Source organism: Pituophis catenifer, unplaced genomic scaffold (assembly GCF_029215685.1).
Source record: "Pituophis catenifer annectens isolate HBS135680 unplaced genomic scaffold, rPitCat1.0.hap2 SCAF_2, whole genome shotgun sequence".
Taxonomy (NCBI): Eukaryota; Metazoa; Chordata; class Lepidosauria; order Squamata; family Colubridae; genus Pituophis; species Pituophis catenifer.
The window spans coordinates 96,246,537-96,315,881 of record NW_027256882.1 but is presented as its reverse complement, the minus strand read 5'-3'; the positions used below and the strand labels follow the sequence as shown (position 1 = coordinate 96,315,881).

The 69,345-nt window shown below is 38.5% G+C and overlaps 2 protein-coding genes across 3 annotated transcripts; both read left to right on the top strand.

Annotated features, from left to right (window-relative positions):
* The first annotated feature begins 11,476 nt into the window (after positions 1-11,476).
* Positions 11,477-27,732, top strand: GM2A (ganglioside GM2 activator). The gene is made up of 4 exons (XM_070937203.1): positions 11,477-11,827; positions 17,290-17,442; positions 23,873-24,055; positions 24,999-27,732. The coding sequence occupies exons 1-4, from the start codon at positions 11,711-11,713 to the stop codon at positions 25,167-25,169; spliced, it is 624 nt and encodes a 207-aa protein (XP_070793304.1). The 5' UTR covers positions 11,477-11,710; the 3' UTR covers positions 25,170-27,732.
* Positions 27,733-37,500: 9,768 nt separating this feature from the next.
* Positions 37,501-68,167, top strand: LOC139309685 (proton-coupled amino acid transporter 1-like). Of its 2 annotated transcripts, XM_070933866.1 has the most exons (11): positions 37,501-37,556; positions 47,020-47,167; positions 48,246-48,336; positions 51,688-51,776; positions 57,583-57,678; positions 58,915-58,999; positions 60,495-60,713; positions 62,084-62,182; positions 64,310-64,476; positions 66,093-66,262; positions 67,093-68,167. In XM_070933866.1, exons 2-11 carry the CDS (start codon positions 47,025-47,027, stop codon positions 67,350-67,352), a joined length of 1,419 nt encoding a protein of 472 aa, XP_070789967.1. In that variant the 5' UTR covers positions 37,501-37,556; positions 47,020-47,024; the 3' UTR covers positions 67,353-68,167. The 2 variants fall into 2 exon arrangements, with proteins under 2 accessions (XP_070789967.1, XP_070789965.1); XM_070933864.1 differs by lacking the exon at positions 37,501-37,556 and having other exon boundaries at positions 47,010-47,167.
* The last annotated feature ends 1,178 nt before the right edge of the window (positions 68,168-69,345 follow it).

Below are 69,345 nucleotides of genomic sequence, written 5' to 3'. Positions count from 1 at the left end.
GAAAGCAAGGCATGGAGATGTTGCCAGGTCCAGTGACTTCTGGAAGAGTTACATTTGATCTACTAGACCAGGGATGTAAAACTCGCTGCATCACATTTTCGTTACGAGATGTATCGCGACTTTCCCCCCTACGCTAAAACGGTGGTGGGCGTGGCCAGCATGTGATGCATCTGGCCCGTGGGCTGCAAGTTTGACACTCCTGCACTAAACATAACTGTTCTGACCCAGCTCCCCAAACACAACAAACTCTCTGTAGTTAAATCAATGATTCCTTTATTAGGAGCGCCAACAGCCCGACAAAATGTTTCTCTTACTGCAGGCTAACAAGTCTGTCCGGCAGGGAGATGAATAGTTGTCTGCCACATCTATTCATCTCTGTCCGCTGTGTTTTATTCCCAGAGCTAGAGTGGGCTTCACTAGCAGTGGTGGCTCTTCTGTCCCAAGGACTGGCCCACAGATTTCCACTGCTCTCCTCTCCTCTGCCTTCTGCGCATCTGCATGTCAGGCACTGGACCAGCTGTTCCTCCTCTTCCTCATCAGCCACTTCAAGACCTGGGGGCTGTTGACTCTCCATCTGAGGGCTAATAACTCAGGCTCCACCTCTGTCTCTCTCTCTCTGCCAGCACCATTCCCTCTTCCCCCTCAGAGCTCTCAGGTTGCGTTAATGCTGACCCTGACTCCCACGCCTCCTCTTCATCTGATTTGGCTGCTGAAGGGGCTGGCGGCTGACAGGACACAACAATAACACTACAAGAAGCTACCATTAGGGTGAAAGTATGCTTCTCTCTATGGCTTCCACCTGCAAATCCATCAGGCCCTGAAAATCAAGGGACACTCGGAAACTGAATGAATTTTTCAGGAGAATGCAGTGTCATCCAAAACAGGCTTCTCCTCAGTCCCTGAATGCAGTTTTAATCTTACCTGCCTATAATTTCATCTCCCACAGAGTTCACATGACTCCTTGTTCCACCTGCCTTTAAGGTAAAAGATAAATATTCTACATTAAATATGGGAAGCTGACATGTTGCAATGCAAAACCTCCAACAAATCCTATAGGCAATTTTTAATTTTTTACTGATTTTTCTTTATTTCAAAGATATTTCACATAAAATAAACAAAAAATTACAATAAAAAAAAAACAAAAATTACTGACAAGGCAAAAAGAAGAAAAAAAGAAGTATTAAAGAAGTGTACACAACAAATCCTGCAGGCATTCTTCAAAAAACAGAAATGTTATGTGGCATCAGCTCAGTATTTATTTATTTATTTATTAGATTTCTATAGCTGCCTGTCTTACATTGTGACTCTTTACTATCCTGGAGGATTGCCCATCAGCCCTGGAAAAAGAGCAGTTATGAAGGGGAGGAGAAGGGAATCATACAGGAGAGAGAATAAAAAGAATGACAAGCAATTTATTATTTTATAGCTGGATATAACTTCTCTAAATCTATTTAGAGTAACCTCTTAGCAACCATGTTGTAGGAGTGTCCAGAACTATGGTAAATACTCCAAATGTACTCACCAATCCCAAAAGTTAGGGACTTACACTCTTAAGCCATAAAATTTGATTTTGACTTATGTGAACTTAGCTATTGTGGTTAGCATTGTGCATTTTGCGGTCTCAGGCTGTAGGTGACTTTTCCAATAAACTGATGAAACGAGCCATAGCTTTGCGCAAGTCTAACCAAGAGCTGTATCAAGCCAGCCAGTATCAAGTATGGCAAGCAGTTGTGGAACACGTGAGCAGATGCAGCGACTGAATATTCTTGAGTTAATAGTCTGTTCTTGTCAGGGTGGCAATTAATCCCATTCTGCTTTTGGGTAATTCTGATGATTATAATGACAAGATTTGGCCGGCCGGCCAAGATAACCATGCACACATGCAGACACACACACTAACACAAAGCACTCTCTCTCTCTCCCTCCCTCCCTCCCTCCCTTCCTCCCTCCCTCCCTCTCTCTCTCACACACACACAACACAAGTATCTCAGAGCTAACAAGCAGCAGGAAATCAAGCCTTCTAGATGATTTACAGGGTAAATTTTACACCGTCTCCCCTGTTGCTACCAACTCAACAGAAGCAGATCAGTAGATAACTGGAAGGGAAAGTCACGTTGGAGCGTTACTATTTATTACTACCCTTAATCCTTTACAAAAGATAATGGAAGCAGTTGTCACTGTCTGCCTGGTGTGAAGCAGTAATATGTTCCATGAACACATCTTTTGTCACAATCTCCTCCAAACTCTCGCATAGATAGTGATATACACACTCGGCCTCTCCTTATGGTGGATAGCTAAATAAGGAGGTTACAAATGCAGGGTTGCTAAAAATAGGCAATAGGCTCTTTTTGACCTACCGGACAACTTTCCTCTTGTGCAGCCAATGAATGCAGTTCTAAGCAGCAAGGAAGTTGCACTCTGGGTAATACTTTGATTCCCAAACAGAGGCACATTCTCTTCTTTCTAATCTTGTTCTTGTTTAATCATAATTGTAAGCTTTACTTTGTCCTATCTCATCTAAACCTTCAAGGTCGGTAAAAATGAGGACCCAGATTGTTGGGGTCAATATGCTGACTCTGTAAACCGCTTAGAGAGGGCTGTAAAGCGGAATATAAGTCTAAGTGCTATTGCTATTGCTGAGAGGAATAACCAACCACAAGAAGCTAGCAGCTCTTTTTAAAGCTAGATGTACAGTATTTCAAAGAGTATCTTCATTATCAAATGGATTGCAGCTAGACCAGTGATGGGCTGCCCCTGATTCGCACCAGTTCAATAGAACCAGTAGTAAAACCGGCGGGAGGCTCCGCCCACCAACCTCGGTGCGCAGAAGACTGCGCGTGTGAAGTGCGCGCACACGTGGCCCCATTGCGAACCAGTAGTAAACGTAAGTAGAACCCACCCTTTGGCTAGATGCTAGATATTAACTTTGTTAAATATGAGAACTAGTTTGGTCTAGTAGTTAAGGCATTGGGCTTGAAACCAGATGACTGTGAGCTCTAGTGCTACTCTAGACATGAAAGTCCACTTTCTTCTAAGCACAACTCACTTCACAGGATTGTTGTTTTGGTCAAAAGAAGAGGAAGGAGTATTGTATGTATTGATGCTTGAGCTATTTATAAAATAATAAAGGCAGACACACACCAGCAAGTATTTTGGTGTGTGGCTTTTATTTTATGAGAAAGATTAATCTTACGTGACACTGTTTGCTATGGTACAATTAACTCTGCAAGCTTGCGGTCTACAAAACTGAAAACATCCTCAGAGTACTGTGAAGCCGTGCCAGACAACCTTTTTGGTTTCACAGTCCCAGGGCCAGCTGTAATTTCCATCCCCAGATTTATCAAATCAGTGGTGGCTTCTCCTAAGTGTTCATCTGGAGGGGTGCTGGTGGTCAAAAGCTGTATGCTGATCAAAACCAACTGTATATTTCATTTACTTAGTTCTAAACCTCTTTCTATTCAACTGCATCCCAAAGTGATTTACAAAAAAATATAGCTAACATGTTATTGTTTTAAAGTTGTTAGATATTCAGACATGTGAAGGCAGAGAAAAGTTCACCCAGGGAACAGTATTTTTTCTAAATACTGGAGCTTTGGTGAAGTTTGAAGAAAAGCCTCTTACAAGAGCCCTGGTGGCACAGCAGACTAAAGCACTGTTATTAACATCAGCTGCCTGCAATTACTGCAAGTTCAAATCTCACCAGGCTCAAGGTTGACTCAACTTTCCATCCTTTCTAAGATAGGTAAAATGAGGACCCGGACCTCTGGGGGCAATAAGCTGACTTTGTATAAATATACAAAAGTATGAAGGCTATTGCTTAACGCATTGTAAGCCGCCCTGAGTCTCTGGAGAAGGGCAGCATATAAATCAAACCAAAAAAATAAACAAACAAAAACAAAAACAAAAAAACAAAAAAAACCCAAGCTATTCCCTTTTCCCCCCAGAAGTGAGTGACAGATTTTGTAAGACGGTTTTTGCAATAGATTTAGCTGTATTTTATTCTTACAAAAGGATTTTCCACCAGACTACATCTCTTCTATAACGCAAATATGTACAGCTCAAACCCAATGCTCTTAAAGGAGAATATACCAGCACATGGTTTTTGTTCCCCTGTTGTCTGTGTTTAACAGCTGGGCTAATTCATTTTTGACTCAACTAACTGGGGGGGGGGAATGACCACGATTATGGTATGCCAAGTTTATAGGCAATCTATTTTCCTTTTGGTAGGATCTCCAGCTTGCTCTCTGGTTTAAGCTGAGAAAACATTTTGATCTCAGGACATAAATAGGAGAAGTGGTTTGCCAGATTCACAGGTCCTCCTTACTTGTAGCAGCTAAGACATTTTTGCATACAATTAGTCAAAGGGACACCACCCTGCTAATAATACTTTAGAGCCCCATCTGAGATTCCTTTGAGTCATTTTGCATTGTAAATTTTGCATTGTAAAAATGTGTATTGGTATTCTACAAATAAAGTAACTCAGGCAAACAGAAATGGAGAAAAAATGAGAAAAAAATCCTGTTTTCCCCCTTCTCTGCAGTACCTGGGGGGGGGGAGCGCTAATCCAAAGGAAAGCCTCCATTGTGTGGGTTTTTCCCTCCAGGCAATTTACTCTTGGATACAAAGTGCTAGCAACATATTTTCCCTCCTTTTGATATGAAACAGAGGTGAAAAGATTTTGATAATTCAAAATTTAATTCTCTCATACAACCCTGGGCAATTTTCAGTGAGTTGTTTTTAGTCCCTGGTAGGCATTTTTAAAGCAGTGATGGCAAACCTTTGGGGCTTGGCATGTCAAAAATTCAGAAAATGTCTAACTTGACTTTGTTGGGGTGTTAAACAAACCTCTGAACAAAAGAGGAACAATTGTCTATCTTCCCCACTCCCCAATCTAGGCTACCCTGGCTATCCCTGAACCGTGGTACTTGATGATAGTGCCTAGGCTTGGCACGAAGTAAAGACTAACCTTCTACTCAAAAGACCCTCAAATTAGCTACTTTATCATCAGCCCACCTCTCATAAGCTCCCCATGTGCACTGTCACAGGTCATGCTTTCTGGGAGCTCCTGCAGAATAGGTGCAACTGTCATCTGCAAACGCTAACATTCATAGGATATTACCTTCAAATATATAGACCTTTTAAATAAATCCTTATTTTTCCACCTCCATTTTTTCATTATTGGGGGGGATTGTGGTGAAGCAATGTTTCTTTAACTGAACAGAGGACACAATCAGTTTCAAGAATGTTGGATTTTTGGACATAAGAATACTCCATTAGTAAAGAAAACTGACTCCATTGCCTTTTCACTAATTTCTTGCATTTTGATGGAATGGATTGGGGAACCCTTCTGACTGCCCTAAAATAGCTTCATTACTACGCAGGTATTATTTAATCTTATTTAATTTTTTAAAAGTCATTATATTTTCTCTGCCATTCTTGGTAATATTTGGGGAAATTGTTTTTAGGAATGTTGACATTTGTAATTGTGCTTTCTTTCTCATGCTAGGATTTTAAAAACACCCTTTTATAAATATATGAAGTCTTTATCAATACTTTAGATATTTTTATATTTCTATTTTTTCAATTTTAGTTGCAGCCAACATTAGTGCTGTTTCCAGAAGCCTTATAAACATCCACTTAAAGTGTAACCGACCCTTATGCAAATTATAAGTTATGTATCCAGAAAGGAGTGTATTTTCCATTGCAGGCATCAAAAAATTATAAACTGCTAATATTTTTATTAATATTGTTATCTCACTTATGAAGACATTCCTTAACCATCATAGTAATGATGACTAGAAATACAAATATGGATGGATATATAATCCATTAATTACTTAAGTATGAAGTATGAAGTATTTTGTTGGAAAAATACTCTAAAGCAATGTTTCTCAATCTCAGCAACTCTTAGATGTGTGGACTTCAACTCCCAGAATTTGCTAGCTAGGATGGCTAGCTGGAGAATTCTGGGAGTTGAAGTACACACATTTGAAAGTTGCTGAGGTTGAGAAACAGTGTTCTAAAGAAAATTTTGGATGGATGCAGCCATTTTAACCTTGGATTCAGCCTAGGATCTCCAACATGACTACCAAAGAATGCAAGATAGAGCTGAGCCAGAGAAAAGGGCATAATATCGTGTTTTACATCTCAAGTATAGCTCGGAGAACTCTTCCATTGTCATTCTTTTGCCAGGAAAGATTTACAAAGCAGTCCTGGAAAGTAGGAAAATATGGATTCAGTCATCTGCCACTAATATTCTGTACTTGTGCTTTTCCTAGAGAATGTGACTTTAGAAATCTGCCCAAGCTTGATCTCCTTTTGTCTGAACATGGTCTGAAAGAGCACTAAATCTGAGCTTCCAAGTACTGATCATGGCCTTTGCGCTTCATGTGAAAGTTGTTGGATGACTGTGGGGCGATGGTTGACTCTCAGCTCCAACATGTCGTTGAGGGAGTAGCTTCAAGCTGATCTCTGGATAAGGTACCTTGAGTTGCCACAGAAAGAGTGGGATGCAAATCTAATAAAAATAAAATACTGGTAGGAAATAGTTCTCTGTGTGGTCATCATTTAGTGCTCAACCAGATTGTCCATTAGATAGAGTAGAGTCAATCTGGAAGAAAAATGCAACCCTGCCAGATCTTTTAGATAGGTTTTGGCTGCAGTATTCAGCTTGGCAGATCCATGAATTTACATAGTAGCCAACTGGGCCCAGTGGTGGCCCAATCTCTCTCTCAGCTTTCCTGTATGGAGGACAAGAGAGTTGTAGTGTCTGCAGAGAAGGTGAGGCAAATGAAAACTGGGTCACACACCTTTACACTTGAATCAAATGCCATAGATGTTTGTGAGACACACTGCTGTACTAGGGTGACAGGAATTGCAGTTTAACAAGTTCCAAAGCCATCAAATATGGAATGCTGAGCTTAGGACTTTTACACAGATGAAAGATCCAGTTCAGGCCAGTATTTCAGAGGAGTTGTCTTTTAACTGGTTGCATCAGATATGGAATGCTGAATCTAGGAGTTTTACATAGCTAAAAGATGCAGTTCAGGTTGCTTCTTTCAGAGATTTACACTCTCATAAAACATTATAAATATATGTTTTATTTAAGTTGCATCCAACTCTTTGGCGAAATGCAAGGGCCCTGAGGAAGAATGCCAAGTAAATTCTGAAACTTCCTGGGCACTGTGCAGTTGCATAATTATTTGTATTTGTTCACTGGATGAATTTTGACTGGATAGATAGACATGGCTAGTATAATATGACTTAGATGGTGAGCCCTGCTAGTTATGATTTATTTAATAGCCCATGATGAAATGAACTGCTATTTAGTTCAATAAAAGAACCCAGCCGGTAGGTATGGTTTGTGCAGTCTCATGTACAAACCATATCTTATAAGTAAGGTAATTACTTATAAGTAATTACTGATTGCCTCATTTAGTGACCAAAGTTATAACAGTGCTAAAAAAATCCTTGAACTTGTGGCCATCACAACCTCCACGGGATCATGTGCTGGTAATAAGTAAAGTCAATGGGGAAGCCAGCAGGAAGTTGCAACTCATAGTCACATGACATCCTCACTTAAGAACATGTGGCAATTTGATCGCACAGAACTGACATTGTAAATCTGGCACAGTCATGTGGCATTTTACCTAATGATTATGTCACTTAGCAACAGATTTTCCAGTCCCAATTGTGGATGGTAGACAACGGCTACCTATAAACAGAAATTGTCTGAACTATTATTTACCTAGTGTCTTGTTACTTTATTTACACAAGCTAAAGTGGGTGGCATTGGGTCAATCCTGCTCTCCCATCCCTAGTAAGCAGGCAGTGACAAACTACTTCCAAAAATCTTGCCAAGAAAACTGCAGGGACTTACTAAGAAAATAAATGAATGGAGAATGTTTTCTGTGGGCTTCATTGTCTGTAAAGTGTAAAAGCAGATGCCTTGCATAGTCTGATTCAGGAGTATTTACAAGGAATCAGGTGGTATTGTTACTTGCTTGTAATCCTTTTCCAATCTTTACCTATTGTTGGAAGAAATGTCCATCTGGGTTCAATTCCAAGTGGGGAGAAAGACTGGAAACATGGAGTCTGACTGGACAGATGGTTTAATGGTGAAGCAGAACCACCAAGCACATGTGATTCTGGGTAGCTGACCACATGGAGTGGAGAGTGAGAGGTATTTATACTCTCTCTTGGGCTTGGAACTTGAGCTTCCTGTTCCTGTGCCAAGAGCATGTATTCTATTGGTTACTGTCAGACTCCCATCGGGCCATGTGGGGTCATGTTTGTCTTGAAGTCAAGTTTGGTTGAACCTTGGGCTGATGTAAAATAGGGGCTTGGTTGTGCCATGTGGTGAGCTCTGCTGACAGATAATCCTATTATGTCCTAGAGGGTCATGTCTTAATCCCATCACCCTGGAGCTGGAGGCCTTTTATTTTGTAGATAGGCTGGCCCAGTCTTTCTCAATGGGCATCAAATATCTGCTGGGGGCAGGGAGCTGCAGGGAGCTGCTCTTTGTCTTTAAAATGATACAGCAGTACATGATAAAGTGCTGTTGAAATTAAACTCTAACGGCATTTCTGGACCTTTGCACAAGTGGATTGCTGCTTTTCTGTCTAATAGACTGCAGAAAGTCAAAACAGGGAACTCACTGTCTAATCCTGCATCAGTTAACAGTGGTATTCCACAAGGCAGCGTTTTAGGTCCCACACTTTTTTTGCTGTATATCAACGATTTATGTGATCAGCTTAAAAGCAATTGTGTTCTTTTTGCCGATGACATAAAATCATTCAATTATTCAGATAATTCTGTTGTTTTGCAAAGTGATATTGACTATGTGTCTGAATGGTAATTTATTTGGCAACTTCAAGTTTCGATTAATAAATGCTCTGTCTTACATATTGGTAAACATAATCAGAATGTCAAGTATAAGCTAGGTGGCATTCATCTAGCAGGTGACCCTCACTTTATTAAGGACCTAGGTATACTTATTATCTCTGACAATTTATGCTCCAAAACTCACAGTAACATCATTGCTAAAAAAGCATTAAGAGTTGTAAACTTAATTTTGCGAAGCTTTTTTTCTGGAAACATTGTATTGATAATTAGAGTTTATAAAACTTATGCTAAACCAATTTTAGAGTATTGTTAAACTGTTTGGAATCCTCACCATATATCTGACATCAGTACAATTGAGCGGGTTCAGAAATACTTTACGAGAAAAGTCTTGCACTCTTCTGTATTCAGTAGAATTCCTTATGCTACTAGGCTCAAAATTCTTGGTTTGGATAACCTAGAACTGCGTCACTTGCAGTAAGACCTAGGTATTGCATACAAAATTATACGTAGTAATGTTTTACCTGTAAATTACTTTTTCTGTTTTAATCACAATAATACGCGAGCGAACAACCGCTTTAAACTCAATGTAAATTGTTCTAACTGTAATGTAAATCGTACTAACTTGACTAAACACGATGTAAATCGTACTAACTTGACTGTAAAAAATATGATTTCTGTAATAGAGTTGTCAAAGTCTGAAATGCCCTACCTGATTCAATTGTCTCAGCTACAAATTTTCAGTGTTTCAGTCACAAATTGACTTCTGTAGACTTTACTTCATACTTAAGTGGTCAGTAGAGGGGACGTGCATAAGTGCACTAATATGCCTATCATCCCTGTCGTTGTATTTTTATTCTCTTATTCTTGTTTTTGTTTTTGACAAATTTAAATAAATAAATATATTAAAAACATGTTTCTCCCTTTCTCATCCAGAGAAATATATTCTACTTTTTTTTTTTAATATTCCTCAAAATATTTTATTATTCTAGGAGGAGGCTAGGTGCTAACTTTCTACACCATTGTGAGCTCCATCACTTTACTTCCCAATAAAAAATATGTAAAAGTGGGAAATACAGTATTCTCCCAAAGGATCTTGCATTGATAAGACCTCAGCATCCTTCCAATGGAAACGTCGATAGTTCAGAGATGATTCTCACCTCGGAAAATACACTTTCCTGAGTGTGGGAATACTTGGCTGACCTTTAAGTTAAGTGCAGAAAAAGAACTGGCTGATTGATAATTTGGATGAAATTAAAAAACTGTTGGCTTGGCTCAAAAGTCACAGCCGTACTCCAGAAGATAATGGCAAACAACCATTCCTCTCTAATGCTGCAAGAAAAATACACGGACCTATTCACAGAGCCACTACGGGTAAATTTATTAACCCTAAACTTACACCTTAAATTCTGAATAAATGAATGATTTTCAGTGGAGTCTCCATGTTGGCTCTTATGTGGAACAACTGGCGATATGTAAATGGGAGTAGAAACAAAAAAAATCTGAGATTAAGAGAAAATGAGATTCCAATGAGTTTTCCATCCCCCTTCCCCTTCAATGAAGCATTTTTTTAAAAAGTAGAACTAAATCATTTTGTATAGTAGTGGCCAAAATTGTGGAAAAGTGTATTTTTGAGATTTGATGGCTAATAACACCACTTTTTTTTTTTTTTTTTTTTGAGTTTCAATCATATTCCACTGCTGGAATGCCCTGGGAATAGCCCAGACCTTAACCCAATTGAAAATCTATGGAGCCGAATAAAGAAACTTGTTAGTCAGAAGCGACCCAGCAATAAAACCCAGTTAATAGAAGCAATCATCCAACTAATCTTGTTTTCACATTATAACAGTTGCATAACTAAAAGACTTGGTTCACTCCATGGGAAGACATTTTAAGGCCGTAATTTGTGCTAAAGGTTACCCAACTAAGTATTAACTGATGTGATAATTTTTGTGTATCTCATTTTTTCTATGTTTCACATACTGTAACTGGTATTCTAATAGCAAATCCTTCATAAAAGTTATTGCATTACATCAGTGGTGGAATCCAAATTTTTTTACTACCGGTTCTGTGGGTGTGGTTTAGTGGCCGTAGTATGGCTTGGTGGGCATGCCAGGGAAAGGATACTGCAAAATCTCCATTCCCTCCCCACTCCTGGGAGAAGGATATTGCAAAATCCCCATTCCCACCCCACTCCTGGGGGAAGGATATTGCAAAATATCCATTCCCACCCCACTCTGGGGCCAGCCAGAGGTGGTATTTGCTGGTTCTCCAAACTACTCAAAATTTCCACTACCGGTTCTCCAGAACCTGTCAGAACCTGTTGGATTTCACCCCTGCATTACATTCTTGATTAAATTATCTTTCCATTGATAAATAATTTTATGGTACTACTCAAAAAAAAAGTGGTGTTATTAGCTAGTTTTAGAAAATACACTTTTCCCAAAAGGTTTCCGCAATTTTGGCCACTACTGTAAAGTTACCGCACCCGAATTGCCTGGGCGATACAACTTCCGTACCAGCAGAGGTCAGATCCCCTTCCCTCGCATCGGAGCATGAAGAGAGATCCCTTTCCGGTCTCAGAGCTTGCGAAATAAATCACGTTTTCTCCGTCAAGAGATCAGGTGGAGGAAGGAGGAGGGTTCTCAGGCATCCCTGATGCAGGGGGAGAGGATAAGAGGCCGGTAAAAAGAAAAAAGCCCTGAGGCTTTGGTGGGCTCTGGACTCTTGGGAAGTTTTCCTCCCAGAAAAGCTGAGCTTGCATCTTTTTGCTTCCTGGAGCTTTCTTAAAGGGATCTACCGAGAGCTAGATCTCACTCTGCGCCTGTGAGCTGCATTCTTCCCGATTTTAGCCGGTTGATCCGAGAAAATGCAGGCTTTGGCGCTCTGGCTGACCGTCGGTGCTCTCCAGCTGTTGACAGCTGTCCATGGGGGACCCCAACAACAACGCTTTGTCGCGCCGGACATTACCTGGACTCTGAGCAAGGTAACTGGCAGCAGTGGTGAATGGCTTCGCTTCTGCTACTGGCATGAAGGGTGGAAGGAGGAGAGGGATAGTTGCGGCTGATCCTTGAATGCGAGAGAATAGGGGGCTTTTTGTGGAAATGCATTTTTATTATTTTGACAGAAGGCTGATCTGCACTCATGCATGAAGCTATATTGCAATAACACGCTAGTGGAAACTTTTCTTCTTAAACCTACCGGTAGTCTCCTTGCTAAAACTGACGGGAATTGTAGGTATTCCCCTCCCCCCCCACTTAAAAAATGTTAATTATTATGCACAAAATTTCTCCTTGTAGGTTGCAGTTTTTATATTTTATATTTAATCCTCTTTTCGGACTATTTGTGTGAAAACTTAAGTCAGGAACTATTTTTGAGCTGGGTGTGTGTGACAGAATGGCCTATGTGACTTCTTATAATTCTATACACTCATTTTGGAAACCGGGGGTAGTTCTGAAGGATTTAATACTACAAGAGTAGTTGGTAATATGTTGGCTTGTCAATGTAGTTGGAAAACAAACAACAATGGGTTTCAAACAGTGAGGCTATTATTATCAGGAGCCCACATCTGATTACTTTTTGTTGTTGTTAGCAGAAATTTAATGTTATGTTTTTGCAGGCAGTCCTAATGACTATTCATGTGATGTTGTAGTTAATTCTTGCCACCAATGGAATGTGAATTTTAGGTGTATTAAAGCCCTTCTCATCACTGCTACTAATATAAATCTTCTTGTTAGAAATTAATAGGAATATACTCCAAGCATAATTAGTAGAACTCCCAAGGTCTCATCTAAATGAAAGGAGAAATAATTTATGTGTAATTGTGTATTTAGATCCAGGCTAAGGAAATAATTTCTGATAGTATACTTGGTCATATAGATTTGAACAGAGCAAACAGCAGTGGATTATAATAATTATAATTATATTGGTTACACCCTATGATAGTATATATAGATAGTATCTTGCTCAAGGCTTTGTACTTGAATGCAAATTTGAATAGTGTTTCTCACACAAAATATTTGGAATCATGGTTTGCTGATCATCCTATTTCGTTTAAAGTAGCAGCAAGATAAATATTTATTAATGTAAATATGTTTGACCTGGCCATTATCCTCAGGATCTCAGGGCAGGCTATATTATATACAGAACATAGGGCAATAAAATGAATATAAAAATAAGCAATACCTAAAATAACTAGTACAATAATAGGACTTTTTAAAATATTAAAAAAATAAGGCTATGGTTATTAAATATTGCTGGCCTTCAGGAAAGGGACAATCCAAAGTAGTTCAATGAATTTGTGGGAGTAAGTGATGAGTGAGTTTGTGATATTGGCTCTATGTGGCATATAAGATTCTGCTGTAAACTGAAATAGAGCATTAAGTCATTCAGCCTAGGATTATATACCATATACTACCAGCAGCTTTCCAGATTTCACTTAATTGTACATGGGCCCCTGTGGGGTAGCTCAGGGGACATTCTGCTTGTGAAGTACACTTTGTCAATTGGCTGTTGCTACCACATCCTCCCATTGGACAATGGCTCAGCTGCTGCTGCCCCCTCCTCATTTCTGTTCCAGGAAAAATCCCAATTACTTCCCTTGATAGGGATGAGTTTTATGGGAGGGGGAGAGTGTCTATGGAGATTCTCAATCATCCAGGCCATGATTGTCCCGAAGGTGCTTTTCAAAAGGCAACTGGACTTTTTTAGTTTTTTTTTGTTGTTGAAAATGTTTCTGAAGAACCGAAGAAGCTTCTTGGATGAGAAGGGAAATGTTTTCAGGGAAAAAACTAAGAAAGTCCAGTTGCCTTTTGAAAAGAATCTTTGGGCTATATTGTGGGGTGAGGACACACACTCAGAATTAAAATTCAAAATGCACATGTAATATATCCAATTTTAAAATAATGCTTTTCCTACTGAAGTGTTGGTTTTATAGCTATTTTTATGAGTAACATTACAATGTGCAGTGATTGTAACATATGTCCTGAGAATAGAAGGTTGCTGGGTCAAAACTCAGGAAATTCTTTTTTAAATGGACTATTTTTCTGAGTATCTTCTCCAGTGGTACATCATGTTAGTGGTACATCCAGTGGTATATCCAGATCCCTTCAGAGGGGGGAAAGCCAGAGTAGATGTAACCCTTTAATTTCAAATGACTGCAGGAATGATGAAATGTGGGACTGATTTTTTTTTATACAAAACAACCCTTAAGGAAAACTAGTGGGATTATTGGGAGGGGCGGGGGGGGCAGGATAGTAATAGAAATGTTTAAATGTTTGCCAGATTTCAAACTGGCAGTCTTCTATTTATAATACAGGTATTACTACCATTATTATAGTATTACTGATAAAAATCACTCTAAAAGACAATAAGATCATGGTAACGATTGATGCAATTCAGGGCTATTCCTGTGGGAAGTAGCCATTGGATTTCTGGAAATAGTTTGTAAGGAAGTAAACCATACCAGCCAAAACAGACAGGAGCACACAAAGAGGATAAAGGGGAAAATATTACCTTGAGAAACAGAAGCTGGAAAACATGCCTGTGCGTGAACAAAGTGATGTTCCTGTTTTCTAGAAATGATTGCTGGTTGGTTCTGGAGACAGAGCAACTGGGCAAAAGGAATATGTCCATCATCTCATTTCAGACGAACAGCTGTTGTTTTTGTCATTTTTTTAAAAAAAAATGATTTATATGCCGCCCTTCTCCGGAGACTCAGGGCGGCTTACAATGCGTTAAGCAATAGCCTTTATCCTTTTGTATATTTTATACAAAGTCAGCTTATTGCCCCCACAAACTGGGTCCTCATTTCACCTACCTTAGAAAGGATGGAAGGCTGAGTCAACCTTGAGCCTTGGAGAGATTCGAACCAGCAGAAATTGCAGGCAGCTGTGTTAATAACAGGGTGCGTATACCACTGTACTATCAAGGCTCAAGGTTGACAAAACTTAATGCACTACATAGCATGCAAACATAATTTCTCATATGCGAAATGTGAAGCTTGGAATCTAATAAGGTTGCTTTCAAAATCATCTCTAATGTTACTACATTCTAAATAAGGAGTTCTTGGTGCTCTCAGAGTTTGGTTGTTTTTATGCAGGCATTTCATTACCCAAACTAGGTAACATCATCAGTGCTCTCAGTTTATATTCTAATGGCTTGCTCTGTCAGTGTTAATGGAAGTGGTCTTGAAGCCACTAGAATATAAACTGAGAGCAAATTCCATTCTTTACTAGCACTGTTGATGCCACCTAGTTTGGGTAAACAAATGCATAAAGACAATCAAGCTCAGAACATCAAAGACCCCTCATTTCAGCCCTGAGCTACAAATAGTCTCCTTTATTGGTATCTTGTAAATAATGTATTACCAGTGTGCCATAGATTACACTTGACTACATGAAGCAGAGGTTTTGCAACACTTTCAGAAAATGTCTTTGCACAAAAATGCTGTGTTTGTTAAATAAGAAGCTTAATAATTAAACCGTAATCCTAATTCTCAGGACTCTTCTCTTTTTTAAAGATCTGTGTAAATTTAGACTTACCCAATAGCACCTCATTAAGCAAGGGACACAATGATCCCCATGAAAGTCTGAGGTGTGTCACGACTGTTACATAGCCCGTCCAGCGTGTACAGACCTGAAGTGCTCTGTGATGAAATTGTTGCAGATTGTAGTGCTTTGCTCCTGTGTTAAAAGTGGTTTTCAACTATGATTTTACCAATTGGAGCTAAGGAGAATCATCCTGTCTAACCAGTCTCTTGAAGGCTTTCCCCAAACAAAAGAAAACTCCTACACAGAAAGCACTTGTCATTAAAAATTAAAAGTACTTGCCAATCCTGAAGGGCTAGGTGGGCCGAATCCTGCATTTCCATAAGGAAGTATAGGACTTTGATGGCTTCTGTAGTGTCCAGTGACTGAGGCCATTGTACAGGTAGTCCTCAACTTAACAACAGTTCATTTAGTGACCATCCAAAGTTACAACAGCACTGAAAAATGGGATTTATGACCATTTTTCACAGTTCTGAGTTTTGTAGCATCCCCACGATCCTGTGATCAAAATTCAGACACTTAGCAACTGGTTCATATTTATGACCGTTGCTGTGCCCCAAGGTCGTATGATCACCTTTTGTGACCTTCTGACAAACCAAATCAATGGGGAAGCCAGGTTCACTTAACAACCAGGTTACTAACTTAATCAACTGCAGCGATTCACTTAATAACAGTGGCAAGAAAGGTTGTAAAGTGGGGCAAAACTCACTTAACAAATGTCTCACTTAACAACATAATTTTGGGGCTCAATTGTGTTTGTAAGTCGAGGACTAGCTGTAGTGGAAGTATGATAACTGCGAAGATAATTCTCCGGCAGATAATAGAATAATTGAAATCCCAAACCACCATGGGATGATACTGCAAAGAGCCATGGCAACGTTCTAGCTTTGCTTCATCCAATTTAGGGTTCTTCAGAAATGGTGATCATGCTCCTGGACAACTGTAGTTTCAATACATCTGGAGGACATATAGGATGGGAAGTCTGTTCTAGTTCTCCTGGATGTCCACAACACTTTTGCCTTTTTCAAGTTTTGCTATAGGCCTCTAGCTTGTACTTTGCTACTCAAAAGAAAACAATAAGAACAGAAATGTTTTCTGGCTGTTGTCTTTTGAAGGCCACCTATGTAAATAAGTTTTTTGCAGGAACCAAATGGAAATATAGGATTAACAGAAGTCATACATACAGTTTTTGTACCTCTTCTGGCTGCAAACAGAGAGTTTCACATGATCTAATGGTCTTCCATATTAAAAATGCACAGAAAACTACATGTTTGGCAGCAGCTTGGTCTAGAAATCTTGGAAAATAGCATTCTGAGGTTTAGGTTTAAAAGAGCGGTAGATCACGGGAGCCTTCAGAGAAAGTCTAGAAAATGCAGATTTATCACATAAGTACAGATCTTATTAAATAAAAAGGAAGGAAATCTGCAATTAGGCCAATTGAAAATAGGATAGGAAGTTTTAAGACAGGCACAAAGCAGTGATGAAATCAATTTTTTTTACTACTTCTGTGGGCATGGCTTGGTGGGTGTGGCAGGGGAAGGATACTGCAAAATCTCCATTCCCAGCCCACTCTGGGGCCAGCCAGAGGTGGTATTTGCCGGTTCTCTGAACTATTCAAAATTTCCGCTACCGCTTCCCCAGAACCTGCTGGATTTCACCCCTGGCAGAAAGGGATATTTCAACCTCTCTCCCTTTTTCCCTTAATTAAATTATGCATTTCAAGTTTTGTAACTAATATTTATCCCGTTAAGGAAAATATAGCATCGTTTTTCTTATGCTAGGATTTTCCAGATGTATTTGGGCTGTATTGCCAATTTAGGCAGAGTTTCCCAACCAGGGGAAGGTCATCCTGTCAAACTTAATGCACAATTTTAAATCTGGTCTTTCTTCACACGTTTAGGTACAAAACTTTGCATGGGAAAACTGTGGTCCTCCATCAGAACCTGCAATGATTAAGAGTCTGTCTGTAAGTCCTGATCCAATTGCTGTCCCTGGAGATGTGACAGTTACTGCATCGGGAGCCAGCACTATAATCCTCTGTGCTCCTCTAAAGGTACGTGAAAGGTGATAGAACCAAACCAAACCAAAATTATTACTTATATCTCTGATAGTAGTACATTTGTTAAAATAAACATATTTATTTGGTGCCTTTAACTGTAAACCAGGCTTGATATAAGATTGCACACAGTTTTATTTTTGTGGCAGCTCAACTTGGACATCAATAGCCCCAATTTTTTCAGCTCCCTCCTTGTTCTTTCTTTCCTAGATAAAGGCATCTTTGAGTAATGTTCAAATTCTGATGACTGGAATCCATGTAGTTTTCTTGGAACCTAATAGAAAGTTGTCTTCTGGTTTTTTTTTTTTTTTTTTCAATTTTCCAGTCCACTCAGCAGCTCTGTCATTCTCAGCTGATGCCCCATCAAAGCGTCCATCCTGGCAGACTCTGCTTAGTTTCCAAGATAACTCACAACCATCTTAGTGTTCTGCACCAGCTACGGACCCATACGGATTATTTATTCTTTGGATTCTTGCAGGCTGTTAAGAAAGTTAATTAACAGCCTTTGTTTGAAAAAAAAACCCTGATTTTATTTTACTAAAATAAAATCGGGGTTTTTTTCAAACAAAGGCTGTTAATTAACTTTCTTAACAGCCTGCAAGAATCCAAAGAATAAATAATCTTAATCTTACTATGGTTGGCAGAAAACCCAGAAGCAATTTGCAGAGAACTAAGATCAAAGCATGAAGGAGAGTGAACAAGTTGTTCCCTGCAAAATGCTTCAGTCGGCGTTCCTCCTTAAATAGGCTAAGGGAGTGACCAATTAGCCCCAAGCCTTACTCTTGAGGAGACCTCCGCCTGAGGAGCCACTCCTGCCTTTTGGCAGCTCTGCGCGCCCGTGCATCAAGAAGAGGCTCCACTTCTTCGTCCTCTTAAGGGAGTTTCTGGAGGTTCTGAAGGCCCTGGCTGAATCCCTGCCTCTGGCACCACATCTTCTCCAGCCTCCTCATTGTCTGACTCGAGTGCCAGCTGCACAGGCTGCTGGCGCAGCACCACACCAGTCTCCTCGTTGTCCGAATCAGCCACCAGCCGCACAGGCCGCGTACGGGCCACAACACTTAGTGCTGCCTCTTACTAAAACCTTTTTGCCTCCTAATTGTTTAATAAACATAAATTTATTATTACATAGAAAGACATTTCTTCCAGTAGACTAGGGGTGAATAGTCTGTAGACTCAACACTCCTTGCCAGATTATAGCAGTGTAATTATTTGAAAAGTGATGCTGCACTTTCCAACCATGTTAAGTCAGAAAACGCAGGGAAGCTATATGCCCTAAAATAGGTCTGACACCATTAAAAATTAAACAGATTAACACAAAATAACACTCCCCTAATACGGAAAATATTAGCCCTGCATTTTGCATATTTTCCCCACTTCGTATTTTCAGTTCCTTGTGACTAAAAAATTGGCCATCCTCCAAAGAGAAAAAGGAAAGGGTACTTGAAGATGTTTTAAGACAGTGTTTCTCAACTTTGGCCACTTTTAATAGTATGAACTTCAATTCCCTATGCTGGCTGTGGAATTCTGGAAGTTGAAATCCACACGTCCTAAAGTGATCAAGGTTGAGAAACTTTTTGAACCAACTCATAGCATTGAATGGCCTGTAATGTCATTGGAATCTGTGTGGTTTTGATCCTCCTTACGTTGTATTGTGATACTGCTTGTTTCAGCGGTTTCAAACTATTGGCTAGTTTGGTTTATACATTTTAACCCTATGTTAGGTATTTAGGAGTTAGGTAGCCATATGAAGCATTTAAAAAAATAAAAGTGGATTCCGGCTTATATTCTCCTATTAAGCAACTACAGATAGTCCTTGATTTACGAACACAATTGAGCCCAGAATTGCTAAGTGAGAAATTTGTTAATTTTTGCCTCATTTTATGACTTTTTTTTTGCCACATTTATTAAGTGAATCATGGCAGGTGTTAAATTTCAAAGGTAGGTGAAATGAGGACCCAGATTGTGAGGGCAATAAGCTGACTTTGTATAAATATACAGAAGAATGAAGGCTATTGCTTAACGCATTGTAAGCCGCCCTGAGTCTTTGGAGAAGGGCGGCATATAAATTAAAGCAAAAAAAAAAAAAAAATTAGTAACATGATTCACTTAGCAAACACGTTCGTTAAGTGAATCTGGCTTCCCCATGGACTTTGCTTGTCAGAAAGTTGCAAAAGGGGATCACGTGAGCCTGGGATTCTGCAACCGTCATAAATATGAATCAGTTGCCAAGCATCCGAATGTAAATCAGGTGATTATGGGGATGCTGCAGCGGTCGTAAGTGTGAAATATGTCGGAGGTCACTTTTTTCAGTGCTGTTGTAACTTTGAATGGTCATTAAATGAACTGTTCTAAGTTGAGGACTAGCTGTACTTATCCATGCCATGGTCTAGCCTCAGCCATATTTCTAAAGGATAATAATAAAATCAGGAGACATAGAATAATTTCATATCCAGAATGATGCTAGCCTTCAAAGACTCTAAAGGCTGCATATAACACCCACAGAGTAATATAATGAAAATTGCCTTGTGTTTATTGTTTGTACTGATACAACCTACCTGGTTGTACGCAAAAGTTTATGAGTCTTGAAAAATTATGTATATATGAGCCTTTTGAACCCCAGGCCTGAGAATGTGGGTTGTGGTTTAGCTCAGATGTTGTATGCTGTTTTCTTATTACTTTTTCATGTTCTCAAGTCTTTTCCTGTGTTACTGGTTTCTTGATTGTTCTGTTACTAGTTCTCATAACTGTGTTCATTCTAGCACCATTTATTTATTTATTTATTGGGGGAGATCTAGTGCTGTTTTTCCTGTTCTGGATTTCAGACACTGAGATAGGGATATCAGATGAGATAGAATGAAATCCTATCAAAAGAAGGAGTAGGATTTTGTGTTCTTGGGTAATCTCCAGGATGGTTTCCGACCCACCTAGTGTTGCAACCCTTCCGTCTTCCTCACATGGATTTCAGCTTGAATCAACTGATAGGCCACTGGCTTTTCCTGCTGTAGAATCACAGGATAGTTTTAAACAAGGAATCCTTTCAGATATAACGCTATGGTTTGTTCATTAGCTTGAATTGTGGTTGATTCAAAATGGCAACTGAGCTTTGCTTCTAACTAGAAAACAGTGACATGATATGTATATGTTCAAGGTTGTTTTCAGACCTGATTCGTCTACATTTTGCTCCAAGCTTTTTTCTTTTTTTAATAAAGAAAGTGAGGAAAGGAGATATTGCTCATATGTGGCCATACAGCACATGCTTGGACATAGGACATGCAGTTTTCTTGAGTTTTCTTGAGTTTAGGCCTAGAGGTTCTCTTAATATTTATGAATAGTACACAATAGTACATTGGTCTTGATAGCAATTACCCATTGGAGAACAAAGTAAACAACAGGAAACTCTGAGAAGTTGGATCTAGTTTAAAATGTTAGAGGCCATGTAGAGTCTTGGAAAAATAGAACATAAATAGAAAATCCATCATGAGAAATTCAGTGTGTTGCATCTGATAATTTCATTTCATTCATTTATTTGGGTGCTGTAACCCATGCTGGATTTCTCCAATTCTGCAGAAACATTTTATCCAGGGAGGCTGTTTGCTCCCTGGCCATGGCAGTTTTGCAGAGACTTCATGCCCAAATCCATTCTGTCCAATTTCCAGATCACTTTGCACCTTAAGAACACAAAACTGTGTGAAAATTCTCATAAAAATTCATAGTTTCCACAAACATTCCTGTACGTCTTTGAGCCAAAACAGAGATTTTTAATCCTTTTTTTTTTTTGAGAGAGAGAAATACTATATTGCAAAATTTGTAAAAGTTTAACTTGGTAGTCCAGAAAGTATTTATTAGGTTGATTATTAAAAATGATACTGAGGGACAATCAAAGCCTCATTTCTCCTTGCGGAAGTACATTTCCTTCAGGCATATTCCTTAAGAGCATTTTATTTCAATTGCCAGCTACTCAGAAGTTGTTGGAAGCCAGTTTGCTGACGTCTTCAGATACAGCCACACTCAGAATGCTGGAAAAAGATGAGCCTGTTAGTACTTCCTCCAGCTAACAGCAGGAAAATCCAAAGACATTTAACCAATGTCCTGCTGACGCCCATCTATGTTTTCATTTCATAGTGTGATGGTTTCTCATTTGGCCAAGTAGATATTATGGTCGCGGGATGTTGCAAACCACAAAGTCACTGTCCCTTTGCTGTATTTTAAATTTCTGGGAAATAGTAGCATCTTGGCAAAGCCCGGTGGCAACTGATGTCTGCGGGGACGGGGAAGGGTAAATTCATGGCCAGAGTGATTTAATAATTCACACATGCACACACACACACACACACACACACACACCCTGTGAGAAGTGAGTCCACACAAGTTCTTCCCAACTTCCATGTGGCAAACTCCGTTCAGCTGTGATTTGGGAGGTGCTGGTAATGAGCTAGAGATAAATTGTATTTGTTTATGAATAGAGACGATGGTGTGGGAAAACTCAGGGGCCCATTTGAGAGTAGTGGACAGACCACATGTGGAAGGGAGGGAATCCCTTGCATAGGGGGGGGGGGAAAAGCAGTGCTTCAGCTGTTCTCAGAAGCATCATGGAAAACAGGACAAGCGTCTGAGACCTTTGATACCACACAAGCTGGCCCACCTTGTGAGCACTTGTCATGTGAATCCTTATCATGCTTTTGGGCAGGGAGGAGTCAATCCAGTCAGAGGCTTAGGGGATTTTTTTTTTTTTTTTTTTGCATGCTTGGCCACTTTGTGTTTTTAAACTGCTTTAGATGTCTTTTTTCTTCTTCTTCTGAGGACCAGTGCAGAGCAATGGCATCGAGCCTTTTATTTCTGTGTGTGCTATACAGTTGCTGTTATTCAGTCGTGTCCAACTCTTTGTGACCCCATGAATCACACCACACCAGGCCGCCCTGTCCTGCACTGTCTCCTGGACTTTGCCCAACTTCATGTTCATTGTGTCAATGACACAATCTAACTATCTTATCCTCTGCCGTCCCTTTCTCCTTTTGCTTTCAGTCTTTCCCAACATCAGGGTCTTTTTTCCAATAAGTCCTATCTTATTTGGTGGCCAAAGAGTTTGAGTTTCAGCTTCAGTACCTGTCCTTCCAAAGGACAGTCGGGATTGATTTCCTTTAGGAGCTCTAGAGCAGGGTTGCAGGCCACACCCACGCCCCAGTTTAGCGAGGGAAAAAAGTCACAACGTCACATGACTTCAACATGACGATGTGCGTTTGATACCCCTACTCTACAGAATATTCACAGAGAAAAAAGGAATGAGAATAAATGGCTGGGAAAGAGGAGGTTATATTTTGACATCAGCTGATACTTTGCAGGTGTGTTAGAGCAGGGGTGTCAAACTCGCATCGTCATGGCGTTGTCGTGACGTATCATGACTTTCCCCCCCTTCACTAAACCGGGTGTGGCTATGGCCAGCGCGACAGACATCTGGCTCATGGGCTACGAGTTTAACACCCCTGTGTTAGAGGATAGTGTTTTAGCTATTAGCCAGGCAAGGTTGGGGGGGGGGCATGTTAGCATAAAACCTTTGGAAAGCACCAGGTTGGAGAAAACAACCTTTCTGTACTAAAAAGGATATATAAATGGGAAGAGCGTGGAGGAACCTTGCAGAATTTGTATGGCTCTCTACTGCTCACAGATGGTGGCTTATGATATCTGAGAACCTAAGAGCTGCCTTGCTTAATTAAAGTAAAAATTGCATCTGGCTGACATTAGTTTCCCATCTGGTCATTAGGTTTATATCACGGGTGCCCACTTGATTATAGTTTAACATTAGAGTGAATGTTTTTTGCTCATTAATACTCCTTATAGAATGATATTGTCATCCTTCCTTTTAACTCCAGTAATGTTGGATAATTTCATGGAGAATAAATCCTATCCATGAACATGCTCTTTTAATGTGGTGCATTTTATAATTAAGTAATGTTTTGCAAATGGCTTTCTCCCATACTTTGTCCCAAGATGAATAGAAAAATAAAACGGCAACTTCCAATTTTATCTCCCAGTTGAGCTTACTGGGAGTGTGGCATCCTTTGTCCAAAACGTGACATTGGTAGAAGGTGCTTTTCTGGGGCTGTGATTTACACCTATTTCAAGGTGTATCTCCCTGATATTTATCTTCTCCCAGGTAAGGTGGTGTCCCGAATTTAGCTGTCAAACCAGATTCAGTTCCTCTGCATTTAAAGATGAAACAGGGTTATTGCTTTATTTCTTCCAAGCAAGTAGCCTAAACAGTGATACACATTCAGAGAATTAACTGTGCAATCACTGATTTCTCAAGTTATTTTAACTCATTTGCTGCCAACATGCTAGTGGGGGCGGGATGGTGGTGGTTAATACCAGGTTGTATTAATGACGGGAAGAAATTTTCAGACAGAATATTAATGCTCACATCTGTTTCCAGGCAGTTGTCATCCTGGAGAAGAAGCTTGGAGATATGTGGATAAAAGTCCCTTGTGTGGATCAGCTTGGGAGCTGCATCTATGATGATACTTGCGCCTTGCTGGACAGTCTCATCCCTCCAGGCGAGCCATGTCCACCGCCTTTGCAAACTTATGGCATTCCATGTCATTGCCCGTTCAAAGCGGTGAGCCCTCTTCCTCCTTTTGTTTCTTAGTCTTGGAAACACAGCAACAAAATCCTTTGGGCATCGGCAGCTCCTTACACCCCTCTCTCAGTAAAGTTGTGCACCTCCAATAATTGCGTGCCTCCATTAATGCAGTGGTGTCCAGACATAGATGATAGACTTGCCAGGATTTTCAGCTATAGTCAAATCTGCTCTAAGGTTTTGGTGGTTTTTTTTTTTTTTTTACTATTTACATAACCTCAGCCTTACGATTACAAAATGAATACATTCAGGTGGCCCATAATGCAGTGCATCTCTGTGAAAACTTATCAATTAAAAAATAATGAGGCATTAAAATAAAGGAATTAACTTGCAAATAGAACTGGGCATCTTTCAAAGGTGAATCTGGATTTTCTGTGAAAGCATATGGCTTGCTATGGAAAGATAAGACCACAAAAAGCATTCCTTGTGCAAGTTTTCCAGAACTCTTTATTTTGCCCCATTTCAGCCCAATTCTGTTGCTTTTCTCTATTCTGTCAGTGCTAATTTCCAATTTTTTTTTTCCAAATCTGCTTTTAGCAATCCACCTTGCCATAGTAGTTATCCTTTTTCTCAGAGGAGCTAGCCAGCATCTTGGACTATAGATGATTTGCCGGATAGCAGTTGACTATCCACAACTGCTTCTAAGAACTTGAATAACAATGTAGAAGCAGACAGTAGAATTTTTCATACTGGGTTATGTTCAAGTGTAGAGTTGTTTAAGCAATTTGCATTGGTCTTTTACCGATTATACTGAAGAGCTATTTCAGTAGTTCATCCTGTAAATGCTTCCTCATTTCTGCTCCTGTTTTAAAAAAACCTTGGTGTGGTTTATTGGTACTGAAACTGTACTCTGATAAGACAGGGAAAGGCAGTGTATCAATTTATGGAGACTGATGCAATGGTTTGTCTTTCTTCTTTTCAGGGTACCTACAGCCTTCCTTCCTCTGAATTCTTCATACCCAACATGGATTTGCCTTCTTTCCTCACCAATGGAGACTACAAGATGAGAGTTGTGCTGACCAACGGGGACCAAGAGATGTCCTGCACCAAGCTGTCTTTCTCCTTGCAGTCTGAGAAACGGTGGCTACACTGAGTCTTAGCGCCAAGTGCCATGCTTCTTCCAGCTTTTTTCTATCCTGTTATGACTAACACGAAGAGTTACTTTGCAGCATTTAAATTACTGGGAATACCGATTGGAGAATCCAAGGAAAGAATGCTCCTTATTAGAAAAAGATGCCTACCCATCTAAAACTTATTAAGGACCAGGTTCTACAAATTATAGCAATGGGAATCTGCATACATTAAGAATATGTTTAGTTGGCAGGTTCAATGGGCCCAGCACTGCAACTCTCCATTGGCGGATTCCCTTATTAGGTTTCCCTACATTCCAAAGTCTTAAATGGTAGATAGAGGCCTCTTCAAGGGATGAGATAGTGGAAGTGCACTGACGACAGGATAATCTGAGCCAGGTATCAAAAAAAAAAAAAAAAAAACCTGGAGAAATTACATTTTCTACTTTATGGATGCTCCTTTAGTCTAGCTAGATTTGGTTACCTCTCTGACACTTTACAGAACCTATATGGAATGGCTCTTTCAGTATACCAGAAGTATTTTTTTTTTTTTTTAGTAATGGACAGTTTCTAAATGATGCCTTGTGCAATTCAACCAGCCTTTTTTATCCTGAGATGAGCTTTGTGAATGAGGGAGCTAAGAAAAATACTGAGAAAATCAGGATTGTTCCCATTTATTTTTTGCAATTCATTCCATTTACACCCTCTTAAGCGGTACATTTTGTTAGCTAGTATTATCCACTGCATAATAACCTGTGTCCTTGTCTTTTTGTTCATAAGCTTAATGTTTTCTTGGGGAGGCAAGTCACAGCATGAAAAGAAGCATTTTTTAAAAGTGAGCAGTTTCCACTTTTATGTAAGAATGCACTAACTCTTCTTTTTTAAAAATGAAGTGCTTGCAGAGGTATTGCTGGGAAAAGCAGCACATATCCCTCTAAATGAGCATTTCTCTCCTTGTTTGAAGACTGATTTTCTTGTTCCTAAGGAACCAACTGGCTCCACTTACTAACAAGCATCTTAGAACCTAATTATCTATTATTTTCTAGCTTATCATACATCCTATGCATTAAGCAAAACTGATCATCTAATTGGAGAACAGATTAGTGATTAGTGAGATAATCAAATAACTCAAGACATCAATTAAATGTGATAGTGTGCCATAATTTGAATGCCATGTATAAATATCCTGTTACAGAAGATTCAGTCTCCAAACAGTGATTGCCAAGTGATAAGAGCCACTGTGGTGCAGTGGTTAGAGTACAGTACTGTAAGCTACTTCTGCTGACTGCCTGCAATTTGGCAGTTCAAATCTTACCAGGCTCAAGGTTGACTCAGCCTTCCATCCTTCCGAGGTGGATAAAATGAGGACCCAGATTGTTGGGGGCAATATGCTGACTCTGTAAATTGCTTAGAGAGGGCTGTTAAAGCACTATGAAGCAGTACATAATCTTAAGTGCTATTGCTATTCTCTGATGCAATGAGAGTGTATTATTGCTGTCTCAGCAAAGTATGTTAAAATTAGAAACATTTTCTGATCACAGCGCTTGAGAAGTATTAACAATGAGCCGTCATAAGCCTCTTTATTAATGGAAGGAAGCATTGGTGTGCTGTTCTTTTCAGCGTTTGTGGCAGGATCTGCTTCTTTTACACTGGGCTTGCAGTTCTTATAGCCAAGCTGACATGCCATGGAGTGATGAAGGGTTCTATTTACCACCAGCTTGTTAGAGACAGAAGCTGTTTTGGACCTAGAAGGAATTATTTGATTGAGGTTCCCTAGCTGGCTTTCACATCTAAGGGAGGACTAGAACTTGGTTTCCCATTTCTACTCTAGCACCTTAGATGTTATACCATACAAGCTCTCACGATGTCTTCTAGATATTTTGGACTACTAAAAAGTAAGCTGCTCTAGAGCTGGACTTGACTCCTGGTAGTTGCCTCAAGGTTTCTATGTAATTGATTCCAGCAATAATAGAAAAGTATAGTGTGTCCTTGCAACTTTCTGGGATTCTATTTTACTTCCCAATCTAACCTATAGTTCTCAGGTTTCCTTTGATATCTCCCATCCAAGTATATTAGATCTGAAACAGCTTAGCTTTTTGCAATTAGCCAGAGCCAATTAGGTACAATGCAGATAATCCCTGCCTCCTGACCATGCTAGCTAGTGCTTAAGGTGCATTCATGCAAACAATCCGGAAAATAATCCTTGCCCTTATAGCTATGGTTTAGGAATTAGGCTTGACAGGAATTATTGCTTGATTTAAAAATTACAGAATCTTTCTCTCAACTGCAAGGAGTAACCTTGGATGTATTCTGTTGATTTTTTTCACATTGTCCTTAGCTTCTACACCTGCATTTCTGTGCAGAAATGTGTATTTTGATGCTATTGCTTTTAACAACATTATCAGAAATATGCCTCTCAAGTAAGGTTTCATTGAATTTTTGGTGTTACCTGTAATTTGATGGCATTCCACAGTTTAAAAGAATAGGCTAAAATGTCATTCCATTAAAATAGTTTTGTATTCTATTCTCTGGCTTCCTGTATCTTGGTTCTTCCATCTATTCTACACAATATGCTTTTTGATCTATCTCCGCTATATACAATATGTTCCATGTTTATCTTAATGCTAATAAGTTACATCATTTGGTATGAACAAGAAAAGTTCATCACACCTTATGTTGGAGTAACAATCCAAACTATGCTTAGAGAATTTCTGTTGCTTCTTAAATCTTTTCTTTAAATCTTTTCTTTAATCTTCTTTAATTCTTTAATCTTTTCTCTTAAATTTGAAATTTTGTTTTAGTACATGAAATTTGCAAGTAAGAATCTGGGAAAACAACAGAGCTGCAAAAATTTCTTTACATTTTTGCATATGGCAATGCAGTGATCACCTTCTCTCATCCATACAATTGTATCTAAATCACATGTATAAAAAAGATTCTAGACATGACTGTATTGCCTTCAAACCATGCAATTATCCTGTACTTCTATTTTAATTGACAGAGCTATGGCATGGCTATGTGACCAACATTTTTCAGTAAACTACTGTTACAACTTTGTACAGCAAAGGCATTGCAAAAAACTTGAAAAGATAATTGCTATGAAGTATTCGAGTGTTAAAATCATAAGGAAGCAATTTACATACTTGTTGTATGTCTTGTTAAAAAATTTCCCTTAACTTTTCCTGTACTACTTTTCATTGAGGATGGGTTTTCTTAGTTTCTGTAATAACCATACTTAAATCCCAATCTTGATTTAGAGAGAGATGTGACACGAGCAATACCTTTTCTTCTGAATGGAACAATGGGAATTCAAAATTAACTTCCTTGTCCTATAATAAAGTAGACATGTAATGAATTCAAACCATTCCTATAAAAATGCAATTCATATGCTCTTAAAGTGAAATGGAAATGATAATATATGGTGGCTGAAGTGGAAAAAAAGGCCATCTTTATTCCTTTTAATGCCTTTATAACACATTTTTGCTTCTAAGCATTGTAAAAGTAAAGAGCACCCTTATGTTGTCATGATGAGTAATGTGGGAAATAGATCATACAAAATTTCTCTGAAACTGATCCTTGGTAACATTTTGGTCACAAAACATAATTTTTTAGCAACAAGTCAGAAACAATCTACCACAGTTGTCTTCTGCAAAATTCTTCCCTCCCCAGTCTAGTCTATATCCCCATGATTTCCTGGTAATCTTCCATTCAAGGACTTTCTGTTCCAACTCTCCTAAACTTTTTAAGATCAGTCAAGGCTGCCCAGGTGCTGCAATCAGCTGTAAGCCACAGAGATATTTTTCTGCACTACTGGGTAATGTTGCTGACCTTTTACTATTTCAGTTTAGGTATTTTTTAATAGACTTGCGATAGTCAGGCAACAAATTGTAACAATTTGTTATGGCATAATGATTCATAGCTAGCAAAACTCTTACCTGGATTTTTAAAACATCATTCAGTTACTAAAGCTACTAGAACAAAACCAGATTTCGTTTCCAGTTCTATTTATTGAAAATGAATATCAATACAGCATATTTTAAAAAACCCACATTTTGACTGCAATAGCCTATTACTACGTAAGAAAAACTTTTCATGAAGATATTTCCTTTTAATGTATTTTATTGCATAAACAGGCATAGTACAAAACACATTCTTAACCACTATTTTACATCCTCCTTTCTACATATTTTATTAAAAGTGACTTGATGATAGTTAAGTGAAAAAAACAACCATATAAAATTACCGTATTTTTCGCTCAGTAAGATGCACCTGACCATAAGACGCACCTAGGTTTAGAGGAGGAAAACAAGAAAAAAAAATATTCTGAACCAAGTGCTGTACTAATATATTTAATAAAATATAGCAGAATAATATTTCAACCATGTAAAATCAACAGTGATCTTAAGAACCATCATCACTCTCATTAACAAATGAGGAGAGACTAAAGTTCAAGCACTCTTCTACTTTTCTGGGAACCCCAAGAACTCGCCAGTGTCAGAATTTATGAAGCTCAGTTGCTCATAATCGCTGATATCACTTTCTTCGCTATCTTCATATATGATACTATCTTCAGTTCCATCTAAGGCATTGCTAATGCCACATTTTTTGAATGACCGTGCAACAATTTCATCCTTCACTGAGTGCCATGATGTATTAACCCATTCACAAATTTGAGTGATAGTGGGTCTCTTCATTTGTCCAGTAGGTGTCATATGATTACCAGCAGCCATCCATTTGTTCCACTCTTCTTGCATAAAGACTTTAAATGGTTTGTTGATAGAAACGTCCAGAGGTTGCAACTGGATGGTAAGACCCCCAGGAATTACAGCTAGACGAGTCTTCACTTCTTTAAAGCTCTTTTTTGTAGTTTCACTAATATGTGCTCTAAACTGGTCAAGCACTAATAAAGCAGGTTTTTTCAGAAGCCCTCCAGGACGTTTGGACCACACTTTTTCAACCCATACTCTCATTCCATTTTCATCCATCTGTCCTTTCTCATGAACATGCACAACAATTCCTTGTGGAATCACTTCTTTTGGAAAGGTTTTCCTTTTGAAAATTAACATCGGTGGCAATTTGGTGCCGTCTGCACAGCAGGACAACACAACTGTGTAATGTGTTTTCTCACGTCCTGAGGTTTTCACGGTTATGATTTTGGCACCTTTAAGATCAACAGCCTTATTAGATGGCACATCAAAGGTTAGCAGGACTTCATCCATATTCCCAATCTGGCCAATTTCAAAATTATTTTTCTTCCTAGCATCAATTACAAATTTATGAAAAGACAGAATCTTAGATTCATATTCTTTTGGCATTTTTTGTGCAATTCTAGTTTTGGTGCGCATAGCAAGGCCACATCGCCTCATAAATCTGTAGCACCATGATGGTGATCCAGTAAAATCCTGAATGCCTTTCTCTACAGCAATGCGTTTGGCTTCATATATTATCATTTTTGTAGAAACTGAGAAGCCATTATTCCGGTGACGTGTGATCCATTCCTTCAGGTACACATCTAACTGTGGCCACTTTGCCGCATGCCCACGAAAAGTGTGCTTGCTTTTATCTACTTTTTGCAGCTGATCCACTTGTTTCCTCCACTCTCTTATCATTTTTTCAGTTGGAGGTGACCCAAAATGTCTCTCCGCTGCCCTGTTTCCATGTTCCTCAGCGTATTTTACTACTTCCAATTTAAAAGGAATTTTATATACTAGTCTTTTCTGCTTTGACATCCTTGTATGTAGCACGAGGAGGTACCGTAGTATTTTTCTGCAAGAAAATACAGTAGTGAAAGAACTGTCAGTAATGTGTCCTTCATTGTTACAAGAGCACTGTAGCTGAGAACATCAAGGAATGACACATTATTATAGGGGATCTGCTACGGACATACTGTTACGCGGGTGGATCTGCTGCTGATCTGCACTGTTATGGGGGACACGTTTAAGGTTTTACCTTCATAGGGAACAGTTTATAAAGAGGACACTTTATTAGAGGACACTTTCTTAGGCACTATACATGCAACCATATTTTGTTTCTGCAGTCCCCCCTTACACCCCATCAGAATGGCCCCTTATAGTAGGTGCCCCCATCAGAGTACTGTGAATATGGAGCGCTGAATATGGAGCAGCAGTATAGTGAGGGCAGGAGGCGGAGCCTGAGAGGACCACAGATAGGTGTAGCAGAGGCAAGGCACAGAAGGAGGTTGAAAAAAACAACCACCTGAAAAGAACACAATGGCAAAACAACCATGCCAAGTGCAAATTATTACATGCACACTCAGCAACTTCACACAAATGTTGTCATTGCATCTTGCTATCCAGATAGCAGTAGTACCCAAATTGTAGCACTGATGCGACTGATACTGCCCCCAAAAGACACTATGGCAGCATTTGTGAGGTGTCATTGCAAAGGTCAGCATTTGGACTATTGCAGACACTCATGTGACAAACTCCTTCCATAGGGGGTGACAAAAACTGCAGGGACATAAAAAGAAGTGGAGATTTTACCTTCAGTTAGATGAAGTCACCTATACCAGTGGTCACCAATCGGTGGTCCATGGACCACTGGTGGTCCGTGAGAAAATTTTGGCACACCTGAGTGGAGAAGCTGCTCTGGGATGAGCAATGGCCAGTCCTGTGACTAGAGCTCTGGAATATGGGACTGGCCAGGCAGCTCATGGTGGGGCTGTAAATCTCTACTATAGAAGGAGGTTCGTGTAACTTGCAACTTTGCAGCGCAGCCCTCACTGGCCAGAATAAGGTAATGGTGCAAGGGGAGGTGGGGGTGCACGCGGGCCGAAGCAACGGGTGGCAGGAACCCTGGGCTGTTTCTTCCGCCTGCTGTAGCTTCCTGTTGGCTGAACCCACCAGTGGCTGTCCCTGCCCCTTCCCCTTCCCCTCCCTTCCCAGTTACTCCTCGCCTGGCCTGAGAAGGGAAGGGTGGGAGATGGATATTTGCTCCATATTCCAGAGCAGGAGCGAAGCTTCGTCTCTTGCTGGCGTTTCTTCCGGCCCTTGTTGGTGCTCCGCGCACCTCGGTCTCTCGGGGAGACGCTTAACTTCCTCTCAGCCCCAAGACACTGGCTGGCCCATGAGATGAGAGAAAGAGAACAAGAGAGAGAAAGTGGGAGAGAATGAGAGAGAGAGAGAGAGAGAGAGAGAGAGAGAGAGAGAGAGAATCAGAATGAGACACAGAGAAAGAGACAGAAAATGAAAGAGAGAAAAAGATGAAAGGGGGAGAGATGAGAAAGACAAGGTGAGAGAATGAAAGACAGAGTGAGGGAGAATGAGAACAAGAGAGAATAAGAATGAGAGACAAAATGAAAGAAAGAGACAGAATGAGAGACAGAGAGAATGAGAAAGAGAATGAGTGAGAGAATGAGAGAAAGAGACAGAATGAAAGGGAATCAGAGAGAGACAAAATGAAAGAGAGAATCAGAGAGATAGAATCGAGGAATGGTGAGATGAGAGAGAGAATGATAGAAAATGAGTGGGAGAGAGAGAGAAAGAGAGAGGGAAGAGAGAGAGAAAAAGAGGAGGGAGAGTGCCTGAAGGACCCCATCCTGTCACTGGGAGTCCAGGCGCTTCAGCAAGCGGCACGCTGGATTAGTATTAGTGGTTCGCGGGATTTAAAATTATGAACTTGGTGGTCCCTGAGGTTCAAAAGGTTGGGGACCCCTGACCTATACGAATTGTTTTGCAATTTGGAGCTGTAACAGAATAACAAAGTAGCAGTTGGTCCAACTCCCTGCTGAAAAACAGTGGAGGTCTTCTACCTCAACCCGCTATACCATTTCAGACAAGTGCAGTCTCTTCTTAAAAACCTACAGTGACGAAGCACCCATAACTTCTGGAGGCAAGTCGTTTCACTGGTTAATTGATCTAACTCAGGAAATTTCTTCTTAGTTCTAGGCTGCTTCTCTCCTTGATTAGTTTTCATCCATCGCTTCTTGTCCTGCCCTCAGGTTCTTTGGAGAATAGCTTGATTCCCTCTCCTTGGTGGCAGCCCCCGATATATCGGAACACTGCTCTCATGTCTCCTCTAGTCCTTCTTTTCATCAGACTAGACATACCCAGTTCCAGCAACCGTTTTTTATGTTTTAGCCTCCAGTCTCCTAGGTATACCAGTGTTTTTCAAATTAGGCAACTTTTAAGATGTGCGGACTTCAATTCCCCAGACTCCTGCTGGCTGGGGAATCATTGAAGTCCACATATTGTTAAAAAATTGCCCAGTTTGATAAACATTACTTTAAAAGACCAATGCCACACTCAGAGAAAAGAGCGGAAAAAAAGACACAGTTCTGCGCATGACTCCCTTTTAAAAGAATTACAACTACCGGCATCCTCTTCTCCGACGAGAAATAAAGTCCCAGCATGCGGCAGGCTGAGCGTGATTTCACCCTGTTGATTTAAAAAAACTAGACTTTGCAAAGTTGTAGAATCGCAGAGGACTTGGGCTGGGTCCGGAATAAAAAAAAAAATTCCAGGACATTCCAATTACAACCTTCTTGTTTTTTATTTGTTGGATTTGCTTTGGCTTAATTGTGACCTACAGCAATTGTTAGTAATTTGCTTTTCTCGGGGTGAGCTTGCAGATTGCTACACCTTGTATTTCATTCGCATTGGCTTCCTTGCTTTCTGTGAGCCAGAGAAGAAAACCAGATGCCACATCTCCTCAGCAACTTCGCATTACAAGTCCTATAAACCACATTTTTTTAAAAAAGAGAGGTCTCTCTTTCTCTCTTTTCATTCATAGAGAGTGTGCCTCTATTTACATTTATATGCCTCTTGAAAAAGCACCTTTGGGATGCCTCTATTTGCAAAACATGCTTCCGCTGATCGATTCCTAACCGAGGGTCTGCTTTGTTTTAGCAGGGTTGGGCTTTTGCATGGGCAGAGATTGCGGGTCATGGGTCCCTTCTCAGAAAACATGAATTCCAATAGCCGGGTTTAGAATGGGGACGAAATATTTGCAACCAAATTGCCAAGCTCTGAGCTCAAACCAACCACATAACTACCATCCCGAGCTACTAATATTCAAAGACATTTCAATCAGAAGACCCTGCCTGACCCCCGCATCAGAGGTGCCCGCTTTCCCTGGTGTCTTCCTGGCCTCCAATCTCTCGTTTGCCATTTCCCAGCAGCTTGAGGATTACAGCTCCCAGAGTTCCTGGATGTGGGGGGGAACAGAGGGGTGCAACAGGGCAGGGGTTTCGGCCGGGGTCTATGACGCAATATGCGCTCCATAAGACGCACAGACATTTCCACCCACTTTTTTTGGGGGGAAAGTGTGTCTTATGGAGCGAAAAATACAGTATATCCAATTTGAGTCATAAGATATCGTGGGAAAAGGAAGTCAATTCATTGTGAGTTACACACATTGGGGAGTCGTGGTCTAATATTGAAGGGCACTTGTCAAAGGGCATATTTAGCAAATCTGATCTAAGAGGACAAGAACAAGAGAAGTGTTACTCCTGGTTTTTGTATCTAAAAGTGCAAATATATGTACTTAAGAGCTTTGGGCTCTCTGTGGCTGGGTTTGTGCAGTCCCCTACATCAAAATATGCTTTGCTTTCTTGCAAGCCATGATGAAGCAAATTAAAGATTAGTATGTGATTTGATTGCAGACTGTTTAAACTGCGTTCATGAGATAAGTTCATTGCTTCTATATCAAAACATACTTGTCTAACAGATTTCATTAGCAATCTAGTTTCAGTCTTAAAACTCCATTATTCTGAGATGAAAACTCATCTCAGTTTGTTGTCTGGCCTGATGATCAGTGAAATTGGGTTTGCTCACTGTACATAGCAATAGTGTTTGCAGTGCACCGACTAAAGGAACCCAGGTATTCCCGAAGGTTTGCAAACTATGGTTTACCATCTAGCGTAACACACGAATCCAGACACTGTGGTTTACTTCTTGTGACTTGTATGGCCACCTGATGTAACAAAACAAAAGCAGAGCATATCAAAGACAAAAGAAATTGTTAACCAAGGAGACCAATCAATATGCTAAACAATGCTCAGAGCAGTGTTTCTCAACCTTGACATCTGTGAGACATGTGGACTTCAGCTCCAAGAAGTCCTACCCAGCCTGGCTAGGGAATTTTAGGAGTTGAAGTTCAAATAGCTTACAGTACCAATAAAGGAGAATATTTGTAGCTCAGGTTTGAAATGGGGGGTCCTTAGTGTTCTCTGAGCTTGCTTGTTTTCTTGCATTACCCAAACTAGATAACATCATCAGTGCTTCATGGCTATTTCAGGGTTCACTTATTTCAGGGTTCAAAAAAATATAAGACAGGGTCTTATTTTTGGGAAAATACGGTATAAAGGCGTTCTGTGCGCCTTTGGCGTTTAGTCATGCTGGCCACATGACCATAGAGATGTCTTCGGACAGCGCTGGCTCTTCGGCTTTAAGACAGAGATGAACACCACCTCCTAGAGTTGGGAACAACTAGCACATACGTGCGAGGGGAACCTTTACCTTTAACTAATCATATAAACTGGTAGCAAACAGCTAGCACTGATGTTGTTACTTAGTTTGGGTAATGAAACATCTGCAAGAAAACAAGCAAACTTTGCACCAAGGATCCCTCATAATTTAGAAGTGGCCACATTTGAGAAACATTGCCTTACAGTCTTAAGAGCCTTATAATAGCATCAGGGTTCTCTAAATCTTAGGGGAAACTGTTCTACAGATCAGGTGCTTTGACAGACACAAAAATTAGCCATGCTTCCCGCTAGATGGCACTCTTGTCACAGAAGGGACCTGGAGCATGCAGATTTTGTTGGATCTATGCAACAAGCAGAACAAATGGGAGGCAGGAAGTCGCATTACATGGCACTGGGCCACAACAGGTTTTTACGGACAATAACACCTTGGATTGTAGCCAGACTGCACCTTGGAAGCCAATGCAGTTTGGCAAAGAGTAGTGCAATAATTGCCCAGGCCAAGGCATTCTGAACCAGTTACAATTTATGAGTGTGCTGTACTGATCCAAACAGGAGGTAACCAAGCCCTGTTTCAACAAACCAGGGCTGAAATGAGCCAGGTGCATGCATTTGTTATCTGGTGGAAATAATAATAATAATAATGCATTAAATTAATAGGCCATTCAAGTCCCAGTGAAAAATCCCACGAGATCGCCTTCCTTTCTCCTTGGCTTTCTAGTTAATAAATTTACCAAAAATCTGAAGCTGTTCGGTGACAGCTAAACAAACACAAACAAAACAAGGGCTAGAAACCACTCTTTTTTTTTTTTTATTTTTGCTGGCTGAAAGATTCCATCCTATTCTTGATCCTTTACTTTTTCCACTTCGAAATAGCTCAGGGCATTTTAGAACACCTATGTGTGTGTGTGTGTGTGTGTCTGTCTGTCTGTCTGTCTGTCTGTCTGTCTGTCTGTCTGTCTGTCTGTCTGTCTGTCTGTCTGTATACATATATATGTATATATATCTAGTTTAGAAGCTGTGGGTGCTCGCAACACACCCACAGCTTCTAAACTAAATAAGAGCCTGAAGATGACAGGGTTGTGAGCCTGTCGAAACGTTGCTATAAGAAAAAAAATTAAGGTACTGGGAGGATTTTAGCTGAGGTTTTAAAGGACCTTGCAGAGTGCTCTGTAAAGATTTTTAGAAGATTTTAAGCTAGGATTTTAACAGAATTTTAAACATTTTAACTAACTTATTTAACATGACCCGGGAAAACACCCGAGATTTTAATTCACTCGTCGTCAGAATCCATTTTGGGAAGAGAGGAGCATCCCCCGCGAAAAGGAGACCATGACAAGCGACTCAGGACGATTGCACGATTTCTCATAGGGATAACGACGAGAACCGTACCAAGAAAGCCCTTGCACGCTTCGCTTACCAACCGAGCTCTCCCTGCAGATGCAATAATAACCAGACGGGCCCGGCTCGCTGCTATACAAGAGCCGCGAAAGCCAGGCAAAGCTAAACCGCAGCCGGCGGGCTCCGCCTTGGCCTCCGCGCGTCTCCTGCAGAAAACACCGCCGCAGAGCGGGAGAAAGAAGAAGAAGAAGAAGAAGAAGCGCGGCTGAGCTTACCGCAGCAGCAGCAAAAGCAACCAGCGGCTTCTCCGCTTCAACGAACGGGCGTCCCTCTAAGGGGCGCAAGTCAAAAGCTTGCGGGCGGCGGCGTGAAGGTTCGAAACCCAAAACAGAGCCGGCTGTTTAAGTTGCTTGGGCGGAAGTCGGAGTCGCCGACCGCGGGGCGGAGTACAACTCCCGCGTTTCCCCAAAGCGTCACACCATCTCCACGTCGACCGCGGACCCGGCGTGGTCACGTGAGAGGAGAAAGCAAGTTCAATCAGATGACCTGTCACAGGAAGGGGCCAAAATGGAAAGCCGGTGAAAAGGAAAAGGCAAAGGCAAAGGCAAAGAGATTAATGGTGGAGGTGGGTCTGGCTTTTGGCACGAAAAGAGGCTTGTGGGAGCTTGATAAAGGTGCGTGCGGGGACCGGTTTATAGGAGGATCGGGGGGGGGGGGAAGGGAGCATGAGGACTAGAGGCTTGGTTTGCGTGCAATGAGGCAAACAAAGCGAGGCTGCTTTTCTCAGGCGGCTTTCATATCGCTGATGCGGCCAAGCATTCGGTGGCCCCCGAGGCAGGGGAGCGTCCGGGCTTTGTCCCAGCTGTGCGGAGGCCCACAAGGCTGGCACAGCCCGGGGTGGGGTGGGGAGCGGGCAGGTGGAGGCTGGGGAGTGGGTCGTCTGGCAAATAATCAGCTGAGAAAACGCTTTATGTGAAAAGCATTACGCTTTTTAAAATATCCTTTAACCTTGGAAAAAGCATTTGTTAAAAAGTGAAACCAAGCAAGGGAAAGGGCTTGGGATTTTTTTTTTCCTACTGAATTTGAGTAGTTGTTTACAGAAATAGTATAAATGCCACCAGCTGGAAACTGTGTGGATCTCCTTGGGTTAGGAAAGGGGTAAAAATGAGACATTTCCATTAGGGTGTCTAAATAAATATCGTGCTCATGTTTAATGTGGAATAATTACCATTGGACTAGTTCTGAATGAAGGAATAGGGAAAAGAAAAATGCAGTATATGAACACTGTACAAATATCTTTATGGGAGTAGGTGCGGTTTAGATAATGATTCTGTGTGCATGTGTAGGTAGATATGTTTGTGTGTAAAATATGTTTCTGCAATGAAGTTCTTCCTGTTTAGGGAAATGATCTGGAGGCAACTTACAAAATGCTTCAAAGCTAAAACTAATAGTTGCTTCTACAATCCCTAAATAGAGACTTTCACGATTGCTACATTAGCCAAAGTAGAATGCAGGAACAATGAAGAACAACTAAGACTCTCAAACAGCTCTCTCCAACCTGATGTTCTCCAGACATGTGTGAACACTGAAGAGGTAGTCCTCACTTAACAACTGGAATTTCCATAGCTAAGTGACATCACAAAATGTGACATTGTGTGACTGCATCGTTTAGCCAGGGCAGTTCCGGCACTTCTAGTTAATGTTATTAAGCAAATCCTGCACCTTTGTTGAGCGTGAGATGACAACATCATTTGCAACCTTCTGCCGGCTTCGTCATTGACTTTGCTTGTCAGAAGCTGGCAATGAAGGTCGCAAATGGTGATTGTGTGACCATAGGATGTTGCAGCGTTGTAACTAAGCATGTCACTGAGTGCCTGGATTATAATCACATGACTGTGATAATTGATCCTAACTATCACTTTTGTTCAAAGATGTTGTGCATTTGTACAGTCAGTGAATGAGTGGTTGTTAAGTGACGACCAGTTCAGGACTTTCCAGAGTTCAAACACATCTAGAAAACAGAGGGATAGGTTGGAGCCTAAGTGTAATATAATATCCTCTCCATTTGTAAAAACACATCAGTTTGTGATTCACTTCAGCATGTTGGTCTTTATCTACAGCTTCCCATTACAGTGACGATGTTTAGGAGGCAATAACCAAATAAGGTAAACCATAGCATCTGTCTTTTGCACAACTGTTGCATTATTATCATTAATATAGGAGCAGGAAACTTTTGAGAATTATAAATTCTAAAACTATACTATATGTTTTGAATACTCTATCCATGCTGAAGACAGTTTTCTGTAGTTTAGTTAGTGTTTGAATGAAAAGTACTCACTGCTGTGTTTTGAACTGCGGTCAGAAAAGGACAAGAACATAGGTCACCCTTGATCTCTGAAGGATCCTTTTGCTTTGCTAACATTTCTCCTATCTAAGGTTGTAAATGTCTGGTATTTTTCCAAGTTCTACCTTCCTTAGCAAGGTTTTTTTTCCTTTTCCTTTGTTTGCTGTTTAGGATAGAATTAGCCTTTTATGCTTCCTGCTGTTGTGTAATCTCTAACACACACACACACACACACACACACACACACACACACACATATATATATATATATATATATATATATATATATATATATATATATATATATATATATATAATCTACTTGTAATAAAGTGCCTCTACTGGCTGATTTTCAAAGTAGGGCTCTTGTGCTTATTTACAGAAATTATAGGGTGACATTAAGTCTGGGTGCGTAGGAGTATAACAAAAATCTTGTCTCTGTGTTCTTTTAGTTCATTTCTTATGTTCCTAGTGGGGTAGGAGAATTACATGATTCAATTGTTGCTGGATAACTATCTGTACTCAGATTTGTTAGAGAGTTTTCTTGCCCTGACTGGCAAAACAAATACTTTGCCATGTACTAGAAATGATCAATGTTGCTTGCTTATTAGATGTTATAAATTGTTTTGGAGTCATTTCCGGTCATTTAAAGAAGTAGTTGACATTGAGAAAATCAGTTTCATTATATTTTTGAAAAATAAAGGAAACTCCCTATGATTCAGCAACTTGGGGATGAATTCTGTGACAAAGCTGGTTCCTCACACGTGTATATTTTGAAAAAACATGAGATGGGTTTTGGTAAAAGTTTTAGATATTGTTGTAGATAAGACAATGCCTGTGTGTGTTATATTTAAATTCCTACAATAATGCTTTATCTCTGCACTGTGACAAGGTATCAGTAGGCCAATTCCAATATTTTACAACCCAGCACAGAAGATCAGAAGGCTTAATCACAATTTTAGTATAAACAATTCTTTGTCATATAATCTAAAATTGCAAAGATCAACATTTCAGCCTAAAGCAATACTTGTTTGTTATTATTTGATCTAAATTGCTTCAGTCTTATTAAGCAAATGCTAGCTCATAGACCTATATGCTTCCAAATGAATTAAATGGTGCCTAAATTTCTTCAGCATTTTTTATCTGTATAACCAGTGGTGGGATTCAAGTAATTTAACAACCGGTTCTCTGCCCTAATGATTTCTTCCAACAACCACTTTGCCAAACTGCTCAGAAAGTTAACAACCGGTTCTCCTGAAGTGGTGCGAACTGGCTGAATCCCACCATTATTAGAAGAAAATTCTGGTTTATGGTCTGGCTAGTAGGGGTGTCATGAATATTTTTACCTTTCATTAAAAATGTGTTTAGCACAGGATGTGATGATTGCTCAAATAAATCTTTCTTTTGAATATTTCTTTTTCAAAACTATCTGAATATTCCAAAATTAGAGTGTTTATTTATTGATATCCTGCCTTTATTATTTTTACAAATAATTCAAGGTAGTGAATATATCCAATGCGCCTTCCTCCTTCCTTTTCCCCATAACAGCAACCTGTGAGTTGGGCTGAGAGTGACTGGCTCAAAGTCATCCAGATGGCTTTCTTAGCTAAGACAGGATTTGAACTCATGTTCAAATGTCTCTTGTTTTCTAATGGGTGCTTTAACCACTAGACCGAACTGGCCCTATCTACATGACCTACAAGTCTCATCATTAATTCGTATCTTGGTAAATAAGGGAGTTGAATAACGTTGCATTTTAGTTCCTTTGCTTTTCTTTCTGTAGGTAAACATAGTTGCAAATACATTTTCAGATTCAAACTTGCAACATCTCAAAGTAGCAGAAGTGAATGTGTCATTCTTGCTGTTTATATTAATGCAACAATTAACTCAAAGGACTCCAGTTAGCCTTAAATGAGCCTACAGTAACTTAGCACAGTTTTGCGATGAAAACCAGATGGTAATTAGTTTTCAGCAGATTAAAGTGATGGCTTTTCCAAAAGTATTTAGGAAATCGAGATTGATAATAGAAGGACAGCAGAGCAAGTGTGGAATTTTAATATATTCCTGTAGGGTTTCAGAATTTTGGGGTCCTGAAAAACATACATGGAGTTTGTAATCTTACAGGCTCCAAGAATTCTAAAATTCTTCTGCCTGAAAGGTGGACAGTGCATTCATGCAGCTTTGGAACAACTTTTTGTTAGACCCTTAGTGTAATTGTTCTGTAGTTCATAGAAGGATTTTTATCCAAATTACAAGTTATTGCAGATACCACAGACTAAGTTCATAAGAACATGACTCATAGCAATATCTACTTGGGGGGCGGGGGAGAGAGATAAAATAGAATAGAATAGAGTGACAGAGTTGGAAAGGACCTTGGAGGTCTTCTAGCCCAACCCCCTGGCCAGGCAGGAAACCCTACACCATTTCAGACAAATGGTTATCCAACAACTTCTTAAAGGGGATAAAAGGGTAAAGTACCCTTGCACTGAAATGATGTCCCTTTTGTATCTCTATCATACACATGTATACTCACACACCTGAATGTGCATCCAGTGCAGTCCAGAGATTAGAATCTGGTCAGTTGAAGACTGAAAGAAGATCATGGCTATGAATAAATATATTTGGCCTAAATACCATTATTTCTCCACAGGATTGATTCCTTTTATGCCATCTGCCAATTTCAGTCTTTATGGTCTCAAATACACTGCTCAAAAAAATAAAGGGAACACAAGCAGAAGACATCCGAGATCTGAATGAATGAAATAGCCTTATTAAATACTTTGTTCGTTACATACAGTAGTTTTGTGTTCCCTTCAGTTGTTTGAGCAGTGTATAAACTACTGTATGTAAAGAACAAAGTATTTAATAAGGCTATTTCATTCATTCAGATCTCGGATGTCTTCTGCTTGTGTTCCCTTTATTTTTTTGAGCAGTATATATTCGGAGAAATTCTCATTATGAGAGTTTCTTCATCTTTTGGAATTTACCTTAGATAAGAAAATAATCAGAAAAAAAGCTTATAGGCATTGGACATCAATGCGAAACTATTCTTATCTCAGAGAACAACAGAGAACAAATAGTACATGATTTTGCCAATCAGCAAACATTATCCTTTAGAGCCAGATTTAACATCTTATCCTCAGTAGGTAAACAATATGAAAAGTATCGAGCCTGTAGCTTGTTGAACTTGTTCATGTGACTCCTGTGCTGTTAAATTCATCCATTCATGCTACTTAGTTTCTACTTTAATGACTGTTTAAGAAGGCTAATTTATTATTCTTTTTATTACATGTTCCAGGTTAGTTTAACACATTTCATGTTAGCTATCTTTTGTCAGGAAAAAAAAAACTTGTGACGCAGAATGTTGGAACATTTTGCACAGCAGCCATCAATATCTGCTGATAAAATGAACCCAGATTCTGTTGAGTAAATAGGCTCATTTTGGCTTCTTTAAACGAATTTTATGTTGATATTTAAACATCATATTATCTTTGTGGGAGTCAGGATGGAGTGATTGGTTGTTTCTCTTTGTTACTGATCTTTGCTCAAACTAAATAAATTTGATGTGCATCCTCGCTTTTATCTTTGTTGTTGGGATTATGAACAAACAGGGGCTGGCCTTTTTAACTGTTCCCAAATTCAAATGTTACAGTGAATCAAGCTTGGCAGTATGAAATTATTTCCCCTTTTAGTAGAGAGACTGTCACTTTGTTTATCATCCCAAAATATAATGGGATTAAATTATAGAAAGTCTGTGTACTATCTATTTTTTTTTAAAAAAAATTGGTGCCTTCTCTCCAGTGGTTCCTGAAAACATGGAAAATCTGACTTTGTTCTTAGGACTGGGATTGATGTTTATTATTTATTCAGTGTCCCCTGTTTTGTTTTGTTGGTTTGCTCTCCATTAGATTATTATAGTCTGGGCTATCAGTGTGATTCAATGTTTTTAGCTCTTTTTTATTTTTTTCCCTGGTTCTGTAGGCTGCTCAGAATCCATTGGAGTTGGGTAACCAAAAAGTTTAATAAATAAATAAAACGTTGCTGCATGAAATGGTTAATATTTATTTATACATGAAAACTATATTTGCTTGAACTATAGAACATGTAGCCTTCCCCCCCCAAAAAGCTAGCCCAATTGATCAGTTTTTCCAAATTTGTCTTAGAAGAGAAGATGGCTAATTCTTTATGATTAATTTCATCACCTCTTTCGCAAACAGAGTAGTAGCAAGCTCTTAATAGCTCAAAGATTCATTTTTGTCAAATCATTGTTTTTGTCAATCAGTTGGAGTCTCAATAATTTAATACTGAACTAAGCCACACTTATTTAACTGACAACTGACTGCCTGTGGTTATCGTATTAAAATATTATAGAAAAATAACATCAGCACATCCTTGGAATGTCCTAAAAGCCTCAGCTGTGTTTAATTTGATACAGTTGTTAAATGTGAATAAATAATACTGGAAGAAATATGTAACTAGATCTGAAAGGGCTTTTAGAAGTCAAGTTTCAAAACATCCTGTCTTCCTAGCAAGGCCTCTGTTTTCCAGGAATAGTCAGAAGATCTTCCAAGTGTGTCCAGTTTCTTGTATTAAAATGTCTTGTCTATGGAGATTCTCAGTCATCCAGGCCATGATTGTCCCAAAGGTGCTTTTTTCAAGAGGCAACTGGACTTTCTGGTTTTTCTTTGAAGGCATTTTGCTTCTCATCCAAGAAGCTTCAAGAAGTCAGAGCTGAAGAAGCTTCTTGGATGAGAAGCGAAACATCTTCAAAGAAAAACCAGAAAGTCCAGTTGCCTCTTGAAAAAAGCACCTTTGGAATTAAGATGTTTTGCAATCCAAAAATAGCATTCAGTCAGTAGCTCAGAAGAACTGATGTTAACAATATAGCTCTGAAGGAGTGTCCATGCATCTCTTTTGAATTTGTGAATATAGCAAATTCAAATCTGGATTCAAAGTAGCAATAACCCTTAGACTTATATACCGCTTCACAGTGCTTTACAGTCTTCTCTAAGGGGTTTACAGAGTCATCATATTGCCTCCAAACAATCTGGGTCCTCATTTTCCTGATCACAGAAGGATGGAAAGCTGAGATGGAAACAGTTTCCTTTCCAGTTTATTCTCAAGCTTTCCCTATAAACATAAATTGGAAAAATTAATATAAAAGTCTGGTTAATTAGTGTTGGGTTCATACTGTAGCTATCATAAATGCATGATTTTGAGAAATAACACACATTTAATAACACTTCCTACTTTTCTTAATTACTATTTTTGAAGAACAGTTTATATATAATGCTGGGTCAGGATCTTTCATGTCACAGTTGCTGAACAAGGCAAATGACTTAGTTCATAGAGCACTCTGTGCTTAACATTATATCTGAATGAGAGCTAGCTTCCTGCTAAGGTCATTGTGAACCAGACGGCATATATAAGTACAATATGATCTGTTCACTAATACAGCACCCAAATTGTTCTAAGTAGATTTTTGCAGTTTACAGCTCCCTAAAGACAGAATCAATAACGATGATAAAATATGACACACGATAAAAATATGCCAAGAAAAGCCATAAAGTTAAACAATTAAATCCAAGACAAAATTTCTATCACAGTCAATATTTGTGCTTCTTAGTTCTATTTCTTTGGATAGACAAAAAGGTTTTTGTCTCCCAAAGCGTGTGTGTATGTGTATGTCATCATACTTTACCACACATCTATTCTACCCCCTGTGTACTATACATTTCTACATGACATTGAACTATTCTACCCCCTATATACTATACATTTCTACACAACATTCAAGTAAAAACTATCTGGTACTTCCTAGTTTGGTATTTGTTCTGCACATAGTCTATCCATTTCTTCCATTCCCAAGCATAAGTCTCTTGAGTCCGGTCTTTTAAGTATGCTGATATCTTCGCCATTTCTGCAAAACTGGCCACCTTCAAAGTCCATTCTTCAATAGTAGGCAAAACATCCCTTTTCCAATATTGACCAATCAGTAACCTAGCTGCTGTCACCATATATAATATCAATTTTGTCTCACCCCTTGAAAAATCCTTAACTATGCCCAATAAGAACAATTGAGGAGAAAATTGGAGTTTTTTCTTCAGAACATTTTGCATAACCCACCAAATTTTTATCCAGAAAGCCTTCACTTTCTTGCAAGTCCACCATATATGATAATATGTAGTGTCTAAACAATCACATCTCCAACATTTTGGTTGAACATTAGGATACATACACGACAATTTCTTAGGATCTAAATGCCACCTATAAAACATTTTATAAAAATTTTCCCTCAAATTCTGTGATTGCATAAATTTAACATTCTGAACCCAATTTTTTTCCCACATTTCCATCATAACTGGTTCTGCAAAATTTTGCGCCCATTTTATCATACAATCTTTAACCAATTCATTTTCTGAATCTCTTTCTAACAAAACATTATAAACCCTCTTGGATAGACAAAAAGTTGATCTGAGCTATATATCTTCCTTTTGTGCAGATTTTCCTGAGAGAAAGCTTTTTAGCAATAAGGAAATGTATTTTTATTCATCATTTGTACACCGCCCATCTCACCTCAATGACTCTGGACTGCTCACAATAAAAAAAAAAACATGATATAAAAGCATAAATGAAAGAACAATGTTAAAAAGATTTAAAAGGTAGGGTTACAGTATTAAAAGTTTAAAAGTTAACGAGGTAAAGAGAACACTCTCATGAGACCAACCATCCCAGGGTTGCATATCACATTTTTGACTTCCATGCCATTTGGCAGACATGGGTCCTAAGATTCTTTCTGAAGGCCAGAAGAGTGGGGGCCTCCAGGTGTGAGGCTCTCTTCCTGGATCCTACCAGTTAAACAATGGGATCTGCCACATACCCTCCCTGTCTGAGAATTGGACAATAAAATTGACATTAAAAGTTGAATGAGCTGTTTAACACTGAAAGCAATGAATGCTGAATCAAGTAAAAGTCATTGCAAGATGATCAAAATTAGTTTGATCTCATTCTGTATCTGAGTCAGCGTCCATGAAAGGAGATGAGTGAAAAGTTTTGTCATAATTTTGGTTGGAGAATTCATGTTGTTTTTTTAAAATTTCTAAAATCTGAGACTCACTGTTTTTCATCTAGTTTATTGTTCTTCATTGTGGTCTTCAAGGCTTAAGCTACAGCTTCTTATGATTGGCTACCAGCCTGGCCATATTGTCTAGCTATTCTGGGATTTAATGTCTAATCACACTTCAAAGAGACATCACCTGAACTAGTTGATAGAAAGCTATCTATCTTGACCTCTTTTCTGAGTAGAGAATGGCTGGGGAGAATTGGATAGAAATGCAAAAGTACAAAAATCTGTGTCGATACTGTTCAAGGTAATGGTCGTGGGTGAATAAATTTCAGAGATGCTATTTCTTACCTATGGGGAGAAAGTGTGGGTGTTTTGAACTTTGAAAGGGTTACACTTTGACTTGGTAATTACAATAAAGTGCTGATCCCAAAGCGTTTCTCTGATCTGGAGTTTTCCTTTAAATATGCTCCTGTTGCAACTCTTTGTGTAGGTCAGAAGGTGTGGCATTCTACATATATAATTATCTCTGCCAGAATTTGTTCCATTGATAGGAGCAGGACACTTGTGCTACAGCCATGGTCCATCTAGAGAAATTTTGTGTAATTGAGGCCACAAAACCCCAGGTGGGAAATGTTGAGTTAGTAAATGCTACGGTTACTAATAATGCTTTTCCCGCAGTCACAATGTCCACCAAGAGGTTGTGTAATGAAGACTACAATGATTACAGTTCAACAGATGGGACTCCCGATGGCAGTTTCCCAGATGGCTTGAACAATATTTCCAGTCCATCATCCTACCAACGATTTGGAGAAACAAATGGAACAACGTAAGTAGTTTTATTCTTCATTAGAATCAGTCTGCATCTAAATGCGTAAGCAAATTAATTTAACCCTAAGGGAAAAGTGTGCAGGCATCATGTCAGGGCTGAATCAGATTACAGGTAAAAAACTAAAGCAGTGTTCATTCACAGATAAACTTATTGAATTAACTGGGGACACAGCATGCAGACTTATATCCTGATTACGAATTGCTTCATTATGAATTATTTAACATTTCAGATTTTTAAAGTCAATTTTTTTCTGGCCTCTGACTGCTTCTGATAACGATGACTTCCGGCTCTCCCATTTCAAAGATTTGTATCCATTATTAGTATTTTCCCCAAACTCTTCTGAACATGGAAATCTACTCTTTGCCCAAGATGGCAAAGACAGAAATCACCATAAAATGATGGCCCGTGTTCTCAGCCTTTTTAAAGTTCCTGATTTGGTGTCACTAATCTGTATCAGTTAAGTGCAAGAAAAGCTAAGACTTTGTAATCTAAAATGACTTTGCTTTTGGGAGAAATTGTGACATTTTGAAACTTTTACATTAATTTAATTTGTATCTGCAATTTTACTAGTGTGATATTATTTGAAAGCTTGTGTTGGCATGTTTTCAAAACCTCAAAAGAGGTTTTGCGTTATCAATTGAATTACTAGATCTGCTGAAGCTAGAGAGCTACCTTGACCCATATGTGGACATAGGATCAAGACTGTGTTAACAGTTGATAAAGCAGCTGCTTGCTTTCTGTAAAATAGATGTCTGGCTGCTGCCATATATGCTGCAATTAACATAACATACTTATATAAGGCACCCCTCCCACATCTCCAAAGAAAGTGCAATCTTTCAGCTTCAGCTTTTGTTTCATTTGCACTAATCCAGGAATGAAAAATTTCAGAACCACCAAATGTTGCTGAACTTCAACACCTGAGATCCTTTACTTTATATATGCTTCATGGACTTTTAGAATTGTAGTTCTGCAACATTTGGAAGAGTAGAAGTTTTACATCTCTAATGTTGAAGAAATAGCAATAGGTTCTTTGGAGTAGTTAATCTCTCTGTATTGTTTTTTTCTTTTTCTTCAGATGGTACCAAACCTTAATACATCTCTTGAAAGGGAACGTTGGCACTGGCCTGTTAGGACTTCCGTTAGCAATCAAAAATGCTGGTATTGTGGTAAGAATTTTGCATTTTGTTGGTTTCAGTGGCTGGGATCACATGGCTATTCTTTGAGAAGAAAACCTGTCTTGCAAGTTTCATTACATTATTTCTTGCTTGTTTAAGCAAGAAATTGGTGTTGTTGACAAGTAAATTTTGTTCTGAGAAAAAAATGAGGATCTCTTCTGATCTTTCTCTGAGCTATCATTTCTAAACTAACTGTTACTGTTGCAAAGTCTTGCAACATAACTTTTAATAATTGACAATTTGCAAGCTTAATTTTTGGTGGACCTGTATCAAGAGAAGAATAATCAAGATGCTAAAGATACAGTAAAATATTATTTCCCTCAATTATTGATATTTTTCCTACTACTGCATCCACTAGGTTTATGGAAATGCTGCTGAATTTGCCACATATCTATATATGTTTTTAAAAGTCCTTGTTGTAACTGGAGAGGAAGAAAGGCAATAACATAATTAATGTTCCCCATAAATGAAAAGTTATTTGAGAAGTGGCCCCTTACTGCTTTTAAAATAATTACTGCATCCATGATACATGCTAGAACAGAAAAAACATCATAAGTTTGCTTACATTGAAAAAAGAGGAGTTCAAACATGTACCTCTGTTCCATTTTCTAGCAATTTGAATAACTGCCATGGGAAACATCTAAGCTAGAGTATTTTTAGTGTCCTCCTCATTTTGTTCTATTGATAAACCATCTAACATTAGGGAAGTGCATGTTTGTACATCAGATAATATTCACTCAACTCAGCCTGTGTAATATATTTATTTTCTGTTCTGTGAAATAATTACCTAGGTTATTAAGTATGTAGGTTGTACTAACGAAAAACATATCCTCAAGTATGTGGACATCCTGTACCCTAACATTTTAAACATGCTCCATAAACTAAATATGACTAATTTGAGCATTTGAACTCTCCCAGCAATTCAAAGTTTTTCAGAAACCTGTCCTTAAAATTTTATGAGCTATAATTGAATTAGGTTATATAAAAATAGTTCTAATGTCATGTATATGGTATACAAAAGAAATAAATTAGCTATAAACACAGTACTAATTATATTATTTTGACATCCTCAGCATACGTGAATGTAGGTAACTGAAGAGAGCCAAGGAGATGGTTTTGAAGAAGCGAAGCAGAGACAATTATTGTAAAAGCATGCTTTAAGGCTGAGAAACAGAGAATACAAACCAAAAAAGCCAGACCTGATGTGGAAGAGGACTGATTAGTTCTCTATTAGTCCTCCTCTTGATCCTTAGACTAATGTACAAGAGGAAGAGAGGAGAAACCTCAGTCAGCTTTCAAGGTTTTGTTATTGCGGCCTATATCAATAAAGTTAAGTTCCAGCCAGACTTGCAAAGTCTGTTTCCTGACTTGGCCCATCTCAAAGGGCTAACATTAATCTTACCTCCTTTCTCATGTTTTCTCTGTTTCTAAAGCATGTTTTTATAATAGTAATAAGGAGACATCAGGATGGCACTAATACAGCAAAGCTATTATGGAAAGGAGATGACAAAAAAGTGAATGGCTTGTGTCAGCATGGAAATAAAGATTCAAAGTGAATTACAGGATCAAGAGGAAGTAGCTAAGAGAGAGGGAAAGTCACATAATCGAATAATATGGAGAAGTCTGCTTGAAAGAGGAAGAATTGAAACCAGTGAAACATTTCCTCAGTAATCTTCTGGAGGAGTGAGTGGATTATCAACATGATAAATAACAGAAAAATGGTAGAACAATTGTTAAGAACCAGAAAATAAATGTAAACAGAAGCTTATTGCAATATAACAACATTCTGGCACCTGTAAGACTATGTGTTATTTATATACATGTTTGGGGGTGCCACTATTCTTGAACAGATGCACAAAGAGTTATAGTGAATTATGGACGTTTGTAACTTTATGTATCTGATAGAGTAAATTATGGTTCATTTAAAACTGATGCTGTAACCAATCTGTCTTTAAGGAGCTACAAGTTTCTTCATTGTCCATTGGCTTTTTGGTGCTTCTGTCGTATTTATTAAAGATAGGTTTCAGGAAAAAATAAACTGAAAAGGGTTTCAAAGGAACTAACAATATTAATAAGATGAACATACTGAGTGCTAATGGAAACTATGCTAAAGAAACAGTAGAAATATGTTTCATATTTATCTAATTTATATTTTCTAGACTGGCACACAATTGTCTTTTGATAGTTTATATTATGCATTTCCCACAAAACTATGCATTAATAAAAAGTTGACATAAGGATGCTTTATGTTGAAAAAAATTGGTTGTGAAGATACTTTTATTAGTCAAAGTGTATAAAAGTTGTAGTAAAAGAAACAATATATTTTCATATATCCATTTTATGCAACTTTTTTTTTAAAGGTTAGAAATTGGAGAGAGGAAATGAAAAACTGAGAGGAATAAATTTAATTAATTCACCAACCCTTTGCAGGGTATAGAACTGTTAAATTAAACACATATTCACAAACAAATCAATGCATCTTCAGACAGAATTCATACTTTGTGATAAGCCAGACAGAGGTTTGCTTCTTTCTGGCTTTATATGCTACAAATAGCTAAATGTAGCTTATTTAGGATGATATATTTAAAATATCATGGCATAGTGCCATATGCAACCCAGGTAATAGTAAGGTATTAGAACTTTCCAGCTTTTCTTTTTGAAGCAAATTGGAGGGTTCTGTTGCCCATTCTGGTATATAGGTATTCACCTATATTGCTGAGGTTTGATATATAAGTATGCCTTCAGATCCAGCAGAGTTTAAATATAAATCAGGTTGACCTTGTTCCCTTTTCCTCGTCCTAATTTTAGAAGAATGTTGTCTACCTTAATTGTTCATTGAGATTTAGAAATGTTGTTGGCATGGATGCAAGTAAAGAGATTCGGGGTGAGGAGGTGTTTCTTTCCAGCAATTAGCAATCAATGAAAGATGGCGCCGACCACATCAGAAGAAAAATCAGCCTGGATTTTTAGCTTTTGTTGTTCGCATTTTGAGGAATTAATTTATGGCCACAATAATTAGGAAAAAGTGATTTACTGTTGAGTTTTGGCAGCCAAATATTGGGAGATGGATAAGGTATAAAAACTTGTAAGAATTACAAATTAATGTAAGTTTGACAATTAACCAAAACAAATTATAAACACTGTAGTATTTACATGATAAATGTACCAAAATTCAAAGATCAGGTTATCCACCTCTGGGTTGGGGGTTTTTTTTTCATCCCCTCTTTTGAATGATGATTGTTTAAAGATTGGCTGAAAACTGTTCTGTTTTACTAAAAGCCTGCATTTATCTTTTCAATGGCAAGAGTATGTTTTTAATTCTATTCTTCTTTCACTGTTTAGCTGGGTCCCATCTCTTTGCTTGTGATTGGAATCATCGCAGTACATTGCATGGACATCCTCGTCAAATGTGCTCACCACTTGTGCCAGAAGTAAGAGGGAACTATGACAACTGCTATCCCTGGAAGAAAGTGATTGTGGTTATAAAATAGCTGAAATAACAGTGACAAAAAAAACCTTTGATAAAGAAAGCAAAATATAGAGCAGGGAATAAGACTTAGCTTGTGTTGAAGGCATGGGAATAATTTAATCATGTGGGGGAAGATTATACAATCCTGTTATGATTCATTAGCTGTTGGAATGGCTTCAGATTGCATACACTGTTTTCTCAAATGCTGCTAAAATGAATAAACAAAAAATGAGGCTTGAACCATCATCTGTTTTCAGAGCTATTTCCATCACTGGGCAAGCACAGAGGTTCCTTGGTAGATGGCATGCAGAAATAAAATAGATTTCTATTAACAAAACCTAGTGATGTTTAGTTTAGAAAGCTAAACTGGGCAATTTTACTTATGGAGTAGGCCCTTTTTGGGGGATGGGGGTGGGTCTTTAAATGATAATTGAATTGCCGAACAAGTCCCATGCTTTTTAAGGTGCTGCTCTCTTCTCTTGAAGCATCCTATGGCGCTAGAAATAGAATGACTCATTTTGGAGAACCTGTAATTAATTAAAGCTCAGTTGACCTTGATATTGAAATACTACTAGCACTCTGTTGGATTACATTGTATCTAAATTATGAATCACCTACCTATAGACCTTAAGTCACCTGCAATTTCAAGATGTGCTGTTCTAGAACCCTGCCCAGTTTTCCTAAGGATCATTTGAAACCACCAGATTGCTGGTTTCCAGATTGCCTTCAATAGCTGCAAAGCAGCAATCTGATCCTTATCAGCTCTTCATCAGATTGATCAGCAGGTTTAAGGAAAAGTGTGCTTCCAGTTTTTCTGTAAAATAGTTGAAAAATAGACTGTATTGCTAATGGCAACAGTATTCCATATTGGTTTCTGAGAAGGAAAGAGGAAATCTTAATTGCTTCTTCCTTCTTCCCATTGACCCAGTTCAGGAGTCCTGGTTTCTTATTGCTATTAGCAGAATCATTGGGAAAAGGGTAGGCTAAGTATCTAGAGCAGGGCTGTTAAAAGTAGATGCATCACGCACTGGCCACACCCATGCCCGGTTTAGCGAAGGGGGAATGATGACGTGAGTTTGACACCCCTGATCTAGAGCAATGCAACAATGCCCCAAATAGCTGTTCTACATCAGGAGTCTGGTAAGCAGCCTTTTGAAGTAGAACATTCTATTTAAAAAAAACACAAGCTTTTATGTCTTATGGAGATTCTCAATCATCTGGGTCATGGTTGTCCCAAAGGTGTTTTTTTCTCAAGAGTTGATGAAGTTTCTTGGATGAGAAGCAAAATGTCTTAAAAAAAACAAAAACAAAAAAAACAAACAAGAAAGTCCAGTTGCCTCTTGAAAAAAACATCTTTGGGGTAATCATTTATGAGCTGCAGCTGATTTCATCACAAAAGTTTATGACTGTTAATAAAATTCATTAGCCAGAGAAAGTGCTATCAGATTCCTGATTTTTTTGCCCCCATAGAGTAATGCATTGTTCTTCCTACAATGTTTGCCTTTGCTCTGTTTATATAATATTGAAGATTCTAATATATGCAAAAGTTATCTATTTTTCTATATGGGTAAAAACTTGCTGTACTGATTTTCCTCCGTACATGAGAGATTTTATTGTCACATGAAGCAAAATGAAAAAGATTAATGGTCTAGCAGAGAAGCAGGCAACATTTGAAGTTTGAAGATCTAAGCTGTGTAGATATACCTATTCTAAACATTAAACTCCACACTACATGCCTCAGTATATCACAAAAAGAAAATGTGAATTACAGCCACTGCTGTTAAGCATGCATAAATATTTGAAATTTCTCTCTGGGTTTGTTTTCTTTGTCATCATTTTCTTTTGTCTTGTACCATTGTTGTGTTTCTTATATTGTTCTTTTTTTTTTTAATGTTTTAACAATTGTAAATCACCCAAAATCATGATTTACAATTATAGAATTTATAGGGCAGCATACAAATTTAATATATTATTATTATATATTATTATTTTTGTTGATCCTGCACTGCACTGTTTCTTCTTTGTCAAGTGTTGACTGCTTCATTGCAGTCCCAACATTGATGGATTGGGAGAAACATTTCTGATTCAATTGAAACTGGAGATTCTGTTTATGGCAGACAATTCAAGTTTTGTATCTGCAGATTTTCTGGACTATAGCCTTTATTTGTTGCTTTATTATTTCTAGTGCTTCCTTAATTTTCTTTGATCTCGGTGATATTTCTTGATCAAATATACTTTGGTCTTCGGATTCTTCAGCTTTTTTTTCATTCATCTGCTCCAGCTTGCTTGCATCTGGTCATAAAATGCTGATCTTAATTTCCAACATGATCTTCCATTTTGGTGGTGCATTGTTTGTTTTTTGTTGATTTTGCATCCAAGCTATTTAATTATAGATGCATCGATGCTATACATTAGTTGATTTGTTTCTTGCAGTGGGTTGGTGCTTACATTTGATATTATAGTGTTGGCATCTGTTAATTCTTGTGCTGTTTCTTTTGAACAGGTTTCAGGGCAGACAACCTTATTCTGTTGTTTTTGTGCTGTTCTAGATTTATTTATTTGTTTCATTTTTTCTTATTTTATATGGCCTTTGTTCTTTCTGAGGAGAAGGCGGAAGGAGAAGGTGCTTGGTTTTGGAATGAAAATAATTTGATACTGGCTGTCTCTGCTCTGTCTGTCTCTGGTTTGTGTCTATAGTCTGAGCTACTTTGGCAAGGCTTTGTTCTGAATAGACCTTTGCAGTTCTTCCAAAGCTTCTCTGTATACTTTATTTTGTATTATAAATTGATGTTGATCTGCTAGCCTGGTTCTGTTGCTTCTGTTCCGGATACCGTTCTTGCAGAACTGGTACATTCTTTTCAAATACTCTTTTCTTCATGGACTTGGTTTATAAGAACAGATAATTTCTTTATGTATTTATGATGGATAAGCAAGTTTTGTTCTAGTAGTCTTGCAGCTGCTGGCCCTGGTTGCTCAGCCAACAGTCCTGAGTCTTGTAGTCCATTTGTTACCAGATGCCCAGGAACTCCCAACACCTAGCGTGGTCCTTGTTGATGGACGATCTGGTATGGTTTACCTAAATTATGTCTCACCATATTATTGGAGACACACATTTTGTCTGGCTCATCTGATGACAACTGTCCAGTGTGGTTGAACCTCTGTCATTGCTCTCATCTTCCTCACAAGCCCCACAACCATGTCAAAATAGTACCTCACTGAGAGATCTTATTATTAGGGTTGGTTGCCTGATCAGTCACATTTTTAGACTGGATTGTTTATTTTTATCCACCTGTTGAGTCCTTCCCTAGAAGCTGGGATAGGGAGAAGTTGAATGGTGGTGTTAAATGTATTGTTTCAAGAGACAAACTGTTCCAAATAAAATTGATGTTTGAAATTGACTGATGGGGATTTTGTCAATGTTGATAGTGTTCAAGTGGTGTTTCAGATGTTTTGAGATTCCATCAAAGATGCCTATTATTACTGGCATTATCTTTGTTTTCTTTTGCCACAGTTATTCTACTTCTATTTGCAGGTCTTTATATTTTGTGGGTTTTTTTCCCAGTCCTTTGTCTTCTATACTCTTCCGACAGGCAGGGCTAGCTTTATAAATTGAGTTTTAAATTTGGAATTCTTAAATTTTTGGGTTTTTTAGTTAATTGGCCTTAAATGTAATACTTTTAATAATTTTTAAAATGTAAATTGTGATATTTGTATTGTGTTTTTACCTGGCTGTACACCGCCCCGAGCCCTTCGAGAGAGGGGTGGTATAGAAATAAAATTATCCTTATCCTTATTCTTCTGTTTCCAGATTCTGTAATATCTACTATCCTGACTTTTTTTTTTGTCTGTCTTTCTTATCGACGGTTGTTAAGTCTTGGATGTTACATGACAGGTGCCTGTTTGTTTGAATTCTGAAGTCCCAAAACCCATTTGCTTCTTCATTCTCTATTTTTTTGCCTGCATTGTAGTTCCACCAGGTCTTAGTTGCAGACAAATGGTATTTCTTGTAGATCTTCCAATGCACCATTGTTGCTACTTTGTCATGCTATTGTTTATAGTCAATCTGTATTATCTCCTTGCAGCAGCTAATCTAGGTGATACACTTTTTCTTCAGCTTCTTTGCAGAGGTGGCATTTGATGTCTGTTGCTGTCTTTTCAGTTCTGGCTTTATATACCGTATTTTTTGGAGTATAAAATGCACCTGAGTATAAGATGCACCTCAGTTTTTGGGGAGGAAAATAGGGGGAAAAATTCTGCCTACCAGGTATTCATCTGGCTAGTCCCAGCATATTAATTCACTTGCTGGTTTTGTGGTTGGGGCTAAAAAACAGCTTCTAAAGCACAGCTGATTGTTGGAGGAAACAGTAATTAGAAAAGCAGGCAAAGCATGGAAGATTGTTTCACTCGCGTTGGGGCTGAAAAACAGCTTCAAAAGGACAGCTGATCCTCAGAGGGAGCTCCAGTGATTAAAGCAGGCAAAACATGGAAGTGGTAAGAGAAAGCAGCAGCTGTTCAGGGTAGCCATTTTGGGCATCCCGTGCAGGGTTACATTCGGAGCAGGGGTGAAATGCTCCCGGTTCAGACCGGTTTGCCCGATCCGGTAGCGATGGCGGCGGGTGGTCTGGAGAACCAGTAGCAAAAATCCCTGCCCCCCCATGCCCAGCTGAAGAGGTTGCAGGGAAAAAAATGCTTTTAAAAGCCTCTGACAATCTCAGCTGAGTTGCCTGATTGTCAGAGGCTTTTAAAAGCATTTTTTTCTGCAACCTCTTAAGGTTGCAGAAAAAATGCTTTTAAAAGTAAAAAAAAAAAAAGTTGCCCACGCCCACCCAGTCACATTATCCCCCCCACCAAGCCACGCCCACAGAACCAGTAGTAACAAATTTTACATTTCACCACTGATTCGGAGTATAAGACGCACCCAAATTTTCAGCCTCTTTTAGGAGGAAAAAAGTGTGTCTTATACTTTGAAAAATACGGTACATTTATTCTTAAGGCTTGGTCTTGTGCAGCCAGAATTAGTCATTCTCTCTCTTTCTTCAACTTTCCTGCTCTTAGCCATTGTCAGATTTTGTTAATTTTTGGCTTGCTATTTTTTTTAAAAATGTACTGGCCATGTAATACTTTGCCTTGCCACATCTCTTTTCTGTTCGAACTCTCAATTGGTCTTTCCTGTAGGCCAGTCTGAACTCTCCCATACTCAGTAAGCCTTTATTGTACACTAACTTCAGTGCATTTTCTTCACTGTTTTTCAGATATTCTTCCAGTACCTTTTTAATAAATGTTAACATATCATTAATTTTTTAATGATTAATACTTATTAATATTTGTTTATTTAGTTTTAATAATAAATTAGTAAAAAGAAATATATATTTGATAAATGTACAATGAAATATATAAAGCACATACATATGACATAATTTATTTTAATAAAAAATGAAATATAAATATAAAATAAATAATTATTAATAGACAAATACATTTTAACGAAAAATTGTATGATTTCTCAGACAGATTTTTGCACTGGATTTGGCATTGAATCCTTCCCAAGGACCTATTATTATCAAACTGAGCTGCTGTGATAGAATTGGATATGTACAAGAAGTTTTTATAGCCCTAAATCAGTGCTACTGTGTTCTTATATTCCCACTGTCAAGATACATTGCAAAACGTCGTTTTTCTCAACAGGTGCCTTTTCAGAAAGCAGATTAATCACTTTTCCTCCTTACTATTCTAAATATCTCTGCTTTTCTTTTCATTTTTTCAAATAGACATCAAAAACCATTTCTGGAATATGGGGATGCTGTGATGCATGGGCTAGAAGCTGGTCCCATTTCATGGCTCAGAACTCATTCTATCTGGGGAAGGTACTTAGCTTAATTATATTTGTGTTGTATCATCTATGGCATGGGTGTCAAACTCATGATATCATGGCGGTGTCACGTGACATATTGGGACGTTTTCCCCCTTTGCTAAACTGGGCGTGGGCATGGCCAGTGCATGATGCATCTGGCCCATGGGCCGGGAGTTTGACAGCCCTGATCTATGGTGATCAATTTAAAATGGAGGCAATTTTTTTTGTTATGCGGGTTGTGAATTTTATGAGTTCCATTTGCAGTACAGAGGAAGGACTCAGATCGGGGAAGATTGATTTGGGTCTTTCATACCAGACAAGATTTCTTTAGGTCAGGTTTCTGCCTCCATTAAGGAGGGTGCGATCATTTACTCTATTAAATATTACATTTGACTAAACTGAGCCAACTGCTATATTTCTTGCCAAATATAACTAACTATGAAGATCCCAGCTGGGTGAATATACCATTGGCTAAGCCAGTGATAACTAACCTTTTTGCCGTCACGTGCTAAAAGCATGGGTCGCGTGGGGGGGGAGTCACACCCGTGTGTCCCCTCCCCTCTGGAGGCCCTCCAGAGGCTGGAAACAGCCTGTTTGTCAATTTCTGGTGGGCCCGGAAGGCTTGAAAATCAGCTGGCCAGTGCACACCTGCACTCCGGAGCTGAGCTAGGGCAACCCTCATGTGCCCACTGATATGGCTCCATGTGCCACCTGTGCCACGCGTGCTATAGGTTCACCATCATGGGGCTAAACCATACCGAGCATATTGTTTACAGAATTGAGATCTTGCAGATTGAAGATAATAGTATAGCATCAGACATATACAAAAGCTGGCTTGAATTCAAGTAGTTATAAAATAATCAAATTTCCATTTAAAATGTTTTATGGAATTTAACTACTGAGAAATTCATTACATCAGAATTTTGGCAAGGTTTTTGAGAGTGGGTCTTACCTATTAAAAAAATTCATTGAAAAAAATAATACTATAGTGGGGGAAAATTATTACTACTTTGCTGTTATAATCCTCACACAACATGAGTTTGATTTGACTAGATTCATTCTGTCTCTGATTGCATTATAAGATGTCATTTTGACAACATATTTTTTGAATTTTCATTAAAACTGAGCATTATATTTTTAATTGGACTTTGTATTTAGCAATATTTCAGAAGATTGAATTGATACATCAGGAAGGTTAAATATTTACAACTGTTAATCTTGCGTGCTTACAGTATGTTTTGTTTTTTAGGTATCTAGTAAGTTTTTTCTTAATTCTTACTCAGCTGGGATTCTGTTGTGTATATTTTGTATTCCTTGCTGACAATTTCAGACAGGTAAGAATCAACATAATGAAATGTGTTATAATATCTAAAGCAAGTATCACTAAAAATTCAGAATCATAAGCATTGTTCTAACTTTACCTTTTTCAAGTAGCGGCTTTCATGCTCTCTCATGTATCCCTTTCATGTGTTTGGTAAGAGACCCATGGTTGAGTCTCTTGTTATCATAAATTATATGTATCCTGCTGCAATTAGAAAGACACTGAACTATTTCCCAGAAACAAAACAAACCCTCCTATACTTGGACCAAGGTGAAAGGAGAGCAAGTATGGTGCAGTATTAGATTAGGACTGGGAAGATTTAAATCAAGTACATTGTCTGGTATAAAGGGGTATTTTGTGCCAGTCACCATCTCTCACCCCAACCACCTTGTAAAATTGTTGTTCTGGGGAAATCAAGAACAAAATTCTATGTATGCTACTTCTCTTAGAAGAATGGCAACGTATACATTCAACCATTAAATTAACTTATAGAATATTTTCATTAAATTTACAAAAGATGAGATGCATTTTTCTCAAATTTGTTTGTTATATGTCATCTTAGATGTGCTTCCTTCGTGTCTTGAGAAATCACAAAGGATATGCTGGATTCAGCGGTATTAATCTTTGAGGGAAGCAGAACACAAAAGTGCCACCCAAGGCTGTGTTTTCTTATGTGGAATCATTGCTTTCTGAATTTGAGAAAAATATTTTCATTTGTTTTGTCTGAGTTCCTGATTTCCTGTCAGCCATTTACATGATAAATCATGATACATGAGTCAACAACTCGATTCCATATTTGAATATACTATAATGCGTTGTATAACTTGGCAAGTACTTCTCATCCTGATTTAGATACCATAAATTTAATATTTGCTGAATGGGGCTAGTGTCTCAGCAGATTTAATAATAAGTTTGCACTAAAGCCAAATGGAGTTGTTTTGTGTGTTTAATTTTATGAAGTATTGACAGTCTGCTTTGATACAATTTTTTTTTGTAGAGAGGGCAGTTGGTGCCCTCTTACGTGGGTGTTCAGAACCATCTGTTCCTTTTGAACTAATATCTGGGTATGAAATCATGAGTGGTATCCTGTGAGAAGTGGGAATCAAAGCTCAGACTTTCTTAACATCCTTGCATTTGTGTGTGCATTGTGTTGTGCGGCTTACTTATGATTACATTTTGCATACTTGGAGTGTGCAAACTTTCCTTTTTAAATCCTACTTACTTAGGGATGGAATTAGAATTTATTTTATTTATTTATCAAATTTCTATACTATCCACCATACTTGTGTGACTCTGGGTGGTTTAGAGAAGTTTTTTTCCACCCTCTGACTTCAAGTGTGTTGGGTTAACTCTCGTAATCCTATATCCTATGTAGTGAAGCCCTACACTTCTAAGTAGTTCCAGATTGGGGCAATCTGGTTGAGTACAATTTATTATAATCACTTTAAAAATCATGTGGAAGACAGCTGGTTCATAAGCAATTTATTCTTATCTTTATAATTATTCAGGTAATATCTGCTGCTAATGGTACCACCAATGATTGCAATGCCAATGAAACTGCTCTGTGGACTCCAACAATGAGCTCTCAGTTATATATCCTGGCCTTCTTACCATTTGTGATACTGCTCGTCTTCATCCAGAATCTCAAGATTCTTTCCATTTTCTCTATGGCAGCCAATATTCTGATGTTGAGCAGCCTGATAATGTTATATCAGTACATTGTCAGGGTATGTATAAAATTGATTCCTTTCAGCATCTTCTCAGCACTTAGTGTTGCCATTTTGTTGGTTTTGCATATCCAATAATAATAATAATTCTGTGGTGAATGGAATATGCTATATATTTAATAAGGATTCCATGGTATTGTGCGGAAGAAACATTTTTGAAGACAGAAATAGTGCCTTTGTGCTTTGTCATTTAAATGTCAACTTTGGTTACAAAGGGAAAGGCATGATCATGTGTTTTAAGCTTTATTTTATTTTTATTTTATTTTAGTTGGACAGGGGTGAAATATGGTTCTGACAAATAACTTTAGAGGAAAAGTTACCTTGAAAAACAATTTGAAAGGACGGGTGGATGAGATGGTACATGCAAATGAGTGAAGGGCTCTGGGTCGGGATCTATTGAAGAAAGAGGAAATACTTCTGAAAGGTTATGAATGGCAGAATAGAAGGAGCAAATGTCATATGTGAAGAGATCAAGTGGGCCAAGCCCAGCCCATGAAACAATAAGATGCTTGTTTTGAGGGCAGAATGAAAAATAACTCCATAAAAAGATTGATTTTTTTTCATATACAAATGGGACAAGTTAATTATTTCTTATGGTAGACTTTTGCATCTGAGGGACAGCATTTTATTTCATGAGGGAAGAGTATAGTAAGAAAGATTTTGGTAGCTGGTTGAAGACCACTGAGCATTGTATTCTCTTGTTTTCAGTAATCTATGAGATTCATAGATACTAATGTGTTTAAATCCAACACCTTAAGGAGAAGTCAGGGAAATAATAGAAGTAGTTGAATTTCCATAACTTCTTTATATATAGCACAGGAAAATTGTTGCCTGAGAACTTGGATAGTAGTAACTGATCAATGTAAGGCTACCATGTAAGAGGTATTTTTTCAATGTTGATTTCACTGCCATCTCTGCAATGTTTTGTTTTATTTTATTTTATTACATTTATATGCTGGCCATCTCTCTAACAAATGATTCTGGGCAGTTTATAGTACTTTACATACATTTTGTATTTTTCCTCAACAATATATATTTTGCTATAATTCTAGTTTTTTTTAAAAAAAAATGTTATAACCACATAATTGCCCAGAGAGTTTTGTAAATTGGGCAGAATACAAGCACAATGAAGCAAGAAATTATCAAGTTTGGGTTGTAGTTTCCACAAGGTGGTAGCCAGCAAGGCTTTTATGAGCTCCGGGAATGGTAATTCTAGCAAATAAGAAGGGTATTAAGTTCGAAAAGGCTGGTGTAGAAAATCTGAGTGAGGAGGGTTCTGTTGGTTTGCTTCCATATAAGAGAGTTTCCTAAATTGCAACTGCTCCTTGTTGGCACTCCTTCTAAAGATCCTCTGCTTTTCTTCCTTTTAGGACATTCCAAATCCTAGCCATCTGCCTATGGTAGCTGCCTGGAAAACAATGCCTCTCTTTTTTGGTACAGCCATCTTTGCCTTTGAAGGCATCGGAGTGGTAAGTCTTGCCAGAAACTTAGCTTAAAACAGGGGTGTCCAACCTTGGTAATTTTAAGACCCGTGGACTTTAATTTGCAGAATTCCCCAGCCAGCAATTCTGGGAGCTGAAGTCCACAGGTCTTAATGTTGCCAGGGTTATCCTGGCTTGGAATCTTGTTTTGCTAGGAATTGAAAAATAATTTAGGTCTGGTAGATTGTCAGGTGGCATTTAGCATATCTGTCTCTTTGCATCCAGATGTCAACTCTGAATCGAACCTGGCTGAAGCCATCTTGTGCTTCTTCACAGTTGCCACGCACTAGGGGGGGAGGATGAGAGGGAAATAGCTTGACCCTCTTGTAGACAAAATAAAGAGCTCTCCTGTGGGAACCAAAGTCATCCCAACAGATGGCAGTAGGAGGAGGAGCAGAAGTGATCGAGGGAGACTGCCAACTGCTTTGATTGGACAATGTGACCTGTGACACCTGGGGAGGGAAACTTTTGCTCTTTTAATTACATGGTAACCATGGGAAACTGGTTTTTGTTGGCTGTGCCGATATGATGTGTCCAATAAACATGTTCTCTGAGGAACGTTCCTGCCTTGGAGTTCTGATTTCTTTGGATGCGTTACTCGGAACACTGATACCAGAAATGTTTAGTCTTTAAGGCATTGAACATATGAGAAGACCAAAAAGCTGTTAAGATATTTTTGTCTATATTTGAATGAGAATCTTTGTATCCTTTGGCAGCATCTGACCAGTTTGTACCAGTTTGTACTTTATAATCGCTCACAGCTGTTCTGGGATCAAACACTTCTTTTATGTTAAGTTTTCTAAGTTAGAACTCTCATTTGGAACTCTAGTTAAAATGCAACATAACAGTGTACATGAATCATCTTACATAGCTCTAATCTTTTGAACATATCTAGTTTGATCTATTGGAATAAACATAGAAATGTTTGATCCATTCTGTTCTTTTTTCCTTCTCTCTGGCCTGGTCGTGTTTGTCTTTTATCTTTCAGCAATTTAGATCTAATTTTCCATAGGGGTAATTTTGTTCCTTGAATGATTGTTGCTATTGTGAGACATTTTATTGGATTATGTCATGCATTCAAGCAATGAAAGCAAGAGTAGGGCCCTATCAAATGCTTATTAGGCCTCAGTCTATGCACTGACTTCAATTATTTTGCACTCTTTTTGTTTTCTTGCTATGACAATCATAAGGACAATTTCTGAGGATTCAGAGCAAGACTCAGGACAAAGGGTTGCAAGTGCAAAATTATCAGATGTGATTGAAGGGGTTTGGAATATCTAATAAAGTATTAGAAACTAAGCCAGTTCAATAAGTTGTCCTACCTGAGGCTCACATCTGTCCCCCAACCCATCATTGCCAAAGAAATTTAGTTAAGGGCCTCATTCCTTTCCTGACAATGAAAATACAGCAACAAATAACAATTTGCTTTCCTATTGTGCTTTCTGGAATCAGTTCCTGAGAGTCCCCTGCTTTATAGTAGTACTAACTTTGGGGAAGATAATTTTTTCCCCTCCCAGGAAATAAGGGAAAAGAGATAAAAGTTGGTAGAACCTTCTTTTCTTGGATTTTTAAGAAGCCAATGGATAACTTTATTTGAAGCATAGATCTGATCCAGCCAAATACCATAATTTAATGCAGAATGACTCTGCATAGTCTTGTCTCAGAAACAAAGAAATTAGGGTCACGCTAAGAAGTTACTATATATCTTTCCTTCTCTAATCAAGGCAGCGATTCTTTGAGAAGACCAAATGCTAAGTATGTCCTGGTATATTGTGAAGAGGTTAACTTAATTATTTATTTTATTTATTTGATTTATATGCCGCCCTTCTCCGGAGACTCAGGGCGGCTTACAATGCGTTAAGCAATAGCCTTCATACTTTTGTATATTTATACAAAGTCAGCTTATTTCCCCCACAAACTGGGTCCTCATTTAACCTACCTTAGAAAGGATGGAAGGCTGAGTCAACCTTGAGCCTGGTAAGATTCGAACCTGCAGTAATTGCAGGCAGCTGTATTAATAACAGGGTGTTTTAAACTACTGTACTACCAAGGCTCTTTTTAGGAGAGTAAAATGATATTCATTGACTATTTGGGGCTTTTTTTTTCTTCTTTAAGGTGCTCCCTCTAGAAAACAAAATGAAGAACCCCCAACACTTTCACACTATCCTGTATGTGGGAATGGCGATTGTTACCACGTTCTACCTCAGCTTGGGAACACTAGGATATTTGCGCTTTGGAGCTAACATCCAGGCCAGCATCACGCTCAATCTCCCCAACTGTTGGTGAGTTGAACTGGGAAGCTTTTGTTACCAGGCAGAAAGAAGGCCGAACTACAGGCTACTCCTGAATGAGCAAGAATGGAATTGCAGAGGTGGATGCTGAGAAGTAAAAAATTTTTTGCAAAGGTGTTTCCTTTGTAGGGAAGCTCTTAGAGTATCTTCCCGGTTACTTGCTCTCTCATGACTTCACTCTTTCTCATGGCCACCATCGCTTATAGCAAGCCATGTTTCTCTGTGTTCCAAATTTGACATACTTTGAACCGATTCAAGCATGTATCCCATGTTTCAAGTAGTGCATTTTATACTAAGAAAAAAACCAGTGCTGCCACAGAAATATTTGAGAATGCAGAGCAGTTGTCCCCTGTAATTGGGTTATCTTTTGGGTTATCACATTCTCATTCATGATCCTGGGAACTGAGAACTATTTACATTGGCTGACTAAGCATATTGCCACATGTAGGACACCATCGCATTGGCTTAGAATACCTCCTTGGAAAATTTGGCATTGATAATAATAAAGTTGTCTAGTGTAATTCCCATAACTCATTTGTTTTCACCCAACTCTAATTCTGATGGAAGCCATGAGTACTCCAGTCTCCCTTCTTCTACTCCAACCTTCCACACCAAGAGGTTCTCCAATTCATAAATTATTATATACAAATGATTTAATCAAATTTTCATTTTTATCCATTTCTAATAGAAATTCCTAGATAAATATAACATCAAAATTGACAGGACATATTTCCGATGTCAAAATTTCAGTAGGGAGCTGTGAGTTATAGTGTGACAACAAAATGATGTTGCAGAACTGTAGGTGGGATTAAAAAATGTATTTTGGGTTTTACTTGATTTTATTTATTTTTTGTGGTCACTAAAGTTAAACAGAATTAGTTCCATAGGAGAGAGAGCTTAAATTCAGGTGTTGATTCTTTATATATATTTTTTAAAAAATATACTGTATTATTTTCAAAACTAAAATTTACAATAATTTTGATAATCCGGGAATGGGTCCTTTATTAAACTCCAGCCCCATCAACTCTAGCAATATATCTTCCAACAACATTTAGTTAGCACGGCCTTCTAATTTTATAATAGTGATGCAACTAGCTATCAGTTTTATCTATCTCGTGATGGCATACAAGGAATTTGATTTCTGATGAGATCAGAAATTTCTCACTATCTGAAAAACAAAGGCTTTGAAATAAAACGTCTTGCATTGTTGAGTGAATGTTCAGTTTTAAACAGGAACCCATGCCTTTAAAAACTCATTAAGTCATAAGTAATTTTGAACAAGAACTTTAGTTGTTGTCATAACAGGGACAGGCAGTTTTTCATAGGATATTCCTTTCGCTTGTTGTTTACCTACAAATCCTTTGGCATGTGGCTTTCTACAATAGCCAAAGCCCTGATTTAGGAACAACACTTTCTTTCGTCAAGGAAGACTTACCTCCTTTTAGTTTGTCTCCTTATGTGTAAGCCAAATTTCCCTAGTGATCTCTGGATCAGAGAGCCAAAGCATTCTCAAAGAGTGTAATCACTGCACTACTTCAATTTTTGGTTTGGTTTTTCACCAGGAAGCTGAGTGGGTTTAATGGTTGGCTCTTGCCTCATTTTTGCAGGTTGTACCAGTCTGTCAAGCTGCTCTACTCCCTCGGAATCTTCTTCACTTATGCTCTGCAGTTCTATGTCCCTGCAGAAATAATAATTCCTGTGGCTGCTTCCAAGGTCCCAGAACGCTGGAGATTATGTTGCAAAGTGCTGCTGAGAGTACTCCTTGTCTGCGTAACATGTGAGTGGTGAGAGTTTTCTTTTCACTCGGCAGGTAGAGATTTAGCCCACAGGATGATTTATTGCGGTAAAGATATTCTTAAGAAAATTACTGGGCTCTACAGAAAATAAAAATGGAGGCCGAGTGCAGTAGAGTGCTTTTGTTTGGTGGAAAATACACCCCTTACACGAGAGGAAACCATGGCCTCTTTATGACTTGTGGACTTCAACTCCCAGTATTCCTGAGCCAGCCGGAAATCATAAGTCATAAAAGTGCCATCATTCTCCATCCCTGCCCCACTCCTACACCAAAAGGGTAAAAGTGAGCTGCAAAATTGATCTGCAGTGTCTTGGTTGCTAAAAAACAACAACAGATGTGTGAAAAATCCTCTTAGGTTGCTATAGTGATGTGACTTGTCCAATATGGTTGCCACCTTCACACCACATGGCACTCTAGTCATGGTCTCAGAATTCCAAAGGCGTGAAATTGATCACCTCAAAACATTTGGGGACCCCTGACTAATGCAATAGCTTTGTACAGATATTAGTAATAAATAATATTGGTGCTAGATTCAATAATTCATTCCAAAATGATTACAAATTCCACACATGAAGAGTGTACATACTGATGGCACATTTTGTCATGATTCAGTGTCTGTTAATGTCCCTTTCTATTTTGCAGAAGTGTTCATTACAGACTAAAAACATACTCCAAAATTAAAACGATGTTTATTTCATTTGAAGTTGTTGTAAAGTTGAAGTTGAAGTAAAGACTAATTACCTCAGCCGCTTGCTCTTCAGTTAGGTATCTTCCCTGACAAAGCTTTTATTTCCTCCTTTTCTACCCTTCAGGTGCCCTCGCAATATTGATACCTCGCTTGGACATTGTCATAGCTCTGGTAGGCTCAGTGAGCAGCAGTGCTCTAGCACTTATTATCCCGCCCCTCTTGGAGATCTTCACCTATTATTCGGAAGGCCTGCACCCGCTCATCCTGGCCAAAGATATTCTCATCAGCCTCTTCGGTATTACTGGCTTTGTTGTGGGGACATATGAATCCCTCTATGAACTGATTGTGCCAACTGTGTCCAATGCCACCGTTGCTTTACCATGATACTGTAACCTGTTTTCACTTTGAAAAGTTACCTGCAGTTTGGATGGATCTTGAATTTCTTCATAGCAACTGCAGGAACTTGGGGCTCCTCCTTGCTTTCCAAATCTATTTATTTTATAGATTAAACAGATAAGGCTACGGTTAAAAAAGAAGGGGCTCTTTTTTAGTGCTCTTATTTATTTATGCTTCTTTTTTGGTATGGGGTGGATTTAGGAGACATACAAAAAAAAAATATGGGTGCTCCATTATCCCTACCTGGAAGAAACTGAATGACTTGCAAGCATCTTGGATTTTACTAGACTTCTGGATCAAGAGCAGTGAATGTGGGGAGAATTAGGAGTCCTAATACTCCTCACCAGATGATTTTTATGAAACCTTTGGAGCATCATGTTACCAGTTCATTTTTATTTTCATTGTTCTTGTTCTAAATTACTTCAGGCTATCAATTTAGAAACCATATGACTCATTTCTAAAGTAAATTCCTCCTTTTGAATAGTTGCATGTCAAGCGAGATAGAGCTTGAGAGTGGTAGCTAACACAGAAGAAGGAAATGTAAATGAAATGTTTAATATTAAAAACGGACGCTATAAATTCATGGTCCTATCCCATGAGTTTCTGTGTCTATTGGTAATAAGACTGAAAGCTAAAAACAGCATCAAGCTGTATAATGTATAATTCTCAGGCAACACCAATTGGACTGCATATAAAAAGGGAAATAAGGTTTATATTGCTAAATCCAGCACTATGCTAGTTTGACTCTATAGCAGGGTTCATATCAAATTGCTGTGGGGAAAAAGATACATGTGTGAACTGGACAGGAGATTGAAAAGTGTTTTTAAAGATTTTTTTTTATACTTGTGTAAACTACAGGATATTATAAAACAATCCTCTGTTGTAAGCTTTTGCTTTGTTGTAGCTTCAAGGATCATTCACTAAGCATACATTTTGAAAAATGCCTTGAATGTCATGATTATAATCCAATTCATGTAAACAATAATTTAACACGAGTATATATGTATATACACTATAAAACATAATGTGAGTCAGATGCATAGTTGTAACTTCTGAATTATTTTGCTTCTGTATTATGGAAACACTTTGAGAGCTACTTAACAATCACAGCCAATTAGCATGTGTACAGAGGTTAAATTCATCGGCCCAACTTTCACAATTTTCTTATTTTACATATAAGAGAAAAGCGAGCCAATCAAAATAGATAAATAAATTGATTGAGCGGGCACAGGGAGATTCTTATCCCGGTATTAAAAGTGCAATACACATCCTATTTTCTGTTATTTGCCTTTGTTCTCAGGAACACTGAGTCTTTGAAGAGGGGCGGCATACAAATTGAATTAATAAATAAATAAACACTGTTCTCAGAAACAGTGTTGAAATTAAATAGTTTACACAAAGGTTATTTCCTAAGATTTCAGCTGCTTCATGGCATTATTAAGTATTTTATACTACAATTTCGGTTTTCTAACTAATCATACATGCGGCTTGCATTATGGTTTCTTTTGTTTTTATCTAATTAGCCAAGCAATCTGAATTTGACTGTAACACTTAAATTATAATTAAAATGCAATTTATCAGGAAACAATTTTTTGCTCCCTGAATTCAGTAGGGCTTATTTCTATCAGGTAATAGCTTAAAAAAAAGGAAGATGGGATGCATACCATTGTTTATTTCTTCCAGTAATCATTATTAGGTTGCATCTTTAACTTTGTTCTTGAATAAGCCACACAGGATGAAGAAGGGAGCAAGGAATTGTCACTTTTCAGATATGACACTCATATATTTATTTAACACTTTAAATAGAAACTGAAATGTAGGGTTTATGAATTATTTTGGAAATGTTTTGTAGTCTGGTTTTAAATATTGTAATGATTTATCTACTTTTTATGCATTGCTGTATGGTTGATTAAATAATTAAATGAATTGCGAGTTAGCTTCCTATCCCCTTTCTCATTCTTCTGAAACTACAGACGTCTCA

What these genes read in the sequence shown, in the direction of transcription:
- GM2A (XM_070937203.1), top strand. Translation starts at nt 11,711, where the DNA reads ATGCAGGCTTTGGCGCTCTGGCTGACCGTCGGTGCTCTCCAGCTGTTG. An exon ending in TTACCTGGACTCTGAGCAAG is followed by an intron (nt 11,828 to 17,289) that starts GTAACTGGCAGC and finishes TCACACGTTTAG; the next exon opens with GTACAAAACTTTGCATGGGA. An exon ending in GTCATTGCCCGTTCAAAGCG is followed by an intron (nt 24,056 to 24,998) that starts GTGAGCCCTCTT and finishes TCTTCTTTTCAG; the next exon opens with GGTACCTACAGCCTTCCTTC.
- LOC139309685 (XM_070933866.1), top strand. Translation starts at nt 47,025, where the DNA reads ATGTCCACCAAGAGGTTGTGTAATGAAGACTACAATGATTACAGTTCA. An exon ending in GGAGAAACAAATGGAACAAC is followed by an intron (nt 47,168 to 48,245) that starts GTAAGTAGTTTT and finishes CTTTTTCTTCAG; the next exon opens with ATGGTACCAAACCTTAATAC. An exon ending in CTCAATCTCCCCAACTGTTG is followed by an intron (nt 64,477 to 66,092) that starts GTGAGTTGAACT and finishes TCATTTTTGCAG; the next exon opens with GTTGTACCAGTCTGTCAAGC.